Raw genomic sequence first — 70928 nt, 5'->3', positions numbered from 1 at the left:
GGCAGCAGGGTTAAGGCAGCTATACAATTTTAAAAACATTACAATACATTCATAATAGATTTCACAACACACTAAGTGTGTGCCCTCAGGCCCCTACTCCACTACCACATATCTACAACACAAAATCCATGTGTACGTGTGTGTATAGTGCGTATGTTATCATGTGTGTGTACGCATGTGTCTGTGCCTATGTTTGTGTTGCTTCACAGTTCCCGCTGTTCCATCTGTTTTTTAAATCTGATTCTACTGCTTGCATCAGTTACCTGATGTGGAATAGAGTTCCATGTAGTCATGGCTCTATGTAGTACTGTGAGCCTCCCATAGTTTGTTCTGGACTTAAGGACTGTGAAGAGACCTCTGGTAGCATGTCTTGTGTTGTATGCATGGGTGTTTGAGCTGTGTGCTAGTCATTTAAACAGACAGCTTTCAACATGTCAAAACTTCTCAGAAATACAAGTAGTGATGAAGTCAATCTCTCCTTCACTTTGAGCCAGGAGAGATTGACATGTATATTATTAATGTTAGCTCTCTGTGTACATCCAAGGGCCAGCCGTGCTGCCCTGTTCTGAGCCAATTGCAATTTTCCTAAGTACCTCTTTGTGGCACCTGACCTCACGACTGAACAGTAGTCCAGGTGCGACAAAACTAGAGCCTGTGGGACCTGCCTTGTTGATAGTGCTGTTAAGAAGGTAGAGCAGCGCTTTATTATGGACATACTTCTCCCCATCTTAGCTACAGTTGTATCAATATATTTGACCATGACAGTTTACAATCCAGGGTTACTCCAAGCAGTTTAGTCACCTCAACTTGCTCAATTTCCACATTATTTATTACAAGATTTAGTTGAGGTTTAGTGAATGATTTGTCCCAAATACTGTCACGTTCGTTTAGAGATGGATTGGACCAAGGTGCAGCATGGTAGGCGTACATCTTACTTTATTAAAAATGAACCCCCGAAAAAAAAAAAATACAAACAAAACGTAAAGTTCTGGGTGCTCACAGGCAGCCACACAAAAACAAGATCCCACAAACTAAAGGTGGAAAAAAGGCTGCCTAAGGCTCTCTAAGGTTAGGGCGTGACAAATACAATGCTTTTAGTTTTTGAAATATATAGGACTAATTTATTCCTTGCCACCCATTCTGAAACTAACTGCAGCTCTCTGTTAAGTGTTGCAGTCATTTCAGTTGCTGTAGTAGCTGACGTGTATAGTGTTGAGTCATCCGCATACATAGACACACTGGCTTGACTCATGTCATTAGTAAAGATTTTAAAAAAGTAAGGGGCCTAGAGACCTGCCCTGGGGAATTCCTGATTCTACCTGGATTATGCTGGAGAGGCTTCCATTAAAGAACACCCTCTGTGTTCTGCTATACAGGTAACTCTTAATCTACAATATAGCATAACACATATGTTTTTGCAGCAGCAGACTATGATCGACAATGTCAAAAGCTGCACTGAAGTCTAACAAAATAGCCCCCACAATATTTTTATCATCAATTTCTCTCAGCCAATCATCAGTCATTTGTATAAGTGCTGTGCTTGTTGAATTTCGTGCTGAAAGCATGCTGTTGAATCAGCGTGCTGAAAGTCTGTTGTCAATTTGTTTACTGTAAAATAGCATTGTATCTATGTAACAGTATAACTTTAGTACGTCCCCTCGCCCCAACACGGGTGCGAACCAGGGACCCTCTGCACACATCGACAACAGTCACCCACGAAGCGTCGTTACCCATCGCTCCACAAAAGCCACGGCCCTTGCAGAGCAAGGGGCAACACTACTAATAGGTTTCAGAGCAAGTGACGTAACTGATTGAAACGCTACTAGCGCGTACCCGCTAACTAGCTAGCCATTTCACATCCGTTACACTCACCCCCCTTTCAACCTCCTCCTTTTCCGCAGCAACCAGTGATCCGGGTCAACAGCATCAATGTAACAGTATAACTTTAAACCGTCCCCTCGCCCCGACACGGGCGCGAACCAGGGACCCTCTGCACACATCAACAACTGACACCCACGAAGCGTCGTTACCCATCGCTCCACAAAAGCCACGGCCCTTGCAGAGCAAGGGGCAACACTACTAATAGGTTTCAGAGCAAGTGACGTAACTGATTGAAACTCTACTAGCGCGTACCCACTAACTAGCTAGCCATTTCACATCCATTACATCTAGTCAAACACAATTTTTTCCAAAACTTTGCTAAGGGTTTGTAACAGGCTGATTGGTCAGCTACTTGAGCCAGTAAAGGGGGCTTCACTATTCTTAGGTAGCGGAATTACTTTTGCTTCCCTCCAGGCCTGAGGGCACACACTTTCTAGAAGGCTTAAATTGAAGATATGGCAAATATTGATAACCCATTTAGCTGAATGCATGCTGTCAAAATAAAAGCCCATCTAGCTTAGACTGCAAGAGAACACCTTTGAATTCCTGAAGTTATGTAGACAAGGTTGAACTGGTTCAAACAGAAAGTGTGTGTCTGTGTGAGTGTGTATGTCTATGTGAGTGTGAGTGTGTGTGTGTGTGTGTGTGCGTGTGAGTGTGTGTGTGGTCAGCCCTCTATGGAGTTCCTACAACAAACGGTCTCCCCTGCCTCCTCTAACCTTAGCCCAAAGTGTCTTGCAATGGTCTGACACCAATCTAAGGTGTAACTTAAGCAAGGAATTATGTAAGGTCATTCTATAGAAAACCCTAAACGCCTAGCACAGTCCATAGCACATCTTATCTCTCTAACTAACTAACTAACTGACACACACACACACGCACGCATGCACACATGCACGCACGCACGCACGCACGCACGCACGCACGCACGCACACACACACACACACACACACACACACACACACACACACACACACACACAGAGGTCTAGTTCAGGTTCAACGCAGTGTGACGTGCAGAGTGACGTACACACTGATGAACGTATAGCCCTGTGCACATAATTTCTAGATTAACTTCAAACATGAGCTCCATCTCCCCCCTCTCTCCCCCCCACTCGCTCTCCCTTTCTCTCTTTCTTCTTCCCTTTTCTCTCTCTCTCCGATTCAACCTGCACTAATTTCACACTACTACTTCTTCTCATACATGTCTCCCCTCATACAGCTCATGTTTGAAGTTCATCTAGAAATGATGTGCACAGGGATATCAGTGTGTCATGTTTACTGCACTCTGTGTTGAACCTAAAGTGGACCTGTGTGTGTGTGTGTAGGGAATGCACGATGGCTCTCCTTAAGCGATTGAGTAATCCTGTATGGCACACACACGTTGCTGCAGGGCTGAGGAGGCTCCATATGTCTTTATTAAGGCTGTTTCACAGGCTGTCAGTGTTCATTAACACACACACACTCATACACCACCAACGCTGCTTTCCAACCTGCGTGTCTTCTTCCCTCTTATTTCCGCTTTATTCACATTTTACACTTCTCCCACTTCTGTCAACCTGACATGTCATCCCTCTTTCACCTCTCCTCTATTCCCTCTTTCATCACACCTATTTTCAGACTTTAGTCTTTCACTCCACAGTTGCCATGCTTGATCATGTTTTTATGTGCCCTTAGTCAATAGTGTCAGTTCATCTGTTTAAAGACAAAGTTAATGCAACTGTGGCCATTGGTTTTCAGGGACCTGTCACCAACAAGCACACTTCAGCCACAGGCTTGCATGGCTTATGTGTTTTGGCATCACAAATGTAGACAGACCAGCACAGAATTTTCTTCTTTTGTTTACACCAATAGAACATATTTTTTAGGACCACAGGAGTCTTATGTGCTACATTTGGGAGACCTGGTTGGAACCGTAACCATACTGCAACTTTGCTAAACCAAAAACAATTGTGTGGTCAAAAAAGCATGTGTCCTCCACGTTGGTCTGGGATCGATGCTGCGTTGGCAGAGCACTGCGCTGAGGGGGAGGATGACAAAACATTCTGGAGATGTATGGGGGAATGGTTTAAGATCCCTCCCAATGTATTCTACAATCTCACAAAACATTTTAGAAAAATGCTCAGTGTCGTTATTCTCCGGGGGGGGGATAATTGTATTAGTATAAAATAATATAATTTCCCCATTTGTTTAGCATACAATATGGCTGAGTATTGGTGTTTTTTGTTCATTTATATCAAGGGTGACAATAATGTTGGACCTGGCTATACCTGCTTTCTGTTATACATATTAAAAAATGTCCATCTCTACATAACAGGCATGGAATGCACGTGTGTCACACAACTGTAATGATGAGCTTTGACCAGGTATCTTCTTCACACAGTATTTGAATATTTTGAAAAATAATTAAAATTACCTGTGTAGAATAGTAATAAACTGGATTCTCAACTGAATACTAAACTGTAGTACTACACTGAACACCCACTATCCAGAGTATGACAGAGATACTGTATGTATGCATCATCACTATGCATCCGTGGCACATTTTCCATAATTATAATAAAAGTGGGTTGCCATTCCTCCTCATATTTCTAATGCATGATGTTAATATTATCACCATCCTGTATAAAGCTCTGGAACCGGTCAAGCTAGGTCAACAGCGTTTCTGTGTGGTTTTTTTTCTGCTCAGCACACGCAGAGTGAATTTCCACAGAGACTGCTAAAAAATGATTTTGGAAATGGTACCATGTGAGAAGCCTGGTACAGGAAGACAGACCACCATGGCATTGTCTGTTTTAGTTAAAGATTGAAGTATACTCTTACGCAATCTTAATCAGTTAATGCCTCATTGTTCCTGACATTGACTGGGCTGTTCAGCTCTGAGGGAGGTTGATGTTTTGGATGTGGTCCTGGTTCCAGCACCAGTCATCCTGGTTAATCAAATCAAATCAAAGTTTATTTGTCATGTGTGCCGAATACAATAGGTGTAGACCTTACAGTGAAATGCTTACCTACAGGCTCTAACCAATAGTGTAAAAAAGGTATTAGGTGAACAATAGGTAAGTAAAGAAATAAAACAACAGTAAAAAGACAGGCTATATACATTAGCGAGGCTACATACAGACATCGGTTAGTCAGGCTGATTGAGGTAGTATCAGTGGTCGGCCGTCAGGGCCAGCAAGGCCTTCTCTGCTGGCCTAAACATCATCAGAATATAATTTTTTTTTAAATATATTTTCCCACAAATATGTATTAAATTATTTCCCAGAGTAAGAGTTATACTCTTCATTTCATAGCTTTCCTCTTGGTTGCACTGCTTCCAGCCCCAGGTTGAGATTTGGAGGGCTGGTCTTTATGTTAGATCTTTTATCCAATCATATTCAGCCATCATGTGTTGCCAGGGGTCTAAAATCTGCCCTCAGGCCTTCAGAATCAACAGTGCGGGCGCTTGTAGCTTATAGTGAATGGAAATGAAAATTTAGTGTCAACCAATCAGCTTTAGAGTTGGCTATTGTACGCCTGCTGGCTGGCTCCAGTGTTACACAGGAGCCAGCTAGCAGGCGTAGTGCGTGCACGTCTTTTGATTGGATTACCAATATTGAGAGGCAGGTCCTATGGGCAGATCTAGGAAACTGAATTTGATAAATGAATTAATTTGCGTACTACTAAGCTGTTTTTTCAACCCACAATGGCGGAAGGAGGCGAAGATATCGATTTGGTCGAGGATATAATTGTAACGCCATTCTCAAGACAAACTTTTCAAGAAAAGTTAGACATTGTAAGGAGAGGTCGCCCGACGCTACAAAGCCTGTCACAGGCGGGAAAGGGGTTCCAACTACGAGCGCTATCAATGGCTCACAGGCTCCGAGAAGCACTGCAAACTGTACTGCTGGGAATGCCTATTATTTGCATGTGATCGATTTGGTGTTTGGAGCCACACTGGCTTTGCAAACTTGAGTTGTCTAACCAAGGCAGCAACGAGACACCAAAGTAAGGCTGGGCACTTACAAGCAATGGTGCTTTTGAAAACTTTTGGGGACACCGGAGTGGATCTACAGCTCAACGAACAAGCGCGCAGGGCAACGGAGCTGCACAATGAAAAGGTGAAGGGAAATATTGAAAAGACTCATTGATTGTGTCATGTTTTTGGGTAAACACTGTTCACCCAAAAATGTCAATTTGTCAATTTCAAGATGACGCAACGCCTGGTTATACTGCGTTTCTGTCTAAATGTTTAGTGTCTAGAGCCATGGCATCATAATGATGGTAATAAGAGGTGGATTAATTCGGGTGGGACTGTGTAGTACCTCACTGAAGGCCCAGGCCCCAGGCCCACGGCACGCCACTGGGTAGTATGTACATGTAGATATGGTTAAAGTGACTATGCCTATATGATGAACAGAGAGTAGCAGTAGCGTAAAAGAGGGGTTGGCAGGTGGTGGGTGGCGGGACACAATGCGGATAGCATTGTGCATATATGCATATTTATCATATATGATAAACAGAGAGTAGCATCAGCGTAAAAGAGGGGTTGGGGGGGGTCACACAATGCAAATAGTCCGGGTAGCCATTTGATTACCTGTTCAGGAGTCTTATGGCTTGGGGGTAAAAACTGTTGAGAAGACTTTTTGTCCTAGACTTGGCACTCAGGTACCACTTGCCATATGGTAGTAGAGAGAACAGTCTATGACTAGGGTGGCTGGGGTCTTTGACCATTTTTAGGGCCTTCCTGTGACACCGCCTGGTGTAGAGGTCCTGGATGGCAGGCAGCTTAGCCCCAGTGATGTACTGGGCCGTACGCACTACCCTCTGTAGTAACTTACGGTCGGAGGCCGAGCAATTGCCGTACCAGGCAGTGATGCAACCAGTCAGGATGCTTTCAATGTTGCAGCTGTAGAACCTTTTGAGGATCTCAGGACCCATGCCAAATCCTTTTAGTTTCCTGAGGGGGAATAGGCTTTGTCGTGCCCTCTTCAGGACTGTCTTGGTGTGTTTGGACCATTCTAGTTTGTTGTTGATGTGGACACCAAGGAACTTGAAGCTCTCAACTTGCTCCACTACAGCCCCGTGGATTAGAATGGGAGCGTGCTCGGTCCTCCTTTTCCTGTAGTCCACAATCATCTCCTTAGACTTGATTTCGTTGAGGGATAGGTTGTTATTCTGGCACCACCCGGCCAGGTCTCTGACCTCCTCCCTATAGGCTGTCTCGTCGTTGTCGGTGATCAGGCCTACAACTGTTGTGTCGTCTGCAAACTTAATGATGGTGTTGGAGTCATGCCTGGCCATGCAGTCGTGGGTGAACAGGGAGTACAGGAGGGGACTGAGCACGCACCCCTGGGGAGCTCCAGTGTTGAGGATCAGCGTGGCAGATGTGTTGCTACCTACCCTCACCACCTGGGGGCAGCCTGTCAGGAAGTCCAGGATCCAGTTGCAGAGGGAGGTGTTTAGTCCCAGGATCCTTAGCTTCGTGATGAGCTTTGAGGGTACTATGGTGTTGAACGCTGAGCTGTAGTCAATGAATAGCATTCTCACAAAAGTGTTCCTTTTGTCCCGGTGGGAATGGGCAGTGTGGCGTGCAATAGAGATGCCGTTCTGTTTGGGCGGTATGCAAATTGGAGTGGGTCTAGGGTTTCTGGGATAATAGTGTTGATGTGAGCCATTACCAACCTTTCAAAGCTATTGAAAAGGTCAAAGCTAGTGCTATTGGTCTGTAGTCATTTAGGCAGGTTGCCTTTGTGTTCTTGGGCACAGGGACTATGGTGGTCTGCTTGAAACATGTTGGTATTACAGACTCAATCAGGGACATGTTGAAAATGTCAGTGAAGACACCTGCCAGTTGGTCAGCACATGCCCGGAGCACACATCCTGGTAATCCGTCTGGCCCTGCAGCCTTGTGAATGTTGACCTGTTTAAAGGTCTTACTCACGACGGCTATGGAGAGCGTGATCACACAGTCGTCTGGAACAGCTGATGCTCTCATGTATGCCTCAGTGTTGCTTGCCTCGAAGCGAGCATAGAAGTGATTTAGCTCGTCTTGTAGGCTCGTGTCAATGGGCAGCTCGCTGCTGTGCTTCCCTTTGTAGTCTGTAATAGTTTGCAAGCCCTGCCACATAAGACGAGTGTCAGAGCCGGTATAGTATGATTCAATCTTACCCCTGTTGTCACGAATCCCGTTTCCTGAGTCTGTTTTTTGCCTGTGTTCTGTCCTGGAGTGTTTTTTCCGGCGTCCTGGAACACACCCTGTCTGGTTGCCGGGCTATGTAGCCAGTTGGGAGAGTTCTGATTACCCGCACCTGTATCCCATCAGCTATCTGCACACCTGGTCCTGATCATCATCTCTCCTCTTCTTAAGCCCGGACCTGACATCCATTCCCTGCCGGATCGTTAGCCATGAACAGTATGTTGTGCCCACGAACCAGCCTCCAGTTGATAGAGTTTGTTTTGTTTTGTTGTTTTGTACGTCTTGCCTGCCCTTAACTTACCTCCGTTTGTTCTGTCTATAGCCATTCACCCGGAACCCAGATCCCATCCCTGTCTGCTCGTCGCCAGTTTTTGTTTATCCCTTGGATCTGCCTATCCAATCCCATCAACACACCTCCGCTGCCCGCTCCACCACCTGGAACTATCTACCTCCACGTTCTCATTTATTAATAAATACTCACCATCTTCATACTCACCTTGTCCTGGTCTGCTTCTGGGTCCAATTTTGGTAAACCCTGACACCTGTACTGACGCTTTGCCTGTTTGATGGTTCGTTGCAGGGCATAGCTGTCATGTTTTGTCTTTTGATTATCATGTCTTGTCCCTGTGCTTCCCTTCCATTTGTCTCCCTCTGCTGGTCTTAGTAGGTTCTTTCCCTCTCTCTTCCCCTCCCTCTCTTCCTCTCTCGCTCTCTCTCTATCGTTCCGTTCCTGCTCCCAGCTGTTCCTCATTCTCCTAACTACCTCATTTAATCTTTCACACCTGTCCCCTATTTTGCCCTCTGATTAGAGTTCCTATTTCTCCCTCTGTTTTCCGCTTCTGTCCTTGTCGGATCTTTGTTTGATGTTTGCTGTTCCGTGTCCTGGTTCCGCCCTGTCGTGTTTTTGCCTTCATCAGATGCTGCGTGTGAGCAGGTGTCATCTAAGATATATCCAGGAGTACCGTTTTGTTTAAGTTTGGAATAAAGACTCTGTTTTTGTTAAGTCGCTTTTGGGTCCTCATTCATCTGCATAACAATAGCAGGATTTCTTGTAAGCTTCCAGGTTAGTCCCGCACCTTGTGGGGCTGGCACTGAGGCCCGGAAACAATCTGTCCTGGTCCACTAACCAGGCCCGAACATGAGGCCTGAATCAGGAATATCAGCTTCGCAGACATCTATGTCAAATTCTGTTCCTCTTGGTTAATTCTATGAAAGTTTCTCCACCATCAATTGACCTCATCACCTTAACAAGCTCTTATCTAACTTCTAACGTATCTAACTCCCTCCCTCTTACAGTACACATACTGTACTTCTAACATCCCTTTATTTTCATTTAGAGCTAAAGTTAACCAGGAAGAGGAAGACATCAGCTTGACGTCGAAACGTCAGTCACCTGTTCTCATCCTGTACGATGGATTAAAGTGAGCTAAAATAAATACATCTATGCCTTTTTTGTTGAGTACTTTTGGAAGTTTTTCTTGGTAAACCCTTCTCATTTTGTCATTGTTGTTGAGCACCCCTCCTTTCCTTTGAACCCTTTAACCATTTAAGAATGATGGAGGCCACTATGTTCTTGGGGACCTTGAATGCTGCAGAAATGTTTTGGTACCCTTCCCCAGATCTGTGCCTCGACACGATCCTGTCTCGGAGCTCTACCCCCAATTCCTTTGACCTAATGGCTTGTTTTTAGCTCTGACATCCACTGTCAACTGTGGGACCTTTTATAGACAGGTGTGTGCCTTTCCAATTCATGTCCAATCAATTGAATACCACAGGTGGACTCCAATCTGTAGAAACATCTCAAGGATGATCAATGGAAACAGGATGCACCTGAGCTCAATTTCGAGTCTCATAGCAAAGGGTCTAAACACTTTTGTAAATAAGATATTTCAGAAAAAATGTATGAAACCTGTTTTCGCTTTGTCATTGTGTGTAGATTGCTGATGAATTTGTTTTATTTAATCCATTCTAGAATAAGGCTGTAACGTAACAAAATGTGGGAAAAGTAAAGAGGTCTGAATAGTTTACAAAGGCACTGTATGTATTGTTTTAAATATATATATTTTTATTTTCCTTCTAAATGATTTTCCCCTAAACCTACCACCCCTCCCATAATTGCAGTAAACTAACAGACAACAAAACTCTACAAGAGTGTGCAAAGCTGTCATCAAGGCAGGGGTGGCTACTTTGAAGAATCTCAAATATAAAATATTTTGGATTTGTTTAACACTTTTTTGGTTACTACATGATTCCATATGTGTTATTTCATAGTTTTGAAGTCTTGTAGAAAATAGTAAAAATAAAGAAAAACCCTTGAATGACTAGGTGTGTCCAAACTTTTGACTGGTACTGTACAATTTAAAAATCTTGCATATCTTAATTCTTTCCCACAATTGCTGAATAATACGCATAATAATATAAGCACCTCTAGGAAGGATTGTTACCCATAACTGTCACGTTCTGACCATAGTTCTTGTGTGTTTTACTTGTTTTAGTGTTGGTCAGGACGTGAGCTGGGTGGGCATTCTATGTTGTGTGTCTAGTTTGTCTGTTTCTATGTTTGGCCTAATATGGTTCTCAATCAGAGGCAGGTGTTTTGTGTTGTCTCTGATTGGGAATCATATTTAGGTGGCTTGTTTTGTGTTGGGATTTTGTGGGTGGTTGTTTCCTGTCTTTGTGTTCGTTTCACCAGAGAGGACTGTTTCGGTTTGCCATTTTTGTATTTTGTAAGTGTTCACGTTATTCATCTGTCATTAAATCATGTTGAGCACAAACTACGCTGCGTCTTGGTCCGATCCCTGCTACACCTCCTCTTCAGACGAAGAGGAGGAAGGCTGCCGTTACAATAACAACGGCCAGTAGTAGGAATTCTACATTTTTGTCAACAGATGTGGGATTCATACACTCACTCACTCACTCACCCCACCCACCTCTGCCCATCTCTCCCCTTCCACCCATAGACCGACCTACACCCCCCCACCAAAAAATTGAATACAAATAATTTTTCAACATTCCCTAACTTGAATAGTATAGTGTATTTATACTTTCTTTATTAATGGTTGTATTTGATTATTTCTGTTTATTTATTTTACTACAATCCCTACCATTAATAGTGTTGGATGTTCCATTTTATTTAGAATAGCCATGGAGTGGTCTGGTGTCTCAGAAACAGTTGGTTATCAATGTATAGCTTGTCGACTACGAGAGCACTGAGAGCACTGTACATTCTTAACCAAAGACCAAAAGCTACAGCCAACTCCTCTGTGTGTCAATATCCCCAAAGGCTAAATAAACTGGCCCTGATTTCTTCATTGCTGAAGCATACAGTACTGTAAATACATACCTCTAGACAAAGACCATGAGTACAATGGAGGATTTAAGTCAATGGGGCGAAAAATCACGTTGCCACTTCCTCTTTTGTTGAAAGCACATTCCACATATTTCTGGGCATGCTACCTGAATTTACAGATAGTTTTATTCCAATCTTGAAGTTGAAATGAGGGGATTAAGAAAACTTGAGCATTGGAATGTGGTCGTACAGGAATCAAGTGAATGGGGCAATATGTTGACATTATGGTCGGTCTGAAAACATGTTCTGCTCAACCTTCAGTCCTATTGACCTATTTTCACAGAGGAGAGACCGACAGTGCTGGGGCCAGGCGAATGAGGTATGGCTGGATTCCAATGTGGCCCTCACTCCATCCACACTGTAAAACAAAGCAAAGAAACACAAAAACGCACAACACTCAAATATTTAGTCTCACTCAAGCTTAAGAGCTGTGACTGCAAATTTTCTGATTGGACAGGTTTTTTTCCTCCACTGTTTTTACTGTGTAAATCTGATCCACTTGTGCGACATTGTCTGTTTGACAGGTAGAGCATATAGAACACAAACATATTAATTCCTCTCATCTCTCACTCTGAGCCGACTATGGCACTTGTGCAATATCTTAAAACAGCCCGAAAACACAGTTCACAGTTATGTTGTTGTGCGTAGACCCAAACGTCAATGAAAACCTGTCTTGTTATTATCCTAAATATTGAGCAGACTCTGCCTCAGCATGAGAACCATTACATTAAAGTCTTAATGGATGTCACAGATTGAGCCGCTGCACGACACCAATGAAATAAAATTATATTTCCAGATTACATTCAGAAAGTGTTAATCAAATCCTGTTCCCCAATAAACTGGGAATACCTCAACATGATATATCGCCATGGCAACCCATTGTTTTACAAGATGGTGGCGGTATCCAACGGGCGAGGTCTTTGGTGTGGGCAGATTAGTTCCACATGTAAATGACTCAAACCCAGTTGGATGGAGAGATATCATCAGCCCTATATCGCATAAACAAAGGGGTGTAGTCCCAGGCTGATGGTCTATGCTCGCATCTGGCTAATATAGTGCAGTAAAATCCCAAGCACACGACATCAGGGTGCAGGGGTAGAGGGAGACATTACAAGAGGCAAAAAGTGTCCTAACAGCCTCACTTAGAGGTATTGTCATCATGACCACCCCTCAAGAGAGCGCCTGGTATGACAAGCACTTCATCAGTCAGTACACACAGAGAACTGTGTCTAGCTACCAAAGTGTGTTAGTGTTGATCTTTTCATTACAGTGACATCCATCCCAGAGTCAGTACTAGTGTGCCTGTGTGTGTGTGTTCATATGCGCATGCCTGTGTGTGTGTCTCCCTGTTTGGTTGAGTGCTAATGCAGCGCTGTGTCACCTAGAGCAGTGTCTTCTCTCATTAAGAAGTAGTGTGGAGCCTAGAGCTGAGTGATGGGAGCTAACTCTCAGTGGATTAACATGAGGGGACGTCTATGGTCATGAGAGTGTTAGCTAGGTTAGTGGTTATGCTAATGCCAGGAAGCCAAAGGGCCATTTAAGGCACCATATGAAATGTGACTAGGGACGAGCGATCGACAACAGTGAAGAGAGAGACAGAAGGCAAGATAGGGACAGAGAGGGCAAGCCTGGAGAGAGAAGCGGAAAAGGGAGGGAGGAGAGAGAACATCAAAGACTAAAGGGAGTGCCTGCGGAGGGCACCGGAAACCACGGCAGGGTGAGGGGGTGACACAACGGGCAAAGGAGTGTGTGTGTTTGTCTGTTTGTGTGTGTGTCCATACGTGCACCTCCAGATATCTGCCAGTCAAACCATCGATTGGTTGAACCCATGACCTCAATTAGATACGTCTACCAAACATTGTCATTCATTAGAACATCTACAAACAAACACAAGACTACCAAGCATCCAAACTGTTAGGCTCCAAGTGCTGTGCCTTGTGCTCTCCATGCATTTGAGAACAGCATATGTACATGTACATACTACCTCAATCAGCCTGACTAACCGGTGTCTGTATGTAGCCTGGCTACTGTATATAGCCTGTCTTTTTACTGTTGTTTTTATTTCTTTACTTATCTATTGTTCACCTAATACCTTTTTTGCACTATTGGTTAGAGCCTGTAAGTAAGCATTTCACTGTAAGGTCTACCTACACCTGTTGTATTCGGCGCACTTGACAAATAAACTTTGATTCGATTTGAGGCCCGTGGCGAAATGAACGGAGCGCTGGTCATGTGAGAATACACATCCACTACAGTTTTGAGTTTTGATAGAGAACTTAAATTTGACTTAATTGTCATGGAGTCCCCCGGTAAGGTTGCTCATTCTGTGCACCAGTATCGGAGGTCTACGTCACCGGCCTGAACTGTGTCATTATGCACAACTGGTCCCCATATTCTCCACTGATTAGTAATTGTGTAAATGTGCCCTTTGGTTCCCATTGGGTTTTCGATTATTGTTTCAATGTCCGTTGTGCCTGTGAGTACCTGTGCTGTGTTGTTTTGGCTTTCGTGCCGAATTAGGATGTGCATATATGATTACGGGTCACGTCCCGTGGTGTATCATTGTGCGCTTGTGTTTCGGGTCTCGTCCCATGTATGTATTCGAGGTATACCTCGCTCTTTTGTGTGGGTTCAACCCTGTGTTTTGTATACGTGTTTGTTCGGTCTTTGTCCTTGTGCCTTTACATGGCACGCTGTAATTTGGTGGATTTTTAAAAAACTATTACGCATTCCTGCGCCTGTCTCCCGATCCTTCACACAACGTGACATTAATAAAAAGTATGTTATCTAATATTTATTTCCACAGAATTCCTCATGGTTGGTTTTATATACAAACATGGCATGCCTTTGTAGCTCAAGACAGGGTGTAAGATTTCTCTTAAACTGGAGCCAAAGATTCTCCCTAACTAGAGCTGAAGTGACTTACAGCATATCTCAGGAAGCTCTTCATTAGAGAGGGCATGGAACCTCTTCCCTGTAGATAAGATTTCTCTCTATCCTGAAACAGACTAGAGAAAGTAGGCCAGTGCTCTACCTTCAAATGTCCAATCAGAATGACTGTGATGATGGAGAAATGTATAGAACCAATAGAACCAATGCCTTCCTTGAATTTGACATGCTTCAAGAACTATCAAGATGCAGTGGGATTTCTGTTTATAAATAGGTTATAGTGCTTGCATGGCACTTTCCCAGTTAACCAACAAGCGTATTGTGTTTTTTTCCATCACCTAAATCAAATCAAATCACCTTGTATTGTTCACCTACACATATTTAGTGTTTTTGCAACAGAGTACTCAGTTGTTTTTATCATGTGTTGTGTTTGTGATTGACAGGAGGAGGGTCTCATCTCCTTTTCTGTCAAATCAAATTACATTTTATTGGTCACATACACGTGTTTAGCAGATGTTATTGTGGGTGTAGTGAAATGCTTGTGTTTCTACCTCCGACAGTGCAGTAATATCTAACAAGTAATATCTAACAATTTCACAACATATACCCAATACACACAAATCAAAGTAAAGGAATGGAATGAAGAATATATAAATATATGGACGAGCAATATCAGAGCGGCACAGACTAAGATACTGTAGAATAGAATACAGTATATACTGTACATATGAGATGAGTAATGCAACATATGTAAATATTATTAAAGTGACTAGTGTTACATTTATTAAAGCGGCCAGTGATTTCAAGTCTATGTATATAGGCAGCAGCATCTAATGTGTTAGTGATGGTTATTTAACAGTCTGATGGCCTTGAGATAGAAGCTGTTTTCAGTCTCTCGGTCCCAGCTTTGATGCACCTGTACTGACCTTGCCTTCTGGATGGTAGCGGGGTGAACAGGCAGTGGCTCGGGTTGTTGTTGTTGTCCTTGATTATATTTTTGGCCTTCCTGTGACATCGGGGGCTGTAGGTGTCCTGGAGGGCAGGTAGTTTGCCCCCGGTGGTGCATTGGGCAGACCACACCACCCTCTGGAGAGCCCTGCGGTTGCGGGCAATGCAGTTGCCATACCAGGCGGTGATACAGCCCGACAAGATGCTCTCAATTGTGCATCTGTAAAAGTTTGTGAGGGTTTTAGGTGACAAGCCAAATTTCTTCAGCCTCCTGAGGTTGAAGAGGCACTGTTGCGCCTTCCACTGTGGGTAGACCATTTCAGTTTGTCAGTGATGTGTATGCCAAGGAACTTAAAGCTTTCCACCTTCTCCACTACGGTCCCGTCAATGTGGACAGGGGGGTGCTCCCTCTGCTGTTTCCTGAAGTCCATGATCATCTCCTTTATTTTGTTGACGTTGAGTGAGAGATTATTTTTCTGGCACCACACTCCCAGAGCCCTCCCCTCCTCCCTGTAGGCTGTCTCGTCATTGTTGGTAATCAAGCCTACTACTGTTGTGTCATCTGCAAACTTGATGATTGAGTTGGAGGCGTGCTTGGCCACGCAGTCCTGGGTGAACAGGGAGTACAGGAGGGGGCTGAGCACGCACCCTTGTGGGGCCCCAGTGTTGAGGATCAGCGAAGTGGAGGTGTTGTTTCCTAACTTCATCACCTGGGTGCGGCCCGTCAGGAAGTCCAGGACCCAGTTGCAGAGGGAGGTGTTTAGTCCCAGGATCCTTAGTTTAGTGTGTGTGTGTGTGTGTGTGTGTGTGTGTGTGTGTGTGTGTGTGTGTGTGTGTGTGTGTGTGTGTGTGTGTGTGTGTGGCCTTCTTCCTAGAGACACTGACAACATCTGTTGCATCATTTCTCAAAAGCGTACAGACATCCCATCTCTCTTCATTCAATGACAGAGATACAGTGTACAGTAAGGTCTAACCATTCACACTATTTTTTTTATTTAACCTTTATTTAACCAGGTAGGCCAGTTGAGAACAAGTTCTCATTTACAACTGCGACCTGGCCAAGATAAAGCAAAGCAGTGCGCCAAAAACAACAACACAGAGTTACACATGGGATAAACAAACGTACAGTCAACACAATAGAAAACTCTGTATAAAGTGTGTCCAAATGAAGTAAGGAGGTCAGGCATAGTGGCGAAGTTATTACAATTTAGCAATTAACACTGGAGTGATAGATGTGCAGATGAGGATGTGCAAGTAGAAATACTGGTGTGGAAAAGAGCAGAAAAACAAAAACAAATATGGGGATGAGGTAGGTAGTTGGTTGGATGGGCTATTTACAGATGGGCTGTGTACAGCTGCAGCGATCGGTAAGCTGCTATGACAGCTGATGCTTAAAGTTAGTGAGGGAGATATAAGTCTCCAACTTCAGTGATTTTTGCAGTTTGTTCCAGTCAATGGCAGCAGAGAACTGCAAGGAAAGGTGGCCAAAGGAGTAGGGACACTATGATGTCCAGGGACACTATGATATCCCTGGAACACAGCAGACCACATAACAGATCTGTCTCACACTCTGACCACATCTATACTGTACATTATTGACTAACAGTAATTATGTAGTGCCAGTAATGCCAAGTGATTAAGTTGGATTAAATTGGATTAATCCAGGTTAAGATTATGATTTGGAGAAGATATGTTGATCCTACATCTCTGCCTGAAGGCAACATCTTCCCAGAGCCATGTGAAGAGGTCCAGAGCTTCTACTATCACAGCAGAGAAGCCTTTTCCAATATTCCACTGGACCATTTTACCTCACAGGCCTAACAGTGAGCCAGAGAACACATATCCCACTTGAGCCTATATCCATTCTCTTCATATCCAGCGGATATTCCATTCATTTGTCTCATCTAGTTTGGCTGGGTCACCAGACCAGGTGTAAGCCTGAGTCACAAGGCACAAGACAACACACTACACCCCTCTATGAAGAGTCATAATAAACAGTGGTCTAAGTTATATGGACTCCAATCCACTTTGGTTTATACTAGAGCAGAGCTGGGAGCTTTAGTAGACAGTAAGTGTCACGGCTTTCTTCCTGGGATGAAGGAGAGGACCAAAATGCAGCGCAGTTAGTGTTCAACATGTTTAATTAAACAATAAACAATGAACATTAACAAATAACAAAATAACAAACGTGAAAGCCGAGACAGTCCTATCTGGTGCAGAACACAAACACAGAGACAGGAAACAACCACCCACAATCCCCAACACAAAACAAGCCACCTTTATATGATTCTCAATCAGGGACAACGATTGACAGCTGTCTCTGATTGAGAACCATATTAGGCTGAACACAGAAACAGACGAACTAGACACACAACATAGAATACCCACCCCAACTCACGCCCTGACCAACTAAACACATACAAAACAACAGAAAACAGGTCAGGAACGTGACAGAACCCCCCCCTCAAGGTGCGAACTCCGGGCGCAGAGAGGTAGCTCAGGACAGAGAGGTATCTGTCCGCGGTGGCGGCTCCGGCGGTGGACGAGGACACCACTCCACCACTGTCTTTGTCCCCCTCCTTAGCGTCCTTTGAGTGGCGACCCTCGCCCCCGACCATGGTCCAGGAACCTTCACCAAGGCCCCTCCTAAATAGAGGAGACAACTCAGGACCGAGAGGTAGCTCAGGACAGAGAGGTAGCTCAGGACAGAGAGGTAGCTCAGGACAGAGAGGTAGCTCAGGACAGAGAGGTAGCTCAGGACAGAGAGGTAGCTTAGGACAGAGGGACAACTCTGGACTGAGTGGCAGCTCCGGACTGGGTGGCAGCTCCGGACTGGGTGGCAGCTCCGGACTGGGTGGCAGCTCCGGACTGGGTGGCAGCTCCGGACTGAGTGGCAGCTCCGGACTGAGTGGCAGCTCCGGACTGGAGGGCAGCTCATGACTGGAGGGCAGCTCATGACTGGAGGGCAGCTCATGACTGGAGGGCAGCTCATGACTGGAGGGCAGCTCATGACTGAAGGGCAGCTCATGACTGAAGGGCAGCTCATGACTGAAGGGCAGCTCATGACTGAAGGGCAGCTCATGACTGGAAGGCAGCTCATGACTGGAAGGCAGCTCATGACTGGCTGGCGGCTCTGGCGGCTCCTGACTGGCTGGCGGCTCTGGCGGCTCCTGACTGGCTGGCGGCTCTGGCGGCTCCTGACTGGCTGGCGGCTCTGGCGGCTCCTGACTGGCTGGCGGCTCTGGCGGCTCCTGACTGGCTGGCGGCTCTGGCGGCTCCTGACTGGCTGGCGGCTCTGGCGGCTCCTGACTGGCTGGCGGCTCTGGCGGCTCCTGACTGGCTGGCGGCTCTGGCGGCTCCTGACTGGCTGGCGGCTCTGGCGGCTCCTGACTGGCTGGCGGCTCTGGCGGCTCCTGACTGGCTGACAGACGGATGGCTCAGATGGCGCTGGGCAGACGGATGGCTCAGATGGCGCTGGGCAGGCGGATGGCTCAGATGGCGCTGGGCAGACGGATGGCTCAGATGGCGCTGGGCAGACGGATGGCTCAGATGGCGCTGGGCAGACGGATGGCTCAGATGGCGCTGGGCAGACGGATGGCTCAGATGGCGCTGGGCAGACGGATGGCTCAGATGGCGCTGGGCAGACGGATGGCTCAGATGGCGCTGGGCAGACGGATGGCTCAGATGGCGCTGGGCAGACGGATGGCTCAGACGGCGCTGGGCAGACGGATGGCTCAGACGGCGCTGGGCAGGCAGGCAGTGCAGGCAGCTCAGACGGCGCTGGGCAGGCAGGCAGCTCAGACGGCGCTGGACAGACGAGCAGTGCAGGCGGCGTTGAGCAGACGAGCAGTGCAGGCGGCGTTGAGCAGACGAGCAGTGCAGGCAGTTCAGACGGCGCTGGGCAGGCAGGCAGCTCAGACGGCGCTGGACAGACGAGCAGTGCAGGCGGCGTTGGGCAGATGGCCGACTCTGACCTGCTGAGGCGCACAGTAGGCCTGGTGCGTGGTGCCGGAACTGGTGGTACCGGACTGGAGACACGCACCTCAAAGCTAGTGCGGGGAGCAGGAACAGGGCACACTGGACTCTCGATGCGCACTAAAGGCCTGGTGCGTGGTACCGGCACTGGTGGTACCGGGCTGAGGGCACGCACCTCAGGGCGAGTGCGGGGAGAAGGAACAGTGCGTACAGGGCTCTGGAGACGCACAGGAGGCTTGGTGCGTGGTGCCGGAACTGGAGGTACTGGGCTGGAGACACGCACCACAGGGAGAGTGCGTGGAGGAGGAACAGGGCTCTGGAGACGCACTGGAAGCCTGGTGCGTGGTGTAGGCACTGGTGGTACTGGGCTGGGGCGGGAAGGTAGCGCCGGATATACCGGACCGTGCAGGCGTACTGGCTCCCTTGAGCACTGAGCCTGCCCAACCTTACCTGGTTGCATGCTCCCCGTAGCCCGTCCAGTGCGGGGAGGTGGAATAACCCGCACTGGGCTGTGTTGGCGAACCGGGGACACCATGCGTAAGGCTGGTGCCATGTACACCGGCCCGAGGAGACGTACTGGAGGCCAGATATGTAGAGCCGGCTTCATGGCACTTGGCTCAATGCTCACTCTAGCCCGCCCAGTGCGGGGAGGTGGAATAACCCGCACCGGGCTATGCACCCGTACAGGAGACACCGTGCGCTCTTCCGCATAACACGGTGTCTGCCCGTACTCCTGCTCTCCACGGTAAGCATGGGAAGTGAGCGCAGGTTTCCTACCTGCCCTCGCAACACTACCCTTTAGCCCCCCCCCCCCCCTCCAAGAAATTTTTGGGGTTTCTTCACGGGCTTCCAGCCCCGCTTCCGTGCTGCCTCCTCAGACCACCGCTCCTGGGCTTTAGCTGCCTCCATCTCTTCCCGAGAGCGGCGATCTTCTCCAACCTTAGCCCAGGGTCCTTCTCCGTTAAATATTTGCTCCCATGACCATTCCTCCTGGTACCGCTGCTGCTGTCGCTGCTGCCCGTTGCCACGCTGCTTGATCCTTGTTTGGTGGGTGGTTCTGTCACGGCTTTCTTCCTGGGATGAAGGAGAGGACCAAAATGCAGCGCAGTTAGTGTTCAACATGTTTAATTAAACAATAAACAATGAACATTAACAAATAACAAAATAACAAACGTGAAAGCCGAGACAGTCCTATCTGGTGCAGAACACAAACACAGAGACAGAAAACAACCACCCACAATCCCCAACACAAAACAAGCCACCTTTATATGATTCTCAATCAGGGACAACGATTGACAGCTGTCTCTGATTGAGAACCATATTAGGCTGAACACAGAAACAGACGAACTAGACACACAACATAGAATACCCACCCCAACTCACGCCCTGACCAACTAAACACATACAAAACAACAGAAAACAGGTCAGGAACGTGACAGTAAGAGAAGGTTTAAGTATAGATTAAAGTGCCAATCTGCGATTGCTATATTCATTTTTTTTTTTTTTTTACACTCCCCTGCATATGTATTTGGACAGTGAAGCTATTAGGCGACAGTATAGAATGTCATCTTTTATTTGAGGGTATTTTCATAAATATCTGTTTTACTGTTATGTATCTAGTCCCCCCCATTTGAAGGTGTCATAAGTATTTGAACAAATTCACTTATTTTGTATTTAAGTAGTCTAAAGTTAAATATTTGGTCCCATATTTTTTGCACACAATGACTACATCAAGATTGTGACTCTACAAATGTATTGGATAAATCTCAGTTTGTTTTAGTCGTGTTTCAGATTATGTTTTGCCCAATCCTGAACTGAATGGTGAATGATGACTGGAGTCATTTTATTTCTAAGTGGATATAAGATGTTTCTGAACCCTTATTAATGAATCCCGATAATGCCATGATTAAGAGAAATCATGAATGAATCATGAATAATGATGAGTGAGATGTTGTGGGATGGAGTTAACTTTCCAGATGTTTACGGAGTAAATGGAATGGTATCAAACACCTGGTTTCCATGTGTTTGATACCATTCCATTCACTCTATTCCAGCTATTATTATGTGGAGGAGAGACATGTAGGCCAAATGTTCAAGTAGTGAGTCATCATCAATAACACACTGTGGTGTGAAAACCAAATCATGTTCTGTGTCAAACTATATTTCTGGACCACAATTACTGGTACACATGAAGAGTTTTGATGTTTGTTACAATATATCTGCCTCTTCCAAGTTTTCTAAATAAATACTTGTCATAATATTGATGTAGTGACTAGTGAGTTATGCATAACAAGGCCTGAGAATGAAATCAAAGATATTACAAAGACGAACAAAAATATTCAAAAATGCCACTGTTTGACGAAAGTTTGTTTCATACAGTACTAATAGTGAATGGAGACCTTCAGATAAAACACATACACATACATTCTCGCTCTGTCTCTGTCTCTCTATATCACTCATTCACAAACACACTGAAACACACTCACTCCTTCACACACACTGGAACCCTCAGTGACGACCCCCGCCTCGCCCTGAGAATGTGTATCAATGCTGAGAAGCAGGTCAAGCATTCTGAAAGTGCAGCAAAGTGAGATAATTGTCACACTGTGATTTACCCAGACAGCTTAGGGCTTACCACTCAAATATACCCCCACCTCTAAAGACCCCACCCTCCGCACCCCCCGGCACAGTACCATTCAAAAGCCTACTGTTTCAAAGGCAATTGTCCCCGATCAGAGGGGGCGGGGGGAGTAATACCTGTTTATGACTGACAGGCTCTGGGATGGTTGGCGACAGTGTGATTAGTGCCCTGGCGAACGAAGGCCCTCTGATGTGGCTGTGTGTGATATCCCCGGCTATTAGGGCCTCCGGTCACTCCTAAATACCCCCTTTAGGTCCGACTGGTACCTCCACCTCCCAGCACTGCTTTGAAGACAGGGTCAATAAAGAGTGGAGGGGGTGGGGGAATGGATGGGGGAATGGAAGAGGGGATGGGGGAAGAAGGAAAGCCCTGAGAGAGAGAGGACCAGGGCACCTGAGGGTTCACACAGAGTAGTATGTGGTGGCATTCACTTCTTGAATTCAAATTAACTTGGAGAACTTAGTTCCCAACTTAAAAGAGAGCAATATTTTCCCGAAACTCTCGCATCTAACAATATTATATACTGTACAAAGAATAATAAATCAAGGTTGGTTGTTAAGAGCCATATTGGCGTTGAAATTTAAGGACTGATTCCAGGAGCCGTTCTTTAAAGAGAAAAGACCATCTGAAGACAGAAAACCTCTCTATTGAGTAGGCTTATTAATACATGGACCCAATGAGCACATTGAGCAGGATCAGTGTATTGTGGGGATACAATATGGCCCTCTGTATCTCTCCAATTACCTTTCATGCAATAACGCCATAGGCAGAGCTCAGTTCACAAAAAGAGCAATCCTGTTTGTGGCAGCTGACCTAGATTTAATGAGAAGATCTACTGTATGTCTCTATTTTCCCTTTCCAGCCATTGGAGATATCTACAGATTTAGACTAATGAATGGTAAAATCACAACAAAATCATAGCACAAATATTTTTTTGCAAATACTGGTCAATACTGTATAATGTTTGTCATTTTGATCAATACAGTAGGAGTGCCTATGCAGTTTGCACATGGTGGAATCAAGTGCTTTCAGGTCAACAGCTCTTCCTTTTGAGTGCATGGCAAAGGGCTTTCAGAGGGGAGGACAAAGAGGCTGAAAAAGGTAAAGAGACGTTTGTTCATTCCTTGCCCATGCTCTTTTCACGTCATGACCGACTAGCCCAGGGGGGGTGTACTTAGTACCAAACCCTGAGTGCGAGTCTCCTGGAGTGTCTGCTGACCTTTTCATGTGTTCCAGAGACACAGGCCTGAGCAGGGAGACAAATGCTGTTAGAACACCACACTGTCAATCCGATGAATCCAATGAATTATTGGGAATTTGGTATTGTTGTTATGAAACATGGAGTATGAAACCAGGGGTGGGGGGGAAATCACCCGAGGATGAGTATTGACCCACATTTGGGGGGAAAGTTGGGGTATTCCCCCGTCGACCCCCAAACCCCCCTGGGCAGCCCACCTCATTGGTTCATTACCCGTGGTAAACATGCTTCTCCCCCTGCCAGTCTGCAGCTAGCCCTGGTAAATACCATAGGCCAGATTCCTCCACAGACAGACTCGTACATCTCTTTGCACTCTAGGCATCTGTCTGACAGGCTACAGTCAGTAGGATGAAGCCATGCCTCTTTTTGCCATACTTACCCTAGGGCTGTGACGGTCATGGAATTTTGAATGACGTAATTGGTCAGCCAAATGACTGCGGCCAATGTTATAACTGTTCTAATAGCAACAAAAAAATAGTGTTTTAAGATGCACAGTTTCTCCTCTTGTCACGTTCCTGACCTGTTTTCTGTTAGTTTTGTATGTGTTAGTTGGTCAGGACGTGAGTTTGGGTGGGCAGTCTATGTTTTGTGTTTCTATGTTGGTTTAATGGGTACCTGATATGGTTCTCAATTAGAGGCAGGTGGTTTTCATCTCCTCTGATTGAGAATCATATTAAGGTAGGTGGTGTCACATTGTTTGTTTGTGGGTGGTTGTCTTCCGTGTTTGTGTATGTTGCGCCACACGGGACTGTTTCGGTATGTTTGTTCGTTCGGTTTTTGTGTAGTCTATTTTCCTGTTCATGCGTTCTTCGTGTCATGTAAGTTCGTTTGTTCAGGTCTGTTGACTGCGTTTGTTATTTTGTAAATTCTCAAGTGTTTCGTGTTTGTCTATCATTTAAATAAATTCATTATGACTGCATACCTCGATGCGTATTGGTCCGACCCATGCTTCTCCTCTTCAGACAAAGAGGAGGAGAGCAGCCGTTACACCTCTTCTCCGCTCCGCTCCTGACTACATGTGCTGCTGCTGCAGAGAGAGGGGCATTGCCTAGGCAACTAAAGACTTGTTTTCTACAACACCTTGCTTGTTTCAGCAACAAAGTTTCATCAGGTTCTAGAGTCCATGTTACAGCAGAAACAGACTCAACTACACGAATGCCCGGCTGTCCCGTTTTCAGTCTGCTGTGCTTTTTTACTGATTGGTTCTCCTCTGTGTCTTTCTCACTCAAACACCCACATGGACAGCCACACACAGTTCACAAGCCTCACCTGGTTGAATGTAGGGCCTAATGTTTTCCTTTACCTCAGGCTGGTGGACGCAGGCTGAAGGGCAAAGTTGTTGTATTTGACTGTGTTTACTACATTACCTATGCCGCCTGGCCTCTCTGCTCCTGGTAACCAGTCACTTCCCATTATTCAGCTCCATTGCACAGCTTGCACTGCCCTTAGGCACCGTGTTTGGAATACTGCAGCTGCATACAGATCGAAGTGATGTCTCCTCAGCCCCATTGCTGCACATTAATGAATGTATACTGTGGGAATCAAACAGTTGGTCACAATTATGAGATTTAAATATATAGACATTAGATCAATTAGGTCAACTTACATGTAAAACTAATTTTAAACTGTTCTTTCTCACTGTCTGCCCCAAAGCACTTGTTTCACCTGTAGGCAATAACATGTACATAATTTACATATTCATACAACCAATTTAAATATTATTACTCATTTTAAATAGAGGGTTTACCATTGAGCTACCCGAAAGTCCGGTATTAAGTAGTTTCATCTTACCGTCAAAAGTTAATCTATGCAGCCGGCTGTACACTCATATCCCCCTTGGACCGGGGTTCGTAAATAAAACATTGTCCATTCAGCTGTAAAGGTGTCGATTTCCTCCTTAACCCCATTTAATGGCAAGAAGGTGAAAAACTGTGGAAATATGCATACTTTCTTTATTATGTTTAAAATTAATTGTTATCATCATGCACTTAACAGTGCACAATGGTCAACGTGTTCTTTAGCCTACTTGTCTTGACCACAAAACTCACAGACTACATCACTGCCGGGTGCAGGCGGAAGGCCAGGGATTGCTAAAGTATGATATGGCGCCCTCAAGTGGGAATTCTGGAGAAAAAAGTTGCCTTTTCTCCGAAGCCTTTTCCATCCATCCTGTCGTGTGCACGGTCGTGCCTTTCCATCTGCTCTTGCTTGCCTTTATGAGCACGTGACATAATTGGAGGCAGAGGACTTTGACAGAACATTCTTTCATTCGATGTGAACCGTAGTCGTCCGTTCAAAAATGTCGGACAGATCGCCTCGAGCCGACAACCCGAACTCTGTGGTTTGTAACATATGCGGTATTGCTTACACTTTACCAGGTAAATTCATTGTAATAATTATAATTTACCAGTCCACATATTGTCATTCATGTTGTTTAAAGTTTTAGCTATATCGAGCTAACGTTACCTGTCAAATTGCACACATGTTAGCTAGCTTCGGACCACGTTGTGGCTACCAAAAGTTATACGGTCAATTTTCTTCAGTAAACAGGCGAACTGTATTTATACAGTAACGTTATATAGTAGCTAATAATACATTTTGTTGACTTGAAGAAGCTTATCAAGAGTTTGGTCCGGACACATCTCATTCTGCCTATAGCCTGCCACAGTGCCAATACGTCTGGACTGGACCATTATGGCCAGAGAGGAAGTATCTTCCATAAACGTTAACTCTATTATGGCGTAGGAAAACAACTATTGTTGCAGGTTTAGGCACCTCCTTCCCCCAACCTAAAAATGCACAAAACGTTATAAAATACATTTTAATGCCATTAATCTTTTCAGAGGACGAAATCGTTGGCAACCTTCCCAATGTCCTCCTGTGTTCCCACATCTTCTGCACTACCTGTCTGCGCTCGCTGGAGTTTAACAATGTCATTCTGTGCCCTGAATGCAAGGTACAGTACAGTACTGCCACCTGATGTCAACTATACAACAAACACTACATGAAACTGATGGCCACATACATATTTCAAAAGGGGTAAGGCTGTAAATGCAATGGTGAATTACACTTCCCTGTATATCTATAGTCCCAATATTTTCAAAATGTTCACATTTACAGTAATATAAATCAAATCCAATTATATTTGTCACATGTGCCGAATACAACAGGTAGACCTTACAGTGAAATGCTTACTTACAAGCCCTTAACCAACAATACAGTTTTAAGAAAATACCTTTAAAAAAAGTAAGAGATAAGAATAACAAATATTTAAAGAGCAGGAGTAAAATAACAATAGCGGGGCTATATACAGGGGGTACCGGTGTTGAGGTAATATGTACATGTAGGTAGAGTTATTAAAGTGACTATGCATAGATAATAACAGAGTAGCAGCAGCGTAGAAGTGGGGGGGGGGGGGGGAAATAGTCTGGGTGGCCATTTGATTAGACTTTCAGGAGTCTTATGGCTTTGGGGTAGAAGCTGTTTAGAAGCCTCTTGGACCTAGACTTGGCGCTCCGGTACCGCTTGCCATGAGGTAGCAGAGAGAACAGTCTATGACTAGGGCTGGAGTCTTTGACAATTTTTAGGGCCTTCCTCTGACACCGCCTGGTATAGAGGTCCTGGATGGCAAGAAGCTTGGCCCCGGTGATGTACTGGGCTGTACACACTACCCTCTAGTGCTTTGCTGTCAGATGCCGAGCAGTTGCCATACCAGGCAGTGATGCAACCCGTCAGGATGCTCTCGAGGGTGCAGCTGTAAAACCTTTTGAGGATCTGTGGACCCATGCCAAATCTTTGCAGTCTCCTGAGGGGGAATAGGTTTTTGGTGTGCTTGACCATGTTAGTTTGTTGGTGATGTGGACGCCAAGGAACTTGAAGCTCTCAACCTGCTCCACTACAGCCCCGTCGATGAGAATGTGGGTGTGCTCAGTCCTCCTTTTTCTGTAGTCCACAATCATCTCCTTTGTCTTGATCACGTTGAGGGAGAGGTTGTTGTCCTTGCACCACACGGTCAGGTCTCTGACCTCCCTATAGGCTGTCTCATCGTTGTCAGTGATCAGGCCTATCACTGTTGTGTCATCGGCAAACTTAATGATGGTGTTGGAGTCGTGCCTGGCCGTGCAATCATGAGTGAACAGGGTGTACAGAAGGGGACTGAGCACGCACCCCTGAGGGGCCCCCGTGTCGAGGATCAGCGTGGCGGATGTGTTGTTACCTACCCTTACCAGATCAGCGTGGCGGATGTGTTGTTACCTACCCTTACCACCTGGGGGTGACCCATCAGGAAGTCCAGGATCCAGTTGCAGCGGGAGATGTTTAGTCTCAGGGTCCTTAGCTTCGTGATGAGCTTTGAGGGCACTATTGTGTTGAACGCTGAGCTGTAGTCAATGAATAGCATTCTCACATAGGTGTTCCTTTTGTCCCGGTGTGAAAGGGCAGTGTGTCGTGGAAAATCGGTTCAAACCATAACACTTACAAGAACTTGTAAATTCAAATAGACTTTTAATACAATGTATCACAAGCCGATCCGCGGATCCCACACCTTCCCAGAGCACTGGCTCTCTCTCTTTATACACATCCACACACATGAGATCATTACATACATTAATTAAATTACTTCTCCTATGGTCATCTGCCACCATTATCCTTCATTTCAGGCTTCCTGCTTGTCTACGCCCAATAACGCCTGTATCCGCTCTTGATTAGATTATAATGGTGGCAGAACCCTCTTGTCTCCTAAAATTAATATATGACTATCTTACCCTAAGCACTTATGGCCTTTACCCTAAGCACTTATGGCCTTTCCTGTCTATTTTATCTTCATAATGGTGTCCTGCTCTTTCCATACATGCACTTTAAAGCACGTATGACTTTGGCCATTTGCTAATCTTTGGTTTCCTGTATTTACCAGAATGGCAAATGCACTCATGTCTGCCTTCTCCTGTTTATATTCTAATGTACACTTTTATGTCTGTCCCTAAATGTATCATTCACTCCCACAAGTGCAATAGAGATCGCATCATCTGTGGCTCTGTTGGGGAGGTATGCAAATCGGAGTGGGTCTAGGGTTTCTGGGATAATGGTGTTGTGAGCCATGACCATCCTTTCAAAGCATTTCATGGCTACAGACGTGAGTGCTACGGGTTGGTAGTCATTTAGGCAGGTTACCTTAGTGTTCTTGGGCACAGGGACTATGGTGGTCTGCTTGAAACATGTTGGTATTAGACTACACTACGTGATCAAAAGTATGTGGACACCTGATCAAACGTATATGGAGTTGGTCCCCCCCACCCTTTGCTGCCATAACAGCTTCCACTCTTCTGGGAAGGCGTTCCACTAGATGTTGAAACATTGCTGCGGGGACTTGCTTCCATTCAACCACAAGAGCATTTCGTGAGTTCGGGCATTGATGTTGGAAAATTAGGCCTGGCTCGCAGTCGCCGTTCCAATTCATCCCAAAGGCGTTCGATGGGGTTGAGGTCTAGGCTCTGTGCAGGCCAGTCAAGTTCTTCCACACTGATCTCGACAAACCATTTCTGTATGGACCTCGCTTTATGCACGGGGCATTGTCATGCTAAAACAGGAACGGGAGGCTGTTGCAACAAATATTTCCCTTCACTGGAACTAAGGGATCTAGCCCAAACCATGAAAACCAGCCCCAGACCATTATTTCTCCACCACCAAACTTTACAGTCGGCACTATGCATTGCGGCAGATAGCGTTCTCCTGGCATCCGCCAAACCCAGATTCGTCCGTCTGACTGCCAGATGGTGAGGCGTGATTAATCTCTCCAGAGAACAAGTTTCCACTGTTCCAGAGTCTAATGGCGGTGAGCTTTACACCAATCCAGCCGACGCTTGGCATTGCTCTTGGTGATCTTTGGCTTTGTGATCTCTCCATGCTCCCCCATGAAGCTCCCGACGAACAGTTCTTGTGCTGACGTTGCTTTCAGAGGCAGTTTGGAACTCGGTAGTGAGTGTTGCAACCGAGGATAGACAATTTTTACGCGCTTCAGCACTCAGTGGTCCCATTCTGTAAGCTTGTGTGGCCTACCACTTCGCGGCTGAGTCGTTGTCGCTCCTAGACGTTTCCACTTCACAATAACAGCACTTACAATTGACCGGGGCAGCTCTAGCAGTGCAGAAATTTGACAAACTTACTTTTTGGAAAAGTGGCATATGACGGTGACACGTTGAAAGTTACTGAGCTCCTCAGTAAGGCCATTCTACTGCCAATGTTTGTCTATGAAGATTGCATGGCTGTGCTCGATTTTATATACCTGTCAGCTAGGGCTGGGCGATACGACGATATATATATCATGTGACGATAGAAAAACGTCTATTGTTTCATATTATGCTCTATCGTTTATTTAGTTGTCACAAATCACACTCTTTACGGCAATATTTTTAGTCAATTGGATGACGCTTTGCATTCACGTGTGGAAAGAAATTTGCAACACAAACAAACATGGAGGAGAGTGAACGTGGCACGGAGACAGAGCTGAATAGTCTGACACAGACCAGAAAACTGTCCTCTGCAAAAATATGCCGCAGGCCGGTCCCGACAACAGGATCAAACACCACTAACCTCTTTTACCAACTACACAAGAATCATGTGAAACAGTACGGAGAGGGTCTACGGATGAGACCCCAAAAAGTACAGTCGAGTACTCAAAACAAACCCCCCAAACTCAGACGTTGCAAGAGGCTTTTGCCCGCGGTACACCATTATGGCAAAGAATCACGAAGATGGAAGGAGATAACAGCTGCCGTTACAATTTACATCTGCAAAGACATGGCCCCAATTTACATGGTTGCGAAACGGGGGTTTCATGAGTTGGTGCCAACACTAGACCCAAGGTACCAAATGCAAATTGTTATGTGACACGTATTAATGGCAAAATAACATGCAAAACAGGCAAGCCCCCCAAAATATATATATTTTAGGCCTATATTTATTTTGTTTGCAACTATAGTTGAAATGTTTTCTATTTACCTTTTTAGATTTTATACATTAATATTTTGTTTTGTTACATGCTTAATTGAAAATTTGCACAAAGGTTCTAAATAAAAGGAGAAATAATCAAATATGAGTAAGTACCTTTTTATTTGTTGAGTATAATTCAAAGAGAAATAGGCCTTTACATGTGGTCATTTTATATAAACTATTTATTCATTGAATTTACAGAAAATGTGCTATATCGTGATATGTATCGTTATCGGGATATGAAATTACCTATATCGGGATATGAGATTTTGGCCATATCGCCCAGCCCTACTGTCAGCAATGGGTGGTGGCTGATATAGCCGAATCCACTAATTTGAAGGGGGGTCCACATACTTTTGTGCCAGTTCATACTACTTACCAGCAGGCTAATTGGCTGCAGTGTGAATAAGTAGTGTAGTTGTATGAAATGCAGTGGGTGTTCCTGCAGGTTGAGTCCACTCTTCCTGAAGGAGGGGTGGAGGGACTGCAGGTAGACAGCAGAATCATCGGCCTCATCTACACAGCCAAAATGAACAAAATGAAAAGGTATATAACAGTTTATTTCACATACTTATAAATACACACATGCCAGCCAATATGATTCACTTTGGCAGTTTATAATGCAGAAACTGAATTGCTGTCCAGTTGACCTTACACACATATTAAGAGCATGATTATAAATAGAAAACATTTCAATATTATTTCCCCCTATTCAAATTTTTCTTTTCAGTGTCCATTTATCAGCTAACTCTGAGCGAACACTCTACCATTCTCCTCAGACCATTATGGGTCCTTTAGTTAGGAATCACAGAGATTCTGTCTCATATCTCAATGATGAACAAACACTCCAAACTGGAAATATAATGCATTTGGAAAGTATTCAGACCCCTACACTTTTCCACATTTTGTTACATTAGACTTATTCTAAAATGGAGAAAATGTATATTTTTTCCTCATCATTCTACGCACATTACCCCACAATGAAAAACCGAAAACAGTATTTTTGAAATTTTTGAAAATGTATAAAAAATAATAAACGAATCTTTATTTACATAGTGCCTTCGTAAAGTATTCATACCCCTTTACTTTTTCCCCAAAAAATTACGTTACAGCCTTATTCTAAAATGTATTAAATTGTTTTTCCCCCCCTCATCAATCTACACACAATACTCCATAATGATGAAGCAAAAACTGTTTTTTAAAATAAATTTTTGCTAATTCAAAATAGAAAACTGATATCACATTTACATGAGTATTCAGACCCTTTACTCAGTACTTTGTTGAAGTACCTTTGGCTTGGTTTTTGCTCTGACATGCACTGTCAACTTTGGGACCTTATATAGACAGGTGTGTGCCTTTCCAAATCATGTCCAATCAATTTAATTTACCACAGGTGGACTCCAAGTTGTAGAAACATCTCAATGATGATCAATGGAAACAGAATGCACCTGAGCTCAATTTCGAGTCTCATAGCAAAGGGTCTGAATACTTATGTAAATAAGGTATTTCTGTTTTTAAAAAATTATAAATTAGCAAATATTTCGTAAAACCTGTTTGGTTTTGTGTGTAGATTGATGAGAGAGAAAAAAACAATTTAATCAATTTTAGAATAAGCCTCTAACGTAACAAAATGTGGAAAAGGTCAAGGGACCTGAATACTTTCCTAATGCACTTTATCTAATCGTTCTCATTCTGTAGACAACCTTTATTTTTGTTTATTTAAACTCTGGTAGAGACAGACCGAGGCATCACAGAGTCAAATCCTCGTCTTCACCTGTCGAGGAGGACACAAAACAGGTATGGTTTAACGTTAATATAAGTGTGCTTGGCCTGTCTGATCAGTAATATCCAAGCTCCTGGGAGTCGGTCAGCCAAACACAGATGCAGGGCATTATTTAAAGAATGCTGCAGAAATTGTCGAATTTCTGTTGTTTCTATATAGTAGGCAATATATGTATTCGGTTCTAGGGTCCAGATGTAGAGACAGCACTGAAAGCAGTAGAAGAGGCTCTGTCTCAGGCCTCTGAGAACATGGCCAATCTGGACAACATCCATCAGGTGAGCGACAAAAGGATTGTCCCACATCTCCTGTCCTTCCATCTGTACTGATCCAATAATACTATGGCCTGGTTTCCCAGACAGATTAAACCTAGTCCTGGACTAAAAAAAGCATATTAAATGGAGAATATACATTGCGCATGCTTTGTAGTCCAGGACTAGGCTTAATCTGTGTCTGGGAAATCAGCACTGTATGAAAGCAAGATGTTACCTGTAGCATACCTGTTGTGTTGCTTGCCTCTGCAGACTCTGGTGAAAGGCTTGATGGTGCAGGTGAAGAGAGAGAAGGCCAGACTGCTGATGGAGATAGATGAGGCTATGGACAGGGCCTTCACCATCCTCAATAGAAGGTACACTACTCTACAACCACCTCATACCTTCCTCTCACTAATGGGCTAGTCTGTTATGTATTTATAGCTTCTGCTACTGTGTGTATTGGGCTTGGCTGTAATGCTTTTTATCAGGGCTGATCAAATGGACGAATACAGTGAGTGGACCCTCCCATTATTGTTCTGGTTTCATGGGGTGAGGTGTAATTCCTGCATTGTCAGGAAGGGGGCACTGGTGGCTGAGCTGACCGACATGGAGCAGCACTTCCCGTCCAGCAGGAGGGAACTGGGCCGGGTGGAGGAGAGGATGAGGGCCCTGGGCACAGCCATGCAGAAGGCCAAGCAGGTCGGACAGCACCCCTCCCTGGAGAGCTACTGCGACCTGGAGCAGGTACATACATACATACATACATACATACATACATACATACATACATACATACATACATACATACATACATGCATACATATATGTGGCACTTCAAGGAATACGAGGTGTGTTTGTGTGTTGAACAGTTGTTGGAGACCCTGCAGGCTTCTGTGGATGTACAGTCGTTTGACCTGAAGTGTCTGTCTCTGGGCTCTGGACTGAGGTGAGTCAATAAAGTTGACCTGAATTACAATTTGAAACCCTGTAGCTATGTGGCCTGACTGGAATTCTGCTACTGTAGTTTGAACTCACATCTGACCCATGGCGCGCATGTGTGTGTGTGTTAGCTGCATAGCACAGCAGGATGCGCTGGGCAGGAGTCTGAAGGCGTGTCTGAAGATCAACATTGGGAACGCCAAGATGTACGTCCAGTAATTGGCTACAGAGAAAAATATATATATCTTTGTTTACATGGTTTAACTGCCTTTTGAACTCCCCCCTCAGTCTGACAGATGAGCTGATCCACAGAGACAGAGAGAGGCCCCAAGAGCAGGCAGGGCCCAATAGGAAGGCCCCCCTGCTCCCACACTCCCTTAGCACCAGAGAGCACAGCCGCCCCCAGCAGCAGCAGCAGGAGAGCCAAACGATGATGAGGCCTCCCCCGCCCAGCACCAGAGAGCCTGTTCCACCTCACCAGGAGCAGGAAAGCCTGAGGATGACTAGGCATACCTGGGGCCCCTCTCCCAGCCCTGGCCCTTGGCCCTTACCCAGCTCCAGCCCTGTCTCAGACTCTGGACCCAACGTCATCATAGAGGAGATTATAGAGGAGATTGAAGAAGGAGGAGAAGGGAAGGATGAAGTCAGTTTGAAATCCTGCCATCAAGTCACCACAGCCTCATCCAAAACCACTGCAGCAGGGTTCTCAGTTGGAGGTTAGTGACAATGTCACAGCAACATTTAGAGAGCACGTCAGTGCATGTCTGCTGAGGTAAACCGCATCCTCATTACCCATAGGATAATAATGGTGTTCCTTGGTTTCTGATTGTAGTTGTCCCAGCCCACCTGTCTGAGCTGCAGCAGGCCAGTGAGAGACAGAGAGCCCAGAGGAGCAGCAAGAAGATCCAGGAGGACCTCCTACCTGTCAGTCAGGGGAAAGGTAGAGGAGAGACAGACATCTAGTCTGCACACTGTTGATCCGCACAACACACATTTCACATGATAACATGCACAACAGTTATGGTCACGTAATCTATAACTTGATGAATAGAGACACATAGAAACTGTGAGTGTGTGCAGTGTTCCAGGAGTGGGTGATGGTGACCCATGTGGTGAACCCTAACCACTTCTACATCCGCCACGTGGCAGAGCAGAGGGCCTGTATTCTGCTGTCCAAGAAGATCAACTCCCTCTGCTCTGGAGAGAGAGGACTGTTCACAGCCAGCGACATACTGGAGACTGGTGAGATCACTGTGTGTGTGTGAAACCTTACTGTGGGTATGTCCCTTTCTCTAGGTTTTATGGTGTTTGTGAAATGAAAGCAGTGCAATGTTGCCACTCTGACTATTGCGCGTGTGTGTCTCCGTCAGGCTCCACAGTGTTTGTGAAGTGGAAGGAGGGGATGTGGTGTCGGGCCACCCTGACAGAACTGTTCCAGAGAGGTCACCTGGACCCAGTCCGCAGCTGTCCTGTTCCTGAACTTCACCGTGTCAGAGTCTACTTCCAAGACTACGGTTTCTGCAAGGGAATAGCCCTGCAGAGGTACAGACACACACACACAGACACACACGCACACACGTGAAAAACCTAGTAGGCATGAAAAAGGACAGAACATTGACTTGTTTTTTCAGTCACCCAGGTCTGTCTTTCTCTTCCATCTCTACTTCCCCATTCCCAGTGAGGAGGCAGGTCCAGACCTGTTCATCAGGGACATGAATGAGCGTCTGAGAAGAGTGGACGTGGCCGGCCAATCAGAAATGAGCCGCTGGCTCCCTCAGGCTATCAAGTGTTCCCTCAAGGACATTGTGCCTGCAGACCTGGTAAGTGGAGGACATCATTCCTGCAGACCTTGTAAGGGGCATACATTTGCATATTGTCCATATTCTGACATAACATTTGTGTATGTCGCCATCTATCTTTTTCTTCAAGTGAAGGGCTATTGTATAAGTGACTAGGATGAGTTTAGATTTGTTTTCTTTACCTGCATCCCCCTCCTTTTCCTCTCTTCTCTCCCAGACTAAAGGCTGGAGTGCGGAGGCCCAGGATGAGTTTCGTCGCGTGGTGGGCTCAGCCTCAGTAGAGATGCAGGTGTTTGGTCAGGAGAGAGGTGCTCTGCTAGTGGATCTGAAGAAAGCCCCCATGGACAGCGGTTCCAGCAACATGCCCATGTCCCTCCGAGAGTACCTGGTCTTCCTCGAGCTCGCCAGGTACATACATACTCATGGTCATGAAAATCCTGGAAAAGACATGGAATTTTTTTAATGGTGTTTTCCAGGCCTGGAAAGGTTTTGGAAAATGATCAAATCTGAAAAGTTGTGGAAATAATAATTTCTGTTCATGTAATTTATTTAGAGACAGTTTTTAAATATTTTATCAATCAAATTAAAATCCACATATCAGCTAGGATCGGAATGACACTTTTGCACAGCTGTGTTTACACGCATCACCTGCATTTGTGAGAAAATAGCGGGCTGTTGCTCAAGGAGAGCGAGACAGTCGAACATTGCAGCAGCAGGTAGTCCTAGCCTATAAAATATGTTATATAACGGGTGAGTCTAATGCTGATTGGTTAAAACCGCATTCCAGCCGGTGTCTATTAAATAAGTTACCACCGGCTAAATCTATGATGTTAAAATGCGTATTTACTCTGTTCCATCTGACTGGGCAACCCGCTGTCTCATCAGCCCAGCCAAGCAATTTATCAACTCGATCTCCACTGTAAAAAGCATCTAGACATTATCTCACATTTCTTTTAGACTAACATTTCGTTTTCAACGGCAGAGGTTGGTATAAACCTTGCTCTCTGTCTGACATTTGCAACATTGTTTCAATATTCATATTTGATCTCTAGCTGTCCCATAGTAATGAATGTGATGAGACAGGCAGGCAGCGTTTCTCAGCCAGTCGAAATCATGAATCAGCAGGCATAATTTTTTATGGGTATATACAAAGAAATGTCAATTGAAAAAAAGGTAAAACTAAACGAAGTGCAACTAGTTTGCAGTTTTTTTAGTTTGAAGTGATTGTGTTAGCTGAGTTGTTGGCTAGCTCCTCTGAACAACAGTGTCCTGACAAGTGAGCACATTTCTATACCAGGCGAAATCGCGCATCATTAGCTCATTGTTATGGATGTATCCAAATAAATGGCACTAGAAAAGAGCTTAAACAAGCAACTACTTTGTGTTATTCTGGCTGCACTTTTTTACGTGACTGTAAGTTAGCCGTAGTTGGCTAGCTTGCAAGCAAGGGATAAGAACATTGCCAGCTAGAATTGCAATGGAACATTTAGAACGAACGATTGGGTCGCATCCATAGATGCAGAACAAAAAGACTGAATGACTGGGTCGCATCTCTGGCAACCGAACCGATAGAACGAACGAACGAACGACCAGCCTGCTTGGTTAGCCACCTTAGATTTGTGTTGGGACTATATCTTGTGGAAGGATGAAATAGTATGAATAAATTCATCAAATTAATGTTTTTTTAATGAAAATATGTCAAATCAGTATTGTAATATGTTGGTAACACATTGTATAAAAGTGATAATGCCCTTGAAGCTGGCGTTTGGAGGATATATTGGCACGGTTTACCGGCCCTGGACTTTGTCTCGGGCCTAACAACACCCGTGCCGACTTCTTGGGCATTATCACTTAAATAGAGAACAGACTAATAACTATGTAGCCAATTCAAAACATATCTTGTGCCCTTTAGTTAACTGTTTAGCTATTGTTAGCTTGTATTAATGTTTTCGTCATGTCCAAAACACTCGCGAATAAGGCCATACAAAGTTGATTTACTTTTTTGAACGACTCAGATTATTCATTTTAAACTATTTTTCACGAAATGAACAATACACTTCACCATTGTATTAGTTGGGATTTGGTTCAAATGCAGTGAATCAAAATAAGAATTTGTGAATCGTGAACAGTAATTTTAGAAAAATGGATTAGATGTAGCCTTTCTTTTGGATTAAGTGTCTTAAACTTGTTTTGTTGATACTTATAGTTTATTTGGGCATCCAATGTATGGGACATTGCAACTCAATAGATGCTAGTCAGCCTGCAACGTAAACACTTCTAAGGTAACTAAAATAAATTAGAAAAGGTACATTTCCTGAAGAAAATGTGTGGGCTTGCTTCAGCTGAATAAAAAGAGTTGTAGCCTATCAAAGCCATTTGATCTTTTGATATATTGAATGAGCAAATTATTTAAAAAGGCATAAAATGTATTTGGTTGTAATGTTGCAATTTTATACATCAAGGGTGGTAAACCATCCTCCAGGACAGCTAATGGGTGGGCAGGCTTTTATTCCAGTCCCCCTCAAACAAACCACATTTTAGAAATTAGCTGCTGAACCTGACCTTGATAAACTGTCTCTGTGTTTGAGCAGGGCTTGATCAAAAGCCTGCACACCCAGTAGCTCTCCAGACTGACCTCTTGTACAGTTGCCTAACAGGTATTTCACTTTGTGGGGGGTTAAGTGCTTTGCACAACGACAGGAGATGGTACATGGGATCAGAGAGCAGCCTCCCAGGGTCGATACCACATTACATACTGTTTTATACGTACACATAGATGCCGTTAATTATTGGTCATGGAAGTTTGGTTAAAAGTCATGGAAAAGTCTTGAAATTCCATTTGTCAAAATATGTAAACCCTGCATACTGTACATATCCAGTGTTTCCCTTATATGAGTTTTGCGGAAGGCTGCATCAGTTTCTTCCTTGTTGCCATGGATAATCAGTAGTAATATGTTTGTCCCGTTCTGCTGCTGTAGGTTTTATTCTCCGGTGGCGTGGAATGCCAAGACTGTGCCGTGTGGCAGGAGGCCTCTCCAGTTCTACCTTCCTGTCTTCCCTCGTACCAACGTAGAGCTCAACGCTGTGGTGTCCCACATAGACACACCCTCACACTTCTACATCCAACTGGTAGGTCACACACAAACACACACACATTCCACACACACACATGAAAGCATTATCAGCTGATATTCCAGTGCCCTCTCTAACTCTTCCCCCTTGCTGATTAAACGCAGGTTGACAACATGGAGTTCCTGCTGCTGACAGCCAAGCTGCAGGAGTGTTACAGCTATGACTGCCCCAGCAGGGGGACCAGAGGAGAGGACCAGGACTTGGAGGTCTACTGTCCTGTCCTGGATCAGGCCTGTGTGGCACGCTTTGACGATAAGGTCTGGTACAGGGCCCATGTCATCGGTCAGTACACTGTCTGTGCGTGGGTACACTTAGGGCAGTTGCGGTGACCGAATTACCGGCAGTCATGAGTCACGTAGGCCTACATGAATGCTCTCTGTAGGCCTACATGAATGGCGCTGATGCGTAAGGCAGTATAATCAACTGGCCAATGAATGGCTTGGTACTCAGCGCCCTGTTCCTCTAATCTGAATAATGAGGATAAATGGTGATGGGAGTCAGAGGTCCCGTTCAAAAATGGACCCGGGGCTTTCCCAGACGGACACAATATGCACAGTACACTTTTTAACATAGAGACCCGGTCAGGTCCACAACCTAGCATGAGAAAATTCCATTTGTTTTGATACTTTATTAACCGGTGTGGAGGAAATGAGAGGGAGAGCAACAGAACGAGCATGGCGCTAGGGAGAAGGGGCCTGCGGTGTGTGTGTGCGCAGTGAGTGACACAAGAGCAAGCACAGAAACAGAGCGACGGCAAGCACTGTTAACTCGCGCTAGCAGACTTCTTGCTTGTTATTTCTCATCCTATCTGATTAAATAGTACCCGTCTTGACTGCGTCAAACTGAGAGAAGCTAGCTAGGTAGGTTAATTGAGGCTAGTCTACATAACGTTACTGCGCTTCTTTTCTTCCTTCAGTGTGTGTGTGCATGCTGTTACAAATAACAACTCCATTCAGATTATTAAGGAGCAGTCTACCTGTTTGTTTTTGGTCTTTGAGACTGTGAGACTAGCAATCATTGGCATGACGGTTACCAACTGACAAAATGTAATGACTGCCACAGCCTCTAGGTACACTCATTGAGGTCACAATGTGTTTTTTTTTTTTTTTTACGGTATTGTCCCCTTAGATCAGTGGTTCTCAAACCTCTCCTGGGGGCCCTCAACCGTTCCATGTATTTTATCTATTCCAGAACTAGCATATCCTGATTTCAAATAGTCAACTAAGTGAAATCTGGTGAGCTAGTTCAGGGTTAAAACAAAATAGTGAAACGTCTGGAGATCCCGAGGAGAGGTTTGAGAACCACTGCCTTGGATAATAAATTATATGCAAACTCCAAAAATGTATGGAAAAGAGTCTACCTAAAGACTAGAATGTTATTGTGTTTGTAGGTATTCCTGGGGGCAGGAAGGTGGAAGTCCAGTTTGTAGACTTTGGCAACAACAAGATTCTGTCAGTCAATGACCTGAGGAAGATCAAGGATGAGTTCTTTGCCCTCCCAGCCATGGTGAGGTCACACTACACTAGAGTATGTTGGATGGAGAATAAATAAGGCTGACTGTATCCATATACCATCCCAGCATTAACTGCTAGGGTTGGTAGACCGGGCAGGGCACTCCTATTATTCAAATGGCTCTCACAATTACCTCCCCCCCCCCACCCAGGCCATCCAGTGCTACCTAGCTGATGTGATTCCTCTGGTAGAGGGTGAGACGTGGAGCGAAGCGTGTATAGAGAAGTTCAAGAGTCTTGCTGACCAGAGACTTGTGACCGCTGTGGCCACAGGTAAGACGGGCAGAACTGGAGAGTTCTCCTTTCACACGGCAACCGTGTGACTGTTCTGTAGTTTATTGATTTGTGTGTGTCTTCTGAACCCCCAGAGGCTGGTCGAAGGGGCAGGGGTCTGCCAGTCAGGCTGTTTGAGACCAGTGATTCCAGCGAGCCGTTAGCAAACATCGAAGATCTGCTGGTCAACGACCAACTGGCCTGCTTCAAGAAGGGGTGAGTGTGTGTCTGTCATCTCACAGCAGGATACTTCATGGGTAAAATCAAGAACTAATCTTATTTAGACTTTTTGATACCTGCACACACAGATGTGGGTATGGTTCCAAAAATGAGATGTTTTATTTTACCCCATCCCTCTCACTTAGCATCAAATCTAAGGACACCCAGGCGCCGGTGGTAGACACCACAGTGTGGGACCCCCCACTCGAGGGTCTTCTGGCTGAGTCTGAGCCAGCCCCTATCTCCCTGGGCCAGGAGACCCCAGAGCAGGACCAAGACCCCCAAGAGATCCAGCCCTACCTGATGCTGCCGGCCAACCTGAAAGACCTGAGGGTCAGATTGACCCACGTGGTCTCACCCGGGAGCTTTTACGTCCAGCTGCTACAGATGGACACCCAGCTCAAGAGGTCAGCCAGTGGGGATGGAGAGGAGGGCAAGGAGGGACAGACAATGGCTTACTGAAGCCTCACCGAATCCAGCAGAGAATCTTGGGTTGTGTTCACACAGGAATCTTGTAACTGTAGAGTGGATTGACAGACATTGACTTGATTTTCTATGATGTGTGACTTTAGAATGAGACGCTGATGAGAGGTCTGTGTCATTTAGTTATCGCTCTCTCTCTCTCCCTCTCGCTCTCTCCCCCTCTGTTTCAGGGTGTATGAGTTGTTGAAGCAGGAGTATGCCCGTACAGAGCCCCAGGAGATAGAGTGGAAGGCAGACATGTACTGTGCTGCCTACAACAACGGGGTCTGGGAGAGGGGCCAGCTCTGCTCTCCTGTTTCCCTCGGCTGCATTGCCGAGGTAACACACGAGCACGCGCATACACACACACACATCTATCCTTTAAGAGCCACAGAAGTGGACTAGGAGTGGATTTAGAAGTAATGACATTGTAGCAGCTGATTGCAGCCGATTTGTCATTACTGTTTCATCAGTGATTGACAGATGGGTACATCCAGCTGTAACTGCAGTGTGGTGTTTTGTCTCCACATGGTGTTAGGTAGTACGCTGTGATTTTGGCAACAAGGTGAAACTCCATGTGAACAACCTGAGACCACTGCTGCCCAGTCTGGTTGGCTCTCTGGTGCTGGAGTGTTCCCTCAGTGAAATCAGGTGAACACACACAAATGCAGGGCTGACCTCAAACGAAGGGCTGACCTCAAACACTGATCCCTGGCAAAATGTTCTGAATTAGTAGACCTTTCACAAAAGTAGATTCTGACAGGTTTCCTCAGGGCATGAGTTATTTATCACACCTATCCTAATACTGGAGCAAGGGGCATGCTATTTTCCTTAGACCTCATTTCAAATTTCTCACTCTTTCTCCCTCTCGCTCCATTTCTTTCTCTCTCCCTCTCAGACCTGCAGGCGGTCGTTCCACCTGGACAGCCACAGCGTGTGACTTCATCTCCTACTACCTGACAGGAGCCATGGCCATCATGACCATCAAGGTGACGCCACATCACACACCTTTTCCTAGCCCTACCACTTCCCGTAGCCCTTAACCACTTCCCCTAGTCCCTACCCCACACTTATGTGAACTCTAAGCAAAGAGGGCTGGGGGTGGAGATTGAGCCTAGTCTCTGATGCCTCACTGTTTTGTGTTTTTTTAAAATATATATATATAAACTTGAATGAGTAGGTGTGTCCAAACTTTTGACTGGTACTGTGTGTAATATATATACACTGCTCAAAAAAATAAAGGGAACACTTAAACAACACAATGTAACTCCAAGTCAATCACACTTCTGTGAAATCAAACTGTCCACTTAGGAAGCAACACTGATTGACAATACATTTCACATGCTGTTGTGCAAATGGAATAGACAAAAGGTGGAAATTATAGGCAATTAGCAAGACACCCCCAAAAACGGAATGGTTCTGCAGGTGGTGACCACAGACCACTTCTCAGTTCCTATGCTTCCTGGCTGATGTTTTGGTCACTTTTGAATGCTGGCAGTGCTTTCACTCTAGTGGTAGCATGAGACGGAGTCTACAACCCACACAAGTGGCTCAGGTAGTGCAGTTCATCCAAGATGGCACATCAATGCGAGCTGTGGCAAGAAGGTTTGCTGTGTCTGTCAGCGTAGTGTCCAGAGCATGGAGGCGCTACCAGGAGACAGACCAGTACATCAGGAGACGTGGAGGAGGCCGTAGGATGGCAACAACCCAGCAGCAGGACCGCTACCTCCGCCTTTGTGCAAGGAGGAGCACTGCCAGAGCCCTGCAAAATGACCTCCAGCCGGCCACAAATGTGCATGTGTAATTTCAATGAGAGCTTGGTTGAAAATCTGCCACCTCAGAAACAATTCAAACAGGAAGTGGAACCTCTCAGGTTTTTGCCTGCCATATGAGTTCTGTTATACTCACAGACATAATTCAAACCGTTTTAGAAACTTCAGAGTGTTTTCTATCCAATACGAATAATAATATGCATATATTAGCAACTTGGACTGAGGAGCAGGCAGTTTACTCTGGGCACCTCTGTGCACCTTTCATCCAAGCTACTCAATACTGCCCCTGCAGCCATAAGAAGTTAACAGATTGGATTCTGCCAGCTAAGGACAGAGGCAGACTATCCCAGCGTTGTAAGTCTGTTTTAACTCGAGTGACTGGACTTACGAAGTTAGTTTTATGGAGGGTAGCCAAAGGTGTTATATTCAAACCTAAATAGGAAAAACCAGAGGGCGACAGACGGAAAGGCAGGGCTCCAGGGTGAATTTGCTTGGCAGCGGGTTGATTGGAAAACATTAACTTTTCTGAATGTTCAATTTGTAACCTGAGAATGATCCAAATGTGTTTAAAATAAGCCGTATGTTATAGACAGGGTTAGTGATATATAATAGTAGATCATCTGAATACTGTGACACTTTGTTCTTCACCAGCTCGGTGGAGACCATCCATGGTTTTACTTGAGTTTCTCTTTACCAGCCTTTTCCTCTTTGCAGGAGAACACAGAGCAGCGTCCGGTGCAGGTCTCTCTGTACTGCTCCAACCGGGCCGGGCAAGACGTCAGCATCGCAGACTTCCTGGTTAGTGAGGGCCTCGCTCTGAAAGAGAGGAAGCCACAGTGAGTAACAGAACTCTGTGTGTGGATGTATGTTTCACAGTTGAGTATAATATGTTTCCTAGGACCCATGTCTTTCTGCTGGCTCTACTTATCTGCCCTCTTTGTCCCTGTGTTCTGTACTACAGAGCGTCCCCCATGCCTAAACTAGAGGAGTTATCAGACTCTGACTCCAAGTTCAAAGGCCTTCAAAACAGGACACCTAACACAGAAAACCAGCCCCCCACCCCCTCCTCTGACTGGTCAGTTTCTCCCCGACCCCTCTCCACTGCCCCTACGCCTCCCAAACCGCCCCCCCGTACTAACCCCTCCCCAGAGAAGGTGAAGACACAGGCCTACTGCCCCCCTGAGCTGCCCCACTGTGGACGCACTCTGATGACCATCTCTGCCATCGGAGAGGATGGCCTCATCTACGCCATGACGCAGTACGCAGGTACTCTCCTTTCTACTGCTGTTTACCTCTGCGCTCACTCTCTTTCACACACACACACACACACACACACCCCCACATACACTGAGTTTTACACAATTTGACACAGACTTTCCATGACATAGACTGACCAGGTGGAAGCTATCCCCTTATTGATGTCACTTGTTAAATCCACTTCAATCAGTGTAGATGAAGGGGAGGAGATAGGTTAACTTCTTACGGATCATTGGGACGCTAGCGTCCCACCTCGACAACATCCGGTGAAATTGCAGAGCGCCAAATTCAAATTACAGAAATCGTAATATTAAACATTCATGAAAATACAAGTGTCATACATCATTTAAAAGCTTAACTTCTTGTTAATCCAGCCGCTTTGTCAGATTTCAAAAAGGCTTTACGGCGAAAGTACACCATGCGATTATCTGAGGACAGCACCCCGCACACAAAAGCATTACATACATTTTCCAATCAAGCAGAGGTGTCATGAAAGTCAGAAATAGCAATAAAATAAATCACTTATCTTTGAAGATCTTCATCTGGTTGATCTGGTTGCAATCACAAGGGTCCCCGGCTACATAACAAATGGTCCTTTTGTTCGATATCCCCAAAAAGTTTCTTTGGCGCGCTTGACTGAGTAATCCACCGGTTTCCCTCGTTCAAAATGCATACAAATGAATCCCGTAAGTTACCAATAAACTCTTCCAAACATATCAAACAACGTTCCTAATCAATCGTCAGGTACCCTAATATGTAAATAAACGATACAATTTAAGACTGAGAATACCGGAGATAAATAACGAAGTGCACGCCCTCACCGGAACGCGCAACAAACGCAACAGCCAAAATGGGAGCCACTTGTATTGTGTTGTGCTTTGCTGGCATGCATCTAAGAAAAATAATTCAGTTTGCCCCACCAAGATTTACATGCTAAAATCACCACTGTGGTCATCATAACAGCCCTAGGTGACACACTCAATATTAGGAAGGTGTTCATAATGTTTTGTACACTCAGTGTACATGCGTAATTACTGTGTGTTTGTCAGGGCGTCAGTTTGAGCAGCTGCGGGAGCGTCTACAGCAACACATAAAGACCCTTCCCAGGCTGAAGCCCTACACCTGGAAGAGTGTCCTGGGTTGTGCTGTCATGGGCTCTGACATGCTCTGGTACAGAGGAGAGGTGCTGGAGGTCATCGGAGGTCACGTTAAGGTACAGACACGTTTTTTGTGAACAAATAAATACTGGGATTTTGAACAGTTTATACAAATTATGTCTATACAAAACTTACAAGACCCAACCTATACGTGTGTGTGTGTGTCCCAGGTGCGCTACGTGGACCAGGGTCTAGTGGAGAACATCCCAGTGTGTCACGTCTACCCCACAGTGTTGTGTGAGGACATTCCCCAGCTCTGTATGCCCTGCCAGCTGCACGGCGTCATCCCTGTGAGTGGACTAGATTCAGAATCGTGGTGGTTCAGTTCAGTGTTCCATCTCAGTAGCTTCCTCTCCTTCATCTACATCATCTCTGTCTCTGTTCAGGTGGGCAGGACGTGGCAGTGGGATGCTGTGGCTCTGCTGAAAGAGCTGCTGCTAAACCGCTGTGTGGACATGCAGGTTATGGTGAGGTGGACACTACATACACAAAGATGGTATGTTAGTGCTGGGGGGATATGAGGTGATCCTGTCAGTTTGAGTAAGTGTGAGTGTCTCACTATAAGCTGCAGGCAAGGCCCTGTATCAGTTGTGCATGGACTCACTGACCTGATGTATGATGAAATGTAACAAAAAACATGACTGTGTGTGTTAGGAACTGCCTGAGGATCCTCTGGGCTGTCTGACAGTACAGATTTCTCTGGATGGCATGACTCTAAGCAGAATCATGGTTCACCACCAACACGCCTCTGTAGACCAGGCTATTGCATCCATGCAGGAGGTAGGGAGGGAGGGGTGGGTATGTTACCCTTGTTTCAGTCCCCCCCCCCCCCCCTTTTTTTTTTAAAGTAGGCTTTGATTCAACACAATTGTCTAAATCTGTGATTTTCCTCAGGAGCTGGTGGTGTCATCTCACCTAGATCTAGATGACTGGGACATTGACACAGAGGTACGTTGGTTATTCAGTGCCATCTGTATATAAGATGTTGTTTGAAATTGCTAGTATGCACTGTGATATAACTTGCCAATTACATTTATTTATTTATCGAGTGTGAGATTGTCAGTCATCCCCACTGCTCTGCTGTGTTTTCCTGTCTTATGTACAGGGGTTGGAGGACCCGGGGCCAGTACCGAGGGTGTTCTCATACCCAAACCTGCCTGAGAAAGGCGAACGCTTCCGGGTCAGGATCAAACACCTCCGGACCCCCAACGAGGTACTACCACTTCCATACCCAACTGTAATGTCAATGTCAATTCTGAAATTATTTGTTATGCCTTTTGCAACTTTTTCTACTGCGTGTGTGTGTTGCAGGTGTTCCTGTATCCCTTAGATGGCAGTAGTTGTATGGAGTCTGGTGGGGAGAGTCTGGAGGAAGCACTGAAGAGAGTCCATGACAGGATTGACCGTCTGGCCATGCTCTCGGACTTCGCCATTGGTAAACCACAACACGATCACAAGCACTTTCCATGGACTAAACTTCACACTTAATGCTTTTACTAAAACATTTCCATAGGGTCTTGTAACAAGGATTTATAACGAGCTAGGTGGTAAAGTGCTGACTTGTTGATCCTGTGTGTCCATCTCTCCAGAGGCCCCGTGTCTGGCAGAATACAGTGATGGGAAGTACTACCGGGCCAAGCTACTGGGCTTCGCTGGCCTCAACCCTGTTAAGATCCTGGTCAGACACGTGGACTTTGGCTCTGACGACACCCTTCCCACACACAAGTAAGACATCTCACTGTGGGCCCAATCCTACTGGAGATTGGAGCATAAGTAAATCACGTTTTCGTGCAGATTGATTGTCTATTATATTGACAAGATAGTCAAGTGACCACTCTAACAATGGAAATACACATCCTCAAAGATGGAAGGCAGGCGGAAGGAGGCGAGATCAGGTGGGACCATTCTAGCCGATGAGAGGGCATGCGAACAACAGGCCTTAGAGCAAGAGCAGTGGTTCCCAACCTTTTTCGGTTACTGTACCACCAACTGATTTTTGGTCTGCCCTGAGTACCTCTGATTTACTCTCATGTGCATTTTACCAGTAAGCCTATGGTCTTATGAGTCCTAGTACCCCTGGTTGGGAACCTTTGAGATAGACGACTCATCTTTGTATCTGTGCCATTATAGCGTCTGACAGCATGGGCAGTGCCATTGAGGTGGTCTCCATTTTAAAGTAGTCCATTTTCTTATTCTTCATTGGCTGATTCCTCCCAATTCATAGGAATCCCCACCCTGTTGACTACTTTAAAATGGTGGAAGTCCTCAACGGCAATGTCCACGCTAAAATGGGTAATAGAGTCCTCTATCTCTATGACAACAGGCAAAAAGTATTTTTTTCCCAAAGTTGCCAGAATGCCACGTGCGTCCATTTATATCACTGTATTTGTTTACAACCTAACCATTACAAAACTTCTATTAGATCAAATAAGCCCCACATAGCAAAAAAAAACAAAAACTGTTGACCAAATTAGACACTCATTGACCTCCATACAAAAATGTCTGTCATTTTTGTGGACAGATTTTGGGCAGAGTAAAAACCTCTCGCTTTGCCATTTCCTCTCTGGTTACCGGAGGTAATATGGTGTCTTTTTTTTCTCTCCGTCAGGCTGCGTCAGATCCCGGCCCATCTCCTGCGGTTTCCCTGTAAGGCCATCAAGGTGCGGGTGGCGGGCTTCAGACCACCCCGCCTCAACCTGGAGAAGGAGCGCTTGTCCTACCGGCCAGAGTGGAGCCTGAAGGCTGCCCTGGAGATGATTGACCTGCTGCACAGCTGCTGCACCGCATCCGTTACCGTGAGCAACATCTGCCTTAGTTATCCCCGTCATATCAGTGGCAGTCATAAAAAGCTGGACAGACAATGACGAGACATTAAGTGTGGTCATGGTTATGATAGTGGATTTTTGGCATTCAGCGTCACTGTGGTCTCTGCACAACAACAGAATTGTTGCATGTGTGTATTGTGGTTATAAACAATATACCGTTCAAATACCATTTCAGCCAATTAGGTCATTGTGAGATGGTAACCGTGGTGCTGTTGGTCATCTCCGCCAATCATGATAATGGTGATAATGAAGTTATAGTGTAGTTTTTATGATAATGGTGATAATGAAGTTATAGTGTAGTTTTTATGATAATGGTGATAATGAAGTTATAGTGTAGTTTTTATGATAATGGTGATAATGAAGCTATAGTGTAGTTTTTATGGTAATGCTGTTTCCTGGTTGTCTCAGGCCACTGAACCGGAGCTGTCTGTGTTCCTGTATGACGAGGATGGAGCTCTGGTCTACCTGCCTCTGGTGGAGAAAGGACTGGCTGACTTTGACTAAGACACTACAGCAAGAGACAAAGGTGGGTTTGGCTCTCATTCAGGAGTAGTGTTGCACGGTATACCGGTACCATGGTACCAAAACGTCATGATACCAACATTTTTTAATCACGTTATACAATATGATACTACCACATTTTTCAGCCCTACCTATCTAAAAAAATCAGCTGCCTCTGTTTATAAAGTCAGTTTTGTTCATCAATTGTTTTCATTAAGCAACATCAACTACTCTCTTGCGCCAGTCTAGTAATGTTCACTTTCAGGCGCATCTCACGTGTGGCAGCTATAATCAGCCAGCCGCATCCCCTACCAGCCTTCACTCACCTGCTTCTCTCTGCATCCCCTACCAGCCTTCACTCACCTGCTTCTCTCTGCATCCCCTACCAGCCTTCACTCACCTGCTTCTCGCTGCATCCCCTACCAGCCTTCACTCACCTGCTTCTCTCTGCATCCCCTACCAGCCTTCACTCACCTGCTTCTCTCTGTCCGCTCTTCTTGCATATCTATTCTTCCATCAGTTTTTAAAATATAATTTGGCCGTTGTTACATCGGCGCAAAGTTGGTACATTGTATTCTTTCATTGCCTGGTATAACCAAGGTCACAGGCCAGTCTAAGTAGGCTTTGTAATTTCAAGTTCGCTGTCACGCAGCCTCTGAGCGACAGAGGATAAATGGAGCACCGCTTCGAGACAAGCATGCTTGCAGATTTACAGCAGAGAACACTGTGTCTAGCCCAAATGGTTCCAGAAATATGACCCATATTAGCAAAGCTACCTTTTTTTCTTCCTGCATGATTTTGCACGCATTTTATATAATTTCACAAACCATGTCACCGGCTGTTTTAAACTAATCCCGGGTTGCTAATTATTGGTTTGATAATTGTTCAGTCATGTTACCTAGCTAGCTAACAACCGGCTAACTTTGACACTAGGTCTAGGCAATTTTGATTGGCACAGGAAGAAAGTAAAGGGTCTGCTACTCATGAGATGTGCTTCGAAGGTAAGTGGGTAGCTACAGCCCAATATGGCGACCGGAGTATGGGCGAGTTGATGAGTTGAAAGGAGTGGGTGTATAGAAAGCAAATCAGCTAATTTTGCGTGGTTGATTGGGCTGCGCGACAAGTTGATAAGCCGGGTAACTAACGTGGCCATTTCATTCCTACCATTTTATTTCAAGTAGGATAGTAGCCTACACAAGAAATAACTCGTATTGATAACCATACATGCATGCATACATACTCTACTACTCAATGGGGAGGGCATGAATGGCAACACCGTGACACAGTACTCTTCGCTCCCGCTTGCCCATCACTACTGTCCAGCAACGGCGTGGGAAGTAGCTACCTAGTAGCCAATGTCCGGGTGATAGTCACAGTAAGCACACAGATACAACACGAAGCATATTGGGATACACTACCCCCTTCTCAAGGTAGGATTCATATAGGCCTAATGTAAACCTAAACTATATCAGAATTATCTTTCTGGTGCTCCTTAAATTCTGTTCTGTTAAAGTTGGGAGCTGTGTGTGTGTATGTGTTTTGGGAGAGTGAGTGGTGTGTTTCATGCAGTGTTTTCCCCTTGCTGTCACAATGACTTGCATACATCTTCCTCCCATTCTATGCAGTTTTCCATTATACAATGAACAGTGTGAATTTAATTAATTACATGTTGTAGAAGTGTGAATGAATATCAGTGACAGGTTTTTTTGCGTAGCACATAACGTTTAGAAAACAGGAACGGGCTAACAGGACCCCAGGCCACTCGGCATCGTATGGTCAGTAATGGTTTTCAAAGAAAGTGTCATCTGTTTGTTCAAGAGAGCGACGTCAAGTCTCTGTAGTCTGAATATGTTATTAAGTAACCTTTCTCTCCCCCAGAGATCTGCTGTGACGTTGGACGGGTTCTTCAGTTCCCTGTTCCTTCTGCATTGTAAGAATGCTGCCTTCAATATACAGTACATAAAAATCTTGAACATTGTTTTATTTAAAATGTTTTTTTGAGCAGAATGTATCTAAGTTGGCTGAGCACTTTATTTTCTATCTGAAATACTGTCTGTATGAAGGGTACAGAAGTATTAAAGTTTTCATTTAAAACTGCTTCAATGTGTCTGACTCTTAATACACTTCCTAAATGTATGCACAGGGATTTGATAACCATTTATTTTACAAAAGAAATTACAATCAGCTAAAATAAATATGCATTTACAAATAAAACACACTCGCACCACATTAAACTAAAAATTTCTCGAAACACAAATGTTCAACTGTGATTTAGCCTTAGCGTAAACAGTCCTAGGGCCTGTTGTCCATGACAACGTTGCCGTCCTTGTCTTTGACTCTGAGGCGTCCGGTGGTGTAGCGGGTCTCCAGTCTGCCATCTGTATAGACTGTCTTCAAAGTGCCATCTGGGTATTCCCTCCTTTCATAGTCTGCTGTGTGGACCTCCTTCTGGCCTGTGTTGAACCGGATCTCCTTACTGCCATCCCTGGAGAGGAGAACGTGAACATGAGGACAGTGGTGAAAAATACACGAGAGAGACGCACTTAAACAAAACCCCTTGTAACCACTGACTTCACGAAAGAGACAGATTGGGAACTCTTCATCAAGAGCTTTTACCTGACCAGATGCATGTCAGTGTAGAGAACGTGGATAGATAGGTGTGAGCTCCGTGGACTTACAGGTTAACTTGTATGATGGTCCCATCAGTGAGTGTACACTCCTCCGTCCCATCTGGATACAGGTTCTTAACTGTCTGGTCAGGGTACGTGATCTCCTTACGGCCATCAGGGAAATGCTTCTCTACAAAAGGAAATGAGGACTTATACACGTTTCGGGTCAGAACAAAGTGGTGTAGAAGGAGGTAATTAAGTATAATAATGAAAATGTTTCCATCAAATCTCACCAGTCTGGTTGTTGGGGAACTGCAGAACCTCGATGCCGTCAGGATAGGTGGTGTGAGTGGTCTGGGCATCAGCATAGTAGTAGATCTGTAAGAGGACCACACACACCGATCTGCGATTCATGTAAGTTTAATATCCCACTTAAGATGTCTGCACTACTGATTAAGAAAGGTGTTGAGCTAATACACTAAGGCCAGGGAAGGGTCACTATCAGTAACCCACCACTCTCTGGTCGGCCATAATCTGCTTGACGTCCCTGTTGAAGAAGGTGACTTTGGCTGTCAGTCCGTCCGCTAACACCTCCTTCCTGGTCCCATTGGGAAAGATGATGAGTCTCCCTCCACAGGCCAGCACCCTCTCCATCTTAGACAGGAACACATACATACAATGTAGAGCACTTTGAGCTCCTGGAAAAGCACTAGATAAATCCATGAATACAATCCAGTCATATACACAGTGCACAAAACATTAGGCACACCTGCTCCTTCCATGACAGACTGACCAGGTTTAAGCTATGATGTCAGGGCGGCAGGTAGCCTAGTGGTTACAGCGTTGGGCCAGTAACCGAAAGGTTGCTGGATCGAATTCCCAAGCTGACAAGGTAAAAATCTGTCGTTCCCCTGAACAAGGCAGTTAACCCACTGTTCCTAGGCCGTCATTGTAAATAAGAATTTGTTCTTAAATGACTTGCCTAGTTAAATTTAAAAAAAAAAAAAAAAAAGTAATATGTTAAATCCACTTCAATCAGTGTAGATAAAGGGGAGGAGACAGGTTAAAGAATAATTTTTAAGCCTTGAGACATGGATTGTGTTTGTGTGCCATTCAGAGTGTGAGTGGGCAAGACAAGATTTGAACGGGGTTTCCCTTTTATCAATAATGCTCCACCAACCAAAGGACATCCAGCCAACTTGACAACTGTGGGAAGCATTGGAGTAAACATGGGCCAACATCCCTGTGGAACGCATTCGACACCTTGAGTCCATGCCCCGACAAATTGATTCTGTTCTGAGCGCAAAAGGGGGGTGCAACTCAATATTAGGAAGGTGACTCAGTGTGCAGTATTTAGAAAGTCGGGCCACTGCGGTTTCTGTCTGAACATTCCGAGACTCCACTTTCTCCTCCATAGCCTGTGATAATTGACACTTCCGCCTTGTGCTGTTTATTTCTGATAGGTTTTGAAAACTATGATGATGTCCAGTGAAAGCAGATATGCAATTTGTTGACACCACAACACAGTACTGCCTTGGATACACATTATCCTGAATCCTAATAAATAAAAACACCTGTCAAATTAGCTGCTCTGTTTTGCTTGTTTACAGTCATTTCAGCGGGAACTGTCGGCGGCGCTCTCATTTTGTTACATCAACATTTTGAGAATAAAGGCGCTAACATGGCATCCGTTCTAAAACCTGGCCGAACTCTCTTAATATAATGTATGGCTCTGAGACAATACCTGCTTTGGGTGACAAACTAAATTCAAAATTATTTTCACAGAATTCCCTCCCAATCCTTCTCATCCCCCCTCACCTTTCCATCAGGGTGAATGATGACATCCTGACTTAGCTCTTGCTGCTCATTGACCTCTGTGGACTCAGTCTGCAGACCTGGAGCCCTCTGTGGGTACATTCAAACACCACAGCAACACTCAACAACAATGGTAGTGTATACACAGAGATCCTATTAAAATGACTAATACAGTTATGTATTTTCTCTGGGTGTATAGCAGTGTGGAGCTATGCCATGGAGGTACTTTCATTAAATAATTAAAAAGGCTAGTGATTTATGTCAGATGAAGGCTGTGCGCGGTCTTAACTCACAGGGGATAGGTTGTATGAGTGGTCGTGGCTCTGTGGTGGGTGGTGACTTCTGGTCAAAGATGGTTGTTCGTCTGAGCTGTAACTGTGAGTGGGATCGGGTGCTGCGGCTGGTGTAGGGGCTGACCTCTTTAGGATGCCCCTGATACCGTCTGTTTAAGATAGACCACACAATGTAGAACAATACCTCCACATATGAATGAATAAATATGATTTATTTATTTAACTCCTAGTCTGTGGTAAGTATCATGATTAGTCCATATGTAGCTGCATTCCTTGTACCTTCAATAGCAGCACTGCCTCTAGAGGAGCTACTGCTCTGTGGTGGGCTGCTCCTCACTGTGTCAGGACTCTGAACACACACTGCATTAGTCCAACAGAGAATTTAACAACCTTTGTGGTGAATTCAGAACACAGAGAATAAAACAGGAAAATCACAAAATGGTGGTAGTAGTAAATCTGTAAACTCACTGCTGATTTGAGGCCCCTGGCTCCAAGAGCAATGTTGCTGTCGAATGGCCTGGGCCCCTCCCTCTCTCTCTCATTCTCCCGCCTGTCTTCCCCTCTGTCGCTGTCTGTCCCAGTCTTCCTCCAGGTGCTGAGGCGTAGTTTCTCCAGGGTGCGGACCTCGTCTCTCAGGGCACTGTTGTCTGAGCTCAGGGAGTCTATCTGCTGTCGGAGACGGCTGTGTGTGGTGGACCAGCGGCTCTCTCTCCACTTCAGCTTCTTGTGTAGGGAACTCAGCTGCTGCCTCAGGGCCTGGGGGGGACGGGGGCAAGGACGTTGACGGATACAAGACCTGTCTGTGTGTGTGTGTGTGTGTGTGTCTGCGGCAGTTAGCCTAACGGTTAAGAGCGTTGGGCCAGTAAGCGAAAGGTTACTGGTTCGAATCCCCGGGCCGACTACGTGAAAAATCTGTTGATGTGCCCTTGAGCAAAGCAATTAACCCGAATTGCTCCTGTAAGTCTACTAAATGACTAAAACGTCTCACCTGGATCTCGTCGCGCTCCCTCTTGTCTGGTATGGCCCTGGCGGCGGCGGTGTGCTTCTCAAACACCTTGCGTTCCTTCTGCAGCTTCTTAGTCTTCTCCCTCTTGAACTCTTCAAATCTGGCCAGCTCCTCAGCCTTCTGCTGCTCAAACTCTGCCCTCTCCTTCCTGGAATAGAATACCCAATATTAATAATTTTAATATGGGGGTTATTAAATATAATTTTTGTAACAATGCCTTTGAATGAGGGGAAAACCGTCCCATTTCAGGTCAGACCAGATGGTTGTTACCTGAGATATTCCTGGTTATTCTTGTTCTCCAGTCTCCTCTCCCTCAGCTGCCTGGACTGCTGCTGCTGGCCTGACCACCCACCCACACACCCCCACACAGAGTTTAATGCTGGTGCTACCAACTTTGGAAGGGAAAACAGTTGCTGTTGAGACGCTTCCCTGGGTTAAGAGTGTTTGCACCGTCTCTCTCACCTGGTTCGTTCTCAGACTTCCTAGGCTCTGGTGGAGGAGGGGCCTGGGTCTTGGGCTTCAGCGAGGGGAACAGCCTGGCCATAAGCTGGGAGGCGGGAGGAGGATCTGGCTCCTGGTTGGCTGCTGTGATAATTGACACCCTCTCCAGCTCGGCCCCTTTGGCCACAGCCACCTTTCTCTTCAGCGTCCTCTCTGGCGGTGAGACGTCGTTCCCTGTTATTGTGAGAGTGTGGCTGTTTCCTGTAGCAGCGCCTTTTGTTCTGATGGGGTCCTCAACGATTCTACCAGCCTCCTCCAGGTCATTCCAGGTGTCATCGTCATCAAACACCAACCGACCCTTGCGGTCCCCCTCTTCTCTGTCCTCCAATAGGGTGGAGTCATCAAGGTCACTCTCCCTGCCCCCCTCTGCCTGGCCTGAGCCCCCCTCTCTGTCCTGATATGACCTCTTGTCATATGGAGGGTTGGATGTGGGGAGCGTGTTTTCCCAGGGGTTGCTGGGAAATATAGTTTGGTACGGCGGTCGGGCTACTTTCTCCTGATCCCCGAATTCAGAGCTGCTGTGGAACGAGATACAGATTTCCTCATGTTGTTTGCAGTCACTCATTTCATCTTCCTCCTCAGTGGCTTTTCCTTTCTCCCTCATCACAACCTCCTTTGCCCTCACAGCAGATACTCCTGATGATTCAGAGGAGCTGCTCCCTGTTCCTAGGCCACTTTTACTGGTGCCTCTGCTGTGAATACCTTTAGTTGGCGAGGGTTTGGGGGATTTGATTGGAGTGGAGGACAGGCTTAGTGGGTGGCGCCCCCAGCTGCCATGGAGGGGGTGTTGCTGGTCCAGCTGCAGCACCTGTAGGTTTACATTTACTAAGCAATTGTGTAGCATTTATTTGTGAAACATACAAAAAAATGTTAATGCCATACATGATAAAAAGACAGGTATAAAAGCATTACAAACCTTCATGACGAAGGATGAGTTGGAGGAGAAAGAGAGCTCCTCGGCTGCCTGCTCCAGCAGCTCAAACTCTCCCAGCTCCACACACTCCTTGTGACGGTCACAGTCCCAGCGCTGCAGCTTCTCCTGAAACGACAGCTCAAAGGAATACTCTGAAACAACACCTGGTTTTCCCTCTGCTGCTCCATCTAGTCTCAATGGACGACTTCCATTCCTCTGCAGGGCCCCAGTCCTCTCCTCAAGCCCAAGCTGTTTAATTGCAGCTGCAGGAGTTCTACTCACAGGCTGAGAAGTCCCACCCACCTTGTTACTAATCACATCCCTAGGTCTCAGAAGGTCAGGTGTCGCCATGTTCTGTCTGTGGTGACTGCTCAGGACTCCGGGTCTCACTGCCTCTGGCTGCGCTGCCTTGCTGTCTGGACTGCCACTGTCCAGGGGGGGTGAGCAGGGATCTCTGGGTCTATTCACCTTGTTGAGCACAGCAGTCTTGCACTGTATGGGAGGCCACTGACTGACCCTCTGGGTGGGCTTGGGTTCTGAGGTCCCCTGGGGTTTGGGATCTTTTTGGGGTCTCTGTCTGTTGGGTAATGGGGCTTTGCTTCTATTGGTGAATCTGGAGAGGCCCTCCCCTCGCCTCAGGAAGACCCTTTTGGGAATGGCACCCTCAACTGCCTCTGGGCTCTTTTGGGATGGAGAGAAGAGCTTAGCATTAGCAATGTTGCATGCCCCCCAAAAAAGGGAATGGTACTGTAGCTCCAAAGACCACCATACCTAAATCAACCTCAAACTTGTCACTTGTGTGAGCTCTACAGCCCATATTTAGTGTAGTGTAGTGATGATAGATTTAGTCTCTGACCTGCTGCTGCTGGGTGGTCTTCAGTCTCTGCTCCTCCAGTCTCAGCTCTTCCTCCAGGAGCTCCTCAAACGTCTGCTTCTGCCCCTCTATTCCTTGTTTAATGGGTCTTTAATGAGTAGACCATAAACACACAGCTAAATCGCTTCTTTGTAGTCTGTACTGTCAGTCGACAGAGAATAGTGAAATAAAAAATGTTAAGACATTTTCATCTCAAATATTAAATTAAACATTTACCTGTCCTGTGAGTCTAGTTCACTGTCATCTCCTCTGTATGCTTTGCATTCTTCAGTCATAGAGGGAGCAGAATGGGGGGATAACATGACTTCTTCCATCTCCTCATTATCACCCATATGATCAGCATTCCCACTCAGCTGATGTTTGTGTGGACTGCTCCATGCTTCTGTCCCTGTTTGAGTTACAGAGTTTGAGTCAATGCTCATGTAAAAAGCACTTTTAAATGCTTTTAAGCACCTTGGCACATTTTACATTGACATTTTAGTCATTTAGCAGACGCTCTTATCCAGAGCTATTAACAGTTAGTGCCTCCCTCTTAAGGTATCTAGGTGAGACAACCACATATCACAGTCATGGTAAGTACATTTCCCCCCCCAGTAAGCACTTTTCCAAACCAGTGTTTGGTCCTGATCCTCTCCCTCCTGCTCCTGGCCCCTTGGAGGCTGTTGGAAGGTAGGCCCCTGTCTCCAAAGCTGGGAAGACGCAGGCCCTTGTGGGGGGCCTATAGGGAAGCTCTGGGCTGTTGGGGAACTTTGAGAGAGGGGGGCGTCCCCCAATAGAGTGCCCTCTCTCCAGTCTGCTCCCGTCAACCTGGAGGTCTCTATGTAATCTGTGGGAAACCACAGTCTTGTCTAAATCAGGGGTGTCAAACTCTAACTAGTGCTTCCTGCTCCATCCAGATTGCTGAGTAATACCACCGGAATAACACAACAATGACATGGCAATAACACAGCAATAACACAGTGTGAGCGTGTTTTCAGTACCTGCTCCATCCTGTTGAGCCACATGCACCATGCCCAGTAGCCTCTGTTGCTCCTCCTGGAGATGGACCAGCTCCTCCAGCTGGTGGGCTTTCAGTTGCTCCTGCATGTGCTGCTGCCACTGCCTCAGCTGAAACACAGCACATTACACTACCAATAAGCACTGCTTCCAAATACAGCACACAACATCACTAATCAGTGCCTCAATTACAACAAAGCATAGGCGCTATGGGCTGCAGTGCTTATGTTCCTGTTGTACAACACTAGACAGGCCTACCTACCTGGAAGTGACAAGCCATTCCAAACAGTTCTCAAATATTTTATGAAGCCATTCAATAATGTTTTTTTCTTACCTGTTCAAGTTTGAGTATCAGGGGTAGGTCCTGAGACTGCTTTACCAACTTCTCCATCTCTCCATGTAACGTCAACCCTTGAGACGCCGCTGCCTGCAGTCCAGCAAACTGTCTTTCAGACAAAGGCCTATCCCCAGGTCGCTGGTTCTGTTTGTTCAATTCTGTCCCAGACTCAGCATCATGGACGAGGGAATTTACACTGAGGCAAAGGAATAGATTAGCGAAGGAATCGTCCACGTCCCGGGATCCCCAGACAGAGCTATATCGAAGAGACTCAGCCAGGTCTAGGGAGTGGTTCAGGATAACCACGGCACGAGAGATGCTTGGCATCCATCGGGCGAGGAAGTTTGTTTGGCACTGCTGAGCCTGTAACCCAGCTGGAGATGACATGAAAGTACTCTCCAGACAGGGCTAAACAGAGAGTAAATCAGAGTTTAGAGACAGGTCAATAATAAGAAGGCGTGCCTCATTCAGAATACACGATCAAGTGGCTAGCTACCTAATATAGCTAGTTATGAATGGCACAGTGTAGTTAGGCTTTAGTTACGGCAACAACAAAAAAAGACAGTTTAAAAGGACTGTTAGCAACAGCTTGCTACCTACAGTTTGCCCACTGTGCATTTTACACTAGTTGCAAGAAGTTGTAGATCCCTGAATCGTAAAGTACCTGTAACTACCTTATAATATGACATATTGCGTGCTAAATGACAGATATGTTTTATAATGTTGGAAACAACAGCTTAGTTAGCAGTCTAATGTTAACGTTCATAACGTTAGTACCTGCCACTCCATTGACAACGGCTTGGTTTGACTAGCAAACTAGCTAGCAAGCTTGCAACAAAGTCTTACCATGGCAGGCAAGAAAGACAACATTTGTGCTTCAATTATATAACGATGGATACATAGCGAACTTACTTGTTTACATGCGACAAGTACAAGTATTCAGGGTATTTTCGTTGTGAAGACAACGAATGGGAATTCCGAGATTTCGAAGTGTTCCGCCACACCGAAACAAAGCCCGCGAGAGAGAAAAAAATGGGTCGCATTGCAATTTGGGTAATGTAGTAATTAACGTTAAATAATTGACTCGGAAGTGATTTTCAAACACAATTCCCATTGGTCAATTGAACGTTTCAAGAAGTTCAAACGCATTTCTACTTTTGGACGAATTTGACCATTATCTTAAACTTTTCTTGATAATGGAGATTGTACTATGCAATACCCACGGTAAATGTGTTTATTTTTTCATTGACATAGTCAAAGTGTTGCATTATCATAATGATTATATTGTTATTCGTGCCTGCTGAAACGAGATGCTTTTCTGAAACGTATGCTAGCTTGCTATTGTAGCCATCTAACGTTAGCAGGTTGGGAACATGGCTCAATGGTGTTTTTCTTCATCTCTCGGGGCAGAATATGATGTTAGCCACCTGCCTAATAATAATATTAACAGAATTGAGCCATCATATCAACCAATAGGGGTGATAACGTTAGTAAGGCAAGGACGTGTTTTACGGAATATGAACTCATGTTTTGATCTATTTGACTTGTATTTACACTAACCAGGCAGCACATGCATGCTGAAGACGGGAGTGAAAGAAGGGCCAAATAAGGGTAAAAGCTTCTACTTGTGCGGGGAGCGTCAACAGGGGTCTCCCTGTGATTTCACCAAAGTGGCAGGGTAGGTGGTCTCATGTCAGTTCATTGATGCATGTTTCTCTTTTCATGAAGAGCACTAGCTCTATCCTAACTGATATCTGATCGTGGCATTCTCAAAAGCCATCTAACAAAGTACAGGACTTATGCAATAGTCATTTACTGATATGACTGATCTGTTTTATGGCTTTCATTAGTATCCCGGCCTCACACTGCCTGCTTCATGAGGATTCTATGGTGGAACTCCAGACTCTCATCCTCAGTCAGCAGCAGCAGGGCTATAGGTCTGTCTGTCTGTGTGCATGTGTGTGGATGCTTCCTCTAACTCTAGCTATGATCTATGGTTTGTGTTCAGGTGCATTATCATACTGTGTCTCTCTCTTTTCTCTTCTCAGGTTGTACTACCGGTGTGTTTTGGGGAAGAATGCAGGTCAGAGGTGGTGTGGCAATGTTCCCTGGACAGCGGTAAGCACCTCTAACTACTGGTAATGATGAACATACAGTATACATTGCCTAATTCATAGCCTATTACTGTCATGGCAAGCACTCGTTGAATGTGTTTCAAAATGACTGACTAGTGCTCCATCCCTGCAGCCAAAGGCAGAGAAACGCAGCCCACTGTCTGATAGACAGCTGCAGCCCTCCAGCCTGCCCCCAGAGAGAAATCCATTCAAGGCCCCAGGCAAGACTGACCAGACGTCAGAGTGGAGGAGACTCCAAGATGGGGGGAGACTGGAGGACGAGGGCAAAGGAAAGAATGAGAAAGGTGGAGAGAAGGAGAGGCTTCACAAGAGTGTAGGTAAAGAAAGCGAACATGGTCGAGGTATGGGGAAGGAGGAGGAGGAGAGGGCGATGTCAAGTCCCTCGGAGTCTTGGAGAGACAAACAGCTTCCAGCAGGGATGAAGATAAAGAAGGGAGTATCAGGCGAGGAGAATAAGGAAAGTTCTGAAACATCACCTGAGGAAAAGGAAAAGACTGCCAAGGAGACGAAAGACAAAAACAAGAACTCAAACAAAGACAGCCAGAGAGAGGCTGAGAAAAGCAACAACTCTAGCCCGAAACCCCAGGATACAGAGGACCCACACAAAGCCTCAAAGGGTCGTCATGGATACTCCCCACGAGAGCCACCAACCAATAGCCTTAAAGAGTCTGGAAAGCATGCTGGGAAAAAGCAAAGCACAGATAGGAAGAAGAGCAACCCCTCCGACCCAAATGGGACTACCTCTAAAGACGCCCAAGCACCTAAGAGCACAGAGAAGAACAAAGCCCCAATCCCACAATCCGATAAACCAGCGCAACGACTTTCCACTCCAATAACTGAACAGGATAAGGAGGCAGAGAAAAGGACTGCTTCATCATCACAGCAGAACCAGGACAAGTCCCATCGTGGGAACCAATTTGGAGAGTGGCGTTGTGATGAAGATGATGATGATGTCCAGTTTGTGTCAGTTCAGCCAGGTACACAGACGACGACTCTAGTACCAGTGCCCCTGGTCCAGAAAGCCCTGACATCCTTCCCAGGGTTCCAGCCTGCCTCTCAGGTCAAAGGTCAGCGGGAGGACCCCAGGGCCCTGCACAGCCAGCTCACCGCTCAGCTCAAACAGAAGAAGGTGAGGGACACCCCTGTGTGTGTGTGTGTCAGAATGTACACTGAAATAAATAGTTAATATTTAACTTTCCTTCCCTTTCTCAGGCCACTCTGTCGGTGGTGAATATGTCTGCTCTGCCCGATAAAGGGGAGAGGTTGAAGAGTCAGGTCAAAGACCTGGAGGAGGCTCTGGAGTCTCTCTGCCTCACCACTTCCACTGAGCCAGGTAAGACCCTAGCAGGATACTGGACTGTTTGGCTAACCACAACATTGCCTACTGTATTGTCATTGTAGGTACTTCAAGCACAAACTCAATTTAATGTTCTGTTTTTAGAGCCTCAGGGTGACGAAGGTAATGCCAAACCGAAGCCCACTCCCAGCCAGTACAACCCATTTAGCTGCCCGGGAGGCACCGTCCTACTGCCCATTGCTCCTGCCCCCCTCCAGTACCAGGCCTCCACCAGCTCAATGGGGCTGCAGCTCAGCCAGGGATACACTCAGATGTATGGAGGTATGGAACAGGGCTACACACACACTTGATATTCTTGTAACCTGCTCTAGTCAGATATAGTCATTTCTCCGTGATCACCGTCAGCAAATCTTCTGTCTTTCCCTGATTGTCCAGTGAACCCCCAGAGCCAAGCGTTCTATGGAGGCAGGATGACAGACAACCGTCTGCTAGCGGTGAAGAACGCCACCTCTGAGGCCATTGACCACCTCCACAGCTCCCTGGAGTCCTGCCCCGACCCCGACGATGAGGTTACGGACCCGAAAGGCATCAAGGCAAGACCTCCTTGTACACTACTCAATGCCTCAACCCTTCTAAACCTCATATTGTACACACTGTTGTCTATGGGTATGGTACCCTAATCTACTGTGGTGTTGTGGTCGTTCTCATTGGTCAGGTGCCTCTACTGGCCCATCAGAGACGAGCCCTGGCCTGGCTGCTGTGGAGAGAGACCCAGAAACCCTGTGGAGGAATCCTGGGTAAGGTCAACCAGCCTGTCTGTGTAGTTGCTTTGATTGCAGCAGCCCCAGGGGTTTTGTAAGGAGTTGAATGGCCAGAGTATTTCAAAAACCTTCAGAAAATGCATTAACAACATTTCTCCCCTAATCCTCAGCTGATGACATGGGCTTGGGGAAAACCCTCACCATGATCGCTCTCATTCTGGCCCAGAAGAAGAAGCAAAAGGAGGAGGAGGAGAAAGACACTAAATTGGAAGGCTGGATCTCCAAAAATGGTAATATCAAATGGCAACTTCATGTAATTATTAACTTGTATTATGATATATTTGGTAATGTATGTGAACAATGTGTATATATAATGTATTTAGTAACTTGTGTATGATATATTTGTTATACCCTGTATTGTGTTGCAGACTCTAGCCTGGTAGTGTCTCAGGGCACTTTGATCATCTGCCCTGCCTCTTTGGTTCATCACTGGAAGAAGGAGATTGAGAGACACGTCAAGAGCAGCCGACTCAGTATCTACCTGTACCACGGGCCTAACCGCCAGAAGAACGCCAACGTGTAAGACACACACACACCTGAGTCATCTGTTTCCCTGAGTTTAACGCACTTGTGTCACCTGAAAGACTGTCAAGTGTACAGGTTGCTTTTGACACACGTTTTATTTGTTTTCTATCTCCCGTTCTCTGATAGGCTGGCTGAGCATGATGTGGTGGTGACCACCTACAGCCTTGTCTCCAAGGAGATCCCAGTCCAGAAGGAGGACGCAGAGAAACCTAGCAAGGACTCTGAGGATGTGGTAAGAATAAACACACAGAGATAAACAGTGTGTAATGTATTGATGGTGCTAATGATACTACGACGTTGTCCCCTCGCTCCCTTTCCCCAGCCATCAGCCCTCCCTCCTCTGCTGCGGGTGGCCTGGACGCGCATTGTGCTGGACGAGGCCCACAACATCAAGAATCCCAAGGTGCAGACCTCCTTGGCTGTGTGTAAGCTGAGGGCCAAGGCCAGGTGGGCTGTTACCGGGACCCCCATCCAGAACAACCTACTGGATATGTACGCCCTGCTCAAGTAAGTCCATCAATATCTTACTCTACCCTTATATTACACATCATACCACATGTCCAGTAACAATACACCCCCTCCACAGAATCCTCTGGTAAAGTCTCTGCCTGTGTTTGTCAGGTTTCTGCGCTGCGCCCCATTTGATGAGTTCAAGCTTTGGAAAACCCAGGTAGACAACGGCTCCAAGAGAGGAGGAGAGAGACTTAACATTCTGACCAGAACTCTGCTGCTCCGACGCACCAAAGACCAGATGGACTCTACCGGAAAACCTCTGGTACATGACACACAGACACACACACATTAGCATATGTGGATTATGAGCTGACTTGATTTCCATCTTCATTTTCCAGGTGAATCTGCCAGATCGGACCTGTGAGGTGCATCGCCTGAAGCTTTCTGAAGAGGAGCAGTCTGTTTACGATGTGGTGTTTGCACAGTCCAGGTAACAACTATGTCTGATTGGTATCTGAAACTTCTCTCTCTGGGTCTACGGCTTATGACACCTGGATGACCGATTCTTTAAACTTTTTCTCCTAGGTCCACTCTGCAGAACTATCTGAAGAGACATGAGGGAGACAATGGTAAAAAGGGAGACAACTCCAATCCCTTCGACAAGGGTAAGGGAGGTAAACTTTCTGTTAAAAAATAATAATAATCTGTTTGAGTTCATGGGTCTTTTTCTCCAAAGGCATGTGAATTTGCACAGGATACCAATGTGAGACCTTAGTGTGTCTCTCTTCCCCCCCCCCCCCCCCCAGTTGCTCGTGAGTTTGGAGTGTCCCAGGCGGACTCTGTGTCCTCCTCCCAGCAGACCCAGGGCCCCACCAGCACTGTTCACATCCTGTCTCTATTGCTCCGACTCAGACAGAGCTGCTGCCATCCGTCTCTGTTGAAGAAGGTACAAACACACTTCTACTTTTTTTTCTTATTCTTATTTACAATGATGGCCTACCCGAGCCAAACCCTAACCCGAACGATGCTGGGCCAATTGTGCGCCGCCCTATGGGACTACCAATCACGGCCGGTTGTGATACAGCCTGGAATCGAACCGGGGGCCTCTAGCACTGAGATGCAGTGCCTTAGACCGCTGCGCCAATTTGGGAGCCAGACCCGTGGAGAGGGCCTGACCTGCGCTGCTCTCTTTTCTTTTTTTATCTCTGGGGTCTATGGAACAGGCATCTGTTTTGTTTTTACCTGCTGCTCTTCTCTGTGTGTCTTGCTCCACAGACTCTTGAGTAAGTTTGGTCTGTCTTTACCTGGCGTTCTCTTTGTGTGTCTTCTTCAAAGACCCTGGATCCGTCTGAGCTGCAGGGGGATGGGATCTCTCTCTCCCTTGAGGAGCAGCTCAATGCCCTGTGCCTCTCCTCCGAGCCCTCGGGCCCCGACCTCAAAGCCACCGTGTCCCTCAATGGGAGCCGATTCGCCTCCGATCTCTTCGAGGACACCCACGAGAGCACCAAGGTGACGTCAACTGCCCCCATGTATACTAAAATGTTTCTGTTTTTATATGGCTATCCGGTGCATCTATATACTCTACTACCTGCTTGATTCTCTTAATGTTTTTTGTTGTTTCAGATCGCTGCCATTCTCACAGAGCTGAAGGAGATCAGGCAGCAGAGTGAGGCTCAGAAAAGGTAATTCCACACACCTAAATGTAGCCCATTCAGACTACAAATGTTTGGTGTCATCTGGATGATGTAGTCCTGGCAGACAGATATAGAGGAGTTTGATAGACAACTAAAGTCCATGACAAATAAAGGATTATTGTTAATAGAAAATGTTTCCCTCATGGTAGGGTGGGGTATGCAAAATGGGTCAACTTTGAGCACCTCTATCTCCTGAATGTTTTGGCATTTGGGTTCAAAAAATCACTTTCTGACCACTTCTACCATGGGCAAACATGTCTGGAAGGCTTTGTTCAAATCTAAAGGGATGCAGTCAGAAAGTGATTGAATGCATGTGTCGTTATGTTGCAGTTTGATTGTACAGTAATCATATATGATAATCATCCATTGTCTGTCTGTCAGTGTGATAGTGTCCCAGTGGACCAGCATGCTTCACATCGTGGCCGTTCACCTGAGGAGAATGGGCCTGAGCTTTGCTGTCATCGACGGCACTGTCAACCCCAAACGCCGCATGGACCTGGTCGAAGAGTTCAACACCAACCCTAAAGGACCACAGGTATCGTATGGACAACCGTGACCATAAAATAGTGATATGCTCTACCTACTTTCAGCTTTAGATACAGTGTAGTTGGTAGAGTTTAGACAAGGCGTTTTATGTTTCTAGGTGATGCTTGTGTCGCTGTGTGCTGGAGGAGTGGGCATTAACCTTATTGGAGGGAATCACCTCTTCCTCATGGACATGCACTGGTGAGACCCACAACACACACCCATCCACCACTACCATCTGAGTGTTCTTTATTGATTTATATTGTGGTTCTGACAGGAACCCAGCTCTAGAGGACCAGGCCTGTGACCGCATCTACAGAGTGGGTCAGCACCGAGACGTCACCATCCACAGGTAAGAAAGAGCATGCTCAGGTGCAGAGATACTGTAGGAAAATATCAGACATTTTGAGGTTGTGCCCTGTTGGATAAAAACATTGTATAAATCTGATTGCTGATGTGAGTGCTTACACAGAGCATGTGTGTCCCTATCCCTGCAGGTTTGTGTGTGAGGGCACAGTGGAGGATAAGATCTCCATTCTGCAGGAGAAGAAGAAGGATCTCGCACAGAAGGTGCTGTCAGGGACTGGAGCCTCCTTCACCAAGCTCTCCCTGGCTGACCTCAGGGTCATCTTTGGGGTCTGACGACCAGGAAGTAAGGGTGGTGGGGGCAGCCAGACTGAGGACCAGGTAGTAGCGGGGCCAGCCATACTTAAACAACTATGTTTGCTAGATTTATGTTGTGTATGAATCTGGTTGATAACCCCCTTTGCTCTTGTTGGTTACTGAGCACTACAGTACATATTGGCACATAATGTGGCTAATGTGGTTGGCACTACTTTTCTGTTATGCGCTTGAATGCTTTGCTGCTACTTTTCTCCATATGGTCTTCTGGCAGGTTGCAGAGCCTACTAGCTGTGTACTGTTGTATATCCAGCACTGTTTCACATGCTGTATTCCATGTGTTACGACAACGACCTTGAGTTTCTCCTGGTCAGGTCACATGGTCTTTCCATTGAATACATTAAGTAATTTATAAGACTGATTTATCTCTGCTGGATTATGTTATTTCTAATCCTAATTACTTTTACCTCTTATGCTGTGTAAACTCTTAGTGTTTGATTATTAGGACTTCCTCAAGGCTGTTGGATGTTTTTTAATAAAATATTATTTATTACAGTTGATCAAACTGCTTATTCTGAGAATGAAAAGTTGCATGAATTCCGTAACAATCACTGCAATGGGTGAAAATGTTTAGATTAATAACGAAATATACATAAACAGAGTTGATGTTTAACAGAAAGCATCCTAAATAATCCACCAGGTTCTTCATAAGTGGCTAAGAGAATCATTTAAAGTGTCAAATAGCAGATAATGATCCATCTGACCGTTGATAACCCAGTATTGTTATGAGTAATAAAGACAATACAATCAGTAATCATACAAATGTACAGCCAGATGTATTACAAAAGTGGGTGTTGTGACTCGGGTTGTTTGTGAAAGTATTCTGGGTAAAACCATACCCAGTTGAGTTTTCAAACCTGAGATGATGGAATGATAGTCCCTAAACCACCAGTCACATGGTTTAGAATAAAACTCAGGCAAGTACATACAGGGGAGAGGTTAACTATTAACAACACTATATATATATATATACACACGTAGCTCAAGCTAAAATGTTCAGTAGCATTAAGCTACAGGCAATATTAATCCATTTGCTGATGTTAAGCTGTGTAGATTCTTATGCTTAAAATTTTAGGATTTGCCTTTTTCTATGGAGGTTGCTGACAGATATTGCTAATGCTCAACCACCTTGCAAAACCAGTGGTTATTCACAACCAATCTCTTCCACTGGCAATAACATCTTGTAAGGAAACTTGACATGCTAATAATGTAATTTACTTTAATTTCTCCTCGTGATGAGAAAACATTCCTCTTACGACCTTTCAGTAGAGGAGTCTTCCGGGGGTTCTGTCCCATCATAATAGTTCTCCTGATCAGTCTGTAATGTTGATTCATCTGAACGTCCATGTTGATCTTGATGCTCCAAGCCTCCAATCTGGGGTCCACTCTGAGAACCTCCATTAATGCTTTCTTCACTCTGAGGTTGTCCACTCTGTGTGTGTTCATCCTGTGAGCGTTCTGATTCTACTTTATGCATTGCTCTGTCCTCTTCCTCTGTCTTTTTGTCTGCAGCCTCTTCATAGTACACATCATACAGATATTCCCGATATGACTTGCCTCTGGATGTTCCACAAACCCAAGATAACTGTCAAGAGTCAATCCTAATGTCAAAGTAATGGATATTTGATTAGATTTTTTCCCCCATAATAATTATAGGTGACTTACCCGAGAACACATTACTTGGAGACGGAATGTTGCTGCTGCTTCTTTTGTCCAGTCTTTTTGATCTTTGCATGATAGTTGCTCTTTGGTGTTTGTGGATCGGGGAGACACAAACCAGTCTCCATCAATGAGTGCGGTTATCACCCATAAAAGTCCAGCTGAAAATGACCTCAAGAAAAACATGCAACAACGAACAAAACTGCATTCCCCCCTACAGATTTTCATGCTCTGTGGGTCCATCATCATCACGACAAAACACAGTATAAGGCAAGGCAGCGCCATATAAACTGTGCAAGCTATTTTGTTATAATACGGCTGACAAGGACAGGTGAAGTCCAGTTTGAAAATGTACTGGAAAATTATGAAAAGGGCAACAATGTCAAAAGCCTGTAGCAAACAACTTCATCAAGAATTCAGAGTTTAGGACTGGGTGATCGGCGTGTGCTGGCATATCAGCTCAAATAACACCTCCCCTTGGTCAAAATGATGTATGGAGTGGTGCTCTGTGATTGTTTCATGTGCTGGTTGTCTTTTTATAACTATATCTTAAAGGTGGGGTTACTGAGGTAAGGTGTTGTATTTCCCCTTATGGAAACTGCCCTAAGACATTTGATACAGCCCACAGGTTTCACCTACTTGCTACCACTTGCCAGTGGTATGCAGTCTTCTCACCTGAAGTATGTTTGTTAGTGTGCATCCCATCCAGATTATTTTTTTATAGTGAAATATTACATCACACAACAAAGGGCCAATCCCAACTAACTGCAGTTGAGATTACATTAAAAGTACATACCCTATGCATAGTGCAAGTGATCAATGCTGTTTGAGATTCTTTATTATAACAATTTTGAACATCTCCAGAGACACGTTTGACCTCTGTCATTGCCAACAAAGGGTACATAACAAAGTATTGAGATAAACTTTTGTTATTGACCAAATACTTATTTTCCACCATAATTTGCAAATAAATTCATAAAAAATCCTACAATGTGATTTTCTGGATTTTTTTTCTCATTTTGTCTGTCATAGTTGAAGTGTACCTATGATGAAAATTACAGGCCTCTCTCATCTTTTTAAGTGGGAGAACTTGCACAATTGGTGGCTGACTAAATACTTTTTTGCCCCACTGTATATATAATGACAATTACAACAATACTGAATGAACAATGAACACTTATTTTAACTTAATATAATACATAAATAAAATCAATTTAGTCTGAAATAAATAATGAAACATGTTCAATTTGGTTTAAATAATGCAAACACAGTGTTGGAGAAGACAGTAAAAGTGCAATATGTGCCATGTAAAAAAAGCTAACGTTTAAGTTCCTTGCTCAGAACATGAGAACATATGAAAGCTGGTGGTTCCTTTTAACATGAGTCTTCAATATTCCCAGTTAATAAGTTTTAGGTTGTAGTTATTATAGGACTATTTCTCTCTATACCACTTGTATTTCATAGACCTTTGACTATTGGATGTTCTTATAGGCACTATAGTATTGCCAGCCTAATCTTGGGAGTTGATAGCGCTGTATTTCAAGCATTGCGAAATGCTGCTGGCAAACGGAGGAAAGTGCAGTTTGAATGAATGCTTACAAGCCTGCTGCTGCCTACCACTGCTCAGTCAGACTGCTCTATCAAATCATAGACTTAATTATAATAAACACACAGAAATACAAGCTTTTGGTCATTAATTTGGTCAAAACTGGAAACGAGAAGTGACACAATTTCAGCCACTGCATTGATTATATGCAACGCAGGACAAGCTAGTAATATCAACCATGTGTAGTTAACTAGTGATTATGTTAAGATACATTTTTTTATATAAGATAAGTTTAATGCTAGCTAGCAACTAACCATGGCTCCTTGCTGCCTGCACTCGTGTAACAGGTGGTCAGCCTGCCACAAAGTCTCCTCGTGGATTGCAATATAATCGGCGTCCAAAAATGCCGATTAATGAAAACTTGAAATCGGCCCTAATTAAATCGGCTAATCCGATTAAATCGGTCAACCTCTAATAGGAACACCTTAATATTGACTTGCACGCCCCCCTTTTGCCCTCAGAACAACCTCAATTCTTCGGGGCATGGACTCTACAAGGTACAAGAGCATTCCACAGAGATGCTGGCCCATGTTGACTCCAATGCTTCCCACAGTTGTGTCAAATTCACTGGATGTCCTTTGGGTGGTGGACACTCTTGATACACATGGGAAACTTTTGAGTGTGAAAAACCCAGCAGTGTTGCAGTTCTTGACACAAACCAGTGCACCTGGCACCTACTACCATACCCTGTTCAAAAGCACTTACATGTTTTGTCTTGCCCATTCACCATCTGAATTGCACAGATACAAAATACAAGTCTCAAGGTTTAAAAATCCTTCTTTAACCTCTCTCCTCCCCTTCATCTACACTGATTGAAGTGGATTTAACAAGTGACATCAATAAGGGATCATAGCTTTCACCTGGATTCACTTGGTCAGTCTATGTCATGGAAAGAGCAGGTGTTCTTAATCTTTTGTATACATGTGTATTAAAGTAGTCAAAAGTTTACAATTTTCCTATTCCTAGCACACAATGACTAAATCAAGCTTGTGACTCTACGAAACTGTTAGGATGCATTTGCGGTTTGTTTCGGTTGTGTTTCAGATTATTTACCATTAATTTCTATTGGGCACAATAATGTATTGTGTAATTTTTATTGTAAATAATAGAATATGTTTCTGAATACTGCTACATTAATGTGGATACTACCATGATTACGGATAATAATGAATGAATCGTGAATAATGATGAGTGAAAAAGTTAGAAGCACAAATTGGCCTGTGATGGTCATGAAATGTTGTCAGCCGGTGATTGTCAAGCAAATAACTGCCGGTCCCATTGTAATTTACTGTTAATTAACAAACACGTTTAGCATCTCCTGGCTTCCATGCATAACCTACAAGCCACTGATGCAGAACTTTGAAACATCTACATTTTAAAAAGTCTAAAATAATTTTAATATAACCTACACCATCACAATAAATCCATTATTTATTTTAGACAGGTCTAAATAAACATGATATGAAGAAAATGTAGTCTATTTCAGAAGAACAGAATAGCATACTCTGAGTTGTCCTTATGTTAGGCCCTGATCTGGCTATGCCATATGGTTGTTGGCTACACTAGTTAATTTAGCAGACAAGATTTGCTTAGAATTCTGTGGCATTATATTTTATTGGATGAAAAATAGAATTGAACATAGCTGAATAAAATAGAAAGGATATTTTCTGGGAGTGTGCACACATGCAGCTATTCTGTGTTGAGCAGTTAGCAAAGAAACAGGTCCTCCTATACACTTCATTTAGAGTTATTTATGCAACTTTAGTTGTGATAAACATTGGCTGCATGATGCGACGCTAATGATGATTTGAAAAAAGTCCCATGAAAGATCATGAGCTCTGCTTTGTTTCTTAAGCAGGTCTCTCATTCACAATTTGACAAGCACTTGATAATATTCTCACCAGGCCTCAAATTTACCCAGTGGCATCCCCCTTATGTGGCCATAATAAAATCCATGCCTTTTGTGGCCAAAGTGACTGTTCTGCCCTTGGGCTGAATATAATAATTCCTTTCTCCTGGCTGCCAATTGCCATGCTCCAAAGCACCTCTCACTCACATGGCTCTCTCAGATATCTCAATTCTTATTAGCCAATGCCCATCACATGATCAGGTCCTTTTCACAGGCATCTCCGATTTAGGCTACAAGTGAACAAGACACATCGGGGACCCAACTGCACGAGTCCTTATCTAATTCCAAG

The 70928-nt window shown here is 45.2% G+C and overlaps 3 protein-coding genes across 3 annotated transcripts; 2 read left to right on the top strand and 1 right to left on the bottom strand.

Moving 5' to 3' along the window:
* The first annotated feature begins 25390 nt into the window (after positions 1-25390).
* On the top strand, positions 25391-50087 carry rnf17 (ring finger protein 17). The gene is made up of 37 exons (XM_039007078.1): positions 25391-25500; positions 25966-26078; positions 30558-30655; positions 31843-31906; positions 32078-32167; positions 32414-32517; positions 32719-32887; positions 33013-33089; positions 33214-33288; positions 33371-33798; positions 33915-34022; positions 34163-34324; positions 34453-34624; positions 34761-34902; positions 35099-35289; positions 37860-38010; positions 38118-38295; positions 39404-39519; positions 39677-39797; positions 39893-40013; positions 40163-40423; positions 40670-40817; positions 41017-41129; positions 41377-41467; positions 42965-43086; positions 43212-43516; positions 44557-44720; positions 44835-44954; positions 45051-45131; positions 45319-45444; positions 45559-45612; positions 45770-45877; positions 45976-46099; positions 46254-46389; positions 47273-47459; positions 47898-48015; positions 49869-50087. The coding sequence occupies exons 1-36, from the start codon at positions 25422-25424 to the stop codon at positions 47991-47993; spliced, it is 4995 nt and encodes a 1664-aa protein (XP_038863006.1). The 5' UTR covers positions 25391-25421; the 3' UTR covers positions 47994-48015; positions 49869-50087.
* A 45-nt stretch (positions 50088-50132) lies between these two features.
* LOC120058427 (centromere protein J-like) lies at positions 50133-58331 on the bottom strand. The gene is made up of 17 exons (XM_039007079.1): positions 58247-58331; positions 57332-57742; positions 56982-57108; positions 56218-56827; positions 55984-56089; positions 55131-55808; positions 54176-55022; positions 53984-54053; positions 53696-53861; positions 53176-53463; positions 52987-53056; positions 52708-52856; positions 52418-52504; positions 51113-51253; positions 50893-50977; positions 50669-50789; positions 50133-50475 (listed from the first exon to the last, which is right to left on the bottom strand). The coding sequence occupies exons 4-17, from the start codon at positions 56421-56423 to the stop codon at positions 50283-50285; spliced, it is 3207 nt and encodes a 1068-aa protein (XP_038863007.1). The 5' UTR covers positions 56424-56827; positions 56982-57108; positions 57332-57742; positions 58247-58331; the 3' UTR covers positions 50133-50282.
* Positions 58332-58455: 124 nt separating this feature from the next.
* ttf2 (transcription termination factor, RNA polymerase II) lies at positions 58456-65965 on the top strand. Its single transcript, XM_039007077.1, has 23 exons — positions 58456-58558; positions 58898-59012; positions 59185-59271; positions 59383-59452; positions 59582-60598; positions 60682-60802; positions 60911-61087; positions 61202-61359; positions 61482-61563; positions 61698-61817; positions 61956-62106; positions 62239-62344; positions 62435-62619; positions 62734-62887; positions 62964-63055; positions 63151-63230; positions 63372-63511; positions 63901-64074; positions 64189-64247; positions 64641-64794; positions 64903-64985; positions 65062-65136; positions 65282-65965. The coding sequence occupies exons 1-23, from the start codon at positions 58531-58533 to the stop codon at positions 65424-65426; spliced, it is 3573 nt and encodes a 1190-aa protein (XP_038863005.1). The 5' UTR covers positions 58456-58530; the 3' UTR covers positions 65427-65965.
* The last annotated feature ends 4963 nt before the right edge of the window (positions 65966-70928 follow it).

Source organism: Salvelinus namaycush, chromosome 13 (genome assembly GCF_016432855.1).
Source record: "Salvelinus namaycush isolate Seneca chromosome 13, SaNama_1.0, whole genome shotgun sequence".
In the NCBI taxonomy this organism is placed as follows: domain Eukaryota; kingdom Metazoa; phylum Chordata; class Actinopteri; order Salmoniformes; family Salmonidae; genus Salvelinus; species Salvelinus namaycush.
This window is presented reverse-complemented; position numbering and strand designations above follow the sequence as displayed.

Excerpts from the sequence above, each read along its gene's own strand:
- LOC120058427 (XM_039007079.1), bottom strand. The coding sequence starts at position 56,423 with ATGAGCATTGACTCAAACTCTGTAACTCAAACAGGGACAGAAGCATGG. Across the intron at positions 51,254-52,417 it reads TCATTCACCCTGATGGAAAG|ATGGAGAGGGTGCTGGCCTG; the intron begins GTGAGGGGGGAT and ends TTCCTGTCTAAG. Across the intron at positions 50,476-50,668 it reads ACCATCATACAAGTTAACCT|GGATGGCAGTAAGGAGATCC; the intron begins GTAAGTCCACGG and ends TCTCCTCTCCAG.
- rnf17 (XM_039007078.1), top strand. The coding sequence starts at position 25,422 with ATGTCGGACAGATCGCCTCGAGCCGACAACCCGAACTCTGTGGTTTGT. Across the intron at positions 40,014-40,162 it reads CTGGCCTGCTTCAAGAAGGG|CATCAAATCTAAGGACACCC; the intron begins GTGAGTGTGTGT and ends CCTCTCACTTAG. Across the intron at positions 40,424-40,669 it reads ATGGACACCCAGCTCAAGAG|GGTGTATGAGTTGTTGAAGC; the intron begins GTCAGCCAGTGG and ends CCTCTGTTTCAG.
- ttf2 (XM_039007077.1), top strand. The coding sequence starts at position 58,531 with ATGGAGATTGTACTATGCAATACCCACG. Across the intron at positions 59,013-59,184 it reads GATTTCACCAAAGTGGCAGG|TATCCCGGCCTCACACTGCC; the intron begins GTAGGTGGTCTC and ends GGCTTTCATTAG. Across the intron at positions 65,137-65,281 it reads CGAGACGTCACCATCCACAG|GTTTGTGTGTGAGGGCACAG; the intron begins GTAAGAAAGAGC and ends CTATCCCTGCAG.